General features: G+C 39.9%; 1 protein-coding gene across 1 annotated transcript; it reads left to right on the forward strand.

Annotated features, from left to right (window-relative positions):
• The first annotated feature begins 29,140 nt into the window (after positions 1-29,140).
• On the forward strand, positions 29,141-55,646 carry LOC26529209 (gamma-interferon-inducible lysosomal thiol reductase). The gene is made up of 5 exons (XM_015176481.2): positions 29,141-29,186; positions 29,273-29,434; positions 44,606-44,767; positions 55,053-55,232; positions 55,286-55,646. Exons 2-5 carry the CDS (start codon positions 29,327-29,329, stop codon positions 55,538-55,540), a joined length of 705 nt encoding a protein of 234 aa, XP_015031967.1. The 5' UTR covers positions 29,141-29,186; positions 29,273-29,326; the 3' UTR covers positions 55,541-55,646.
• Positions 55,647-72,089: the final 16,443 nt, after the last annotated feature.

Below are 72,089 nucleotides of genomic sequence, written 5' to 3' on the forward strand. Positions count from 1 at the left end.
TTGAATGGAAAACGGTTAACCCATAAACCAGTTTTGACAATTTTTGACCCTCAACATCCTATTGAACTGCATACGGATGCAAGTGCTATTGGGTATGGGCTATCTTTTTGCACAGGATTGAAAATAAGCCATATGCAGTGGACTACTTTAGCAAGGCTACAAGTTCATGTGAATCTAAATAGAAAGTTTGTAGTTTTCACTGACTCTAATTCATTAAAAGCATCCAGGACAAAAATTGAGTTATTGCTAAGAATTTAGCGATGGTGGGCATAACTTCAGTCTTTCGACTTTGACATACAATACCGAGAGGGTAAACGGATGGCTCACGTTGATTTCTTGTCTAAAAATCCGTTACCTCCGAGAAACTCGAAAGAATTATTGAGATTCAGATGGTGCGTAATTAACCAGGTGCATGAATCTATTATGCATTTGGGGTGGGAAAAAACATTAGACAAAGTTTATGATTACTACTGGTTTGAGGGCATGGTAAAATATGTTCGTAGATTTGTAGAAAATTGCATAACGTGTAAGTTATTTATTCCACCTTTCCCTCTGACGGCAGTTGTGACGTCACCGGTGTAGCGGCGGGTAGAGTTGTATATCAAAATGGTTATGGTGTAGGACTTGACTTCGTCTTCTTGCTGAACGGTTGGCCTTGTGGCTTGTTTGTCGGTAGCGAAGACGGACTTACCGATTGGATTAGTCTAAAGTCAGCCTTAGAGAGAGAATTTTCAGAGAAGTTGTCCGCAAAACAAGTACATAAGCTACTCGAGAATAGAAAGAAAAAACAGAATGAGAGTGTAATCGAATATTTTTATGAAATGAAGAGTTTGGCGAAAAAGAGCACATTAGATAAAGAAAGTGTTATAGAGTATATAATAGAGGGTATACCTGATTCAAAGCAAAACAAGAGTCTGTTGTATCAAGCCAAGGATTTTAGAGAATTTCGAGAAAACTTGAAAATATACGAGAAAATCTCTACTGAGAAAGAGTCAAAGTGGTCTAAAGTTCCAAAATTTAGGAAGAAGCAGCAGGCTATTGCTATCAATGAGCCGCCTAGATGTTACAAGTGCGGAGGAAGAAATCACATAGCGAAAAACTGTAAAGAGAGCCAGTTTAAGTTTTTTAAATGTAACCAGCCAGGTCATAAGGTGAATCAGTGTAGCATGCAGGGAAAAGAGTTCCGAAAAGATAGTCAAGAAATTATATAATCGTGTCTTCAAAGATGTTCGTTTGGGCAATGAGGTTATATCAGCGTTCTTCGATTCAGGTAGTGATGTCTCGACTATAAGTGAAAGTGCGTACAAACGAGTTTACCCAGTTCCCTTGAGTTCAGATGTGAAAGAGTTATTCGGAATAGGAAGTAAGAAAATCTACTCCAAAGGATCTTTTGAGTTAGATACGGTTTTAGATGGTGTTCCTATTAAGATGTGTTTCCATGTTGTGAGAGATAGAGATACAATATATGATGGTGTAATCGAAAAATGACGTTTTTGAGATCGTAAATGCTATAATGGGAAAACAAGGATTAGTGTTTTACGGGAATAATCAATCGGTTGGGGGAAATCAAGTTATTACTCGTTATAGTAATTCACAAGATACACCCCCAGTATGCGATGTAAGCCCCATAGAAGAGTTGCAAAACACGTTTGGGCAGATATTGACTACGAGAGTCGAAAACTTTTCATCAGAGTTAGAACTTTCCCATTTGAGAATTGAGTTGAAGCCTAAAGTCCTAGAGATCATTTCAAAATATAGTCTGGTCAAACCAGCTAACTGTCCAGTGTAAATGAAGATTATACTTACTGATGAAATACCGGTATATCAGAAACCAAGACGCTGATCGTACGAAGTTCAGAAAGGAGTCGAACAACAGGTCAAAGAGTAATTAGAAGATGGAATAATTCGCCATAGTGTATCTGAGTATTCTTCTCCAACTGTATTAGTACCGAAGAAAGATGGAGAAAAGAGAATGTGTTGCGATTATAGAAGGGTAAATCAGAAAATCATAAGAGATAATTTTCCCACTGCAGTGATTGATGATGTATTACATAAGTTACAAGAAGGAAGAGTCTTTACAACTCTTGATTTGTGTAATGGCTATTTCCATGTGCCAGTCGAAGAAAACTCAAAGAAACTTACTTCGTTTGTTACTCGAAATGGGCAATTTGAATTCAATTTTGTACCGTTCGGCATTAATAATTCAGCAGCTGTGTTTACTAGATATATTTTTGCAATGTTGAGACCGTTGATTAATGAAGGCGTATTGATGTTGTAATTGGATGATATTATTATTCCACCAAAAAATGAGTTTGAGGGTATTGAGAGATTGAAAAAAGCTATAAGTTTAGCAGAAGAGTCGGGATTAACGATAAAATGGAAAAAGTGTCAATTTCTTCAGCGTAAGGTAAATTTCTTGGGATATATCATAGAAAATGGCACCATCAAACCGTCGAAAAAGAAGACAAGTGCCGTGGAGAATTTTCCAGTTCCTCGGGTTGTGAAAGGAGTCCAACTTTATTTGGTTCTCACTTCATATTTTCGTATGTTTATGAAGGATTTCGCTACGATAGCTAGGCCATTGACGAATTTGTTGAGAGCTGACGTACCTTTTAAAATAGGCATAGAAGCGCTAGCTTCTTTTGAACAGTTAAAAGCGGTATTGAGTAATCGCCTGGTGTTGCGTTTTTTTAATCCTAAAAGTGTGACGGAAGTTCATTGTGACGCGAGTATGAATGGGTACGGCGCGATTTTACTTCAAAAAGATTTGGAGGATCAACAATACCATCCGGTAGAGTACATGAACAGACGAACTACCCAGGCTGAGGAAAAATATCACTCGTACGAGTTAGTACTGGCCATAATTCAAGCATTAAAGAAGTAGAGATTATACGTGATGGGCATAAAGATAAAGATAGTAACCGATTGTAATGCTTCTGCGATGACGATAAAAAAACGGTACGTTCCGCTAAGGGTGGCCCGATGGGCTATATTCTTGCAAGATTTTGATTTCGAAATTGAGCATAGATCAGGGGTAAAGATGAAACATGTCGACGCATTAAGTAGGGTATATGGCCTACTGTCAGGAGATTCTTTAAAGAGTAAAATACAATGTGCACAGAGAAAAGATGAATGGATAAGGACGATTTTGAAAGTGTTAGAGAAGGGAGCTCACGCCGACTATTACGTGCAGTACGGAATATTGTTTAAGGATTCCGTTAAGGAGCTTATTGTAATACCTACTAGCATGGAGCAAGAGATAATATTGGTTGCTCATCGACAAGGGTACTTTGGAGTTAAAAGAACGATTGGTCTAGTGAAAAGAGAGTATTATATTCTTGGTCTGTTGAGCAAAGTGTCGAAAGGAAGGTTTCTTGAATGTTATTGATAAAGGAGATGAGCATTTGATAACTTTTCACGTGGACCACGTCGGGCCGATGGAGTTAACTAAGAAACGATATAACCACATATTGGTAGTAGTCGATGCTTTTTTGAAATACGTATGGTTATATCCGACGAAAATTAGAGGTTCGGAAGACGTTGTTGAGAGATTGCAGAAACAGTCTGAGTTGTTCGGAAATCCAAAGAGGATCGTAAGTGATCGAGGTAGCGCTTTTACGTCTCACATTTTTAAAAAGTACTGCGAGTCGCAAAAGATACAACATTTAGTGATTGCGATGGGAGTTCCGAGAGGAAACGGGCAAGTAGAGCGAGTTAATCGGATTGGTATAGCATTCAGCGAGTTTCGACGAAACTGTGTGCCAAATATCCCGGAGCATGGTATGGTATAAACACTCGTCACCACCTAGAAGCACGAAGATATCACCCTTTAAGATATTAACTGGGACTGAGATGACGACCAGCTACGATTTAGAACTAAAGGATATATTGGAAGAATGTCCGAAAAAAGTGACACTGCGAAACGAACATAACATAAACGGCAGTCAGTCAGCAGAGCCACAGGATTAGAGTGAGTCGGTAAAGTTGTGTCTCGAAATGTGAGCAGTGCATTCGGAGTGAATTCGAAAAATAAAGAGAAATATTGTGAAGTACTTAATAATTTGTCGATAAGCTAATAAACTAACAAAATACAATAAAGCTGATAAAATTATAACCCAGTGTGTGTAAATCGAATCTCTTCAACTCGGGGACTCGTTAAGAAAATTTCATCCAGGAAGAAGTTGAAAGTCCACATCAATGAAGTGTGTATTGAGATATACGATTATCGATTGCTGCGTGGTGGTATCTGGTCCAAGAGAAATTGTTGTTGAGGGCTAGAGAGCTCAGTTAATAAACCCCCTGGGAACTAGCCTAAGAGTTATCAATAAAAAGTGAAAGTGAAAAGTGAATATTATAAAAAAACATGAGTGCAATCCTGGTCAACAAACTATTCAAGTTAATCTGCGCGTCCTAATGGAGCAGCAACATGACAATTTCATGGAATTGGCAACTTGCAAGCGCCGGTACGAGAACCGTCGCATTAATTTTGGCATTACGCAAAGCGCTTGAAGGAAGTGCAGCACAGTGGCTGTCGCATGCGTGTTATGCTGGAATCACATGTCCAGAGTTTAAACAGTTATTTCAACAACGCTTTGAAAACACAGAGACGTCTGCCGCCGCCATTTAAAATTTGCTGAATAGTCGTCCCAACAACGGTGAATCTCTTGAAATATATGCAAGTCGCCTGGTTACGTCACTTCTCACGAAATGGAAGAACATGGATTTAAAAAAAATTGCAGTGTCCGTGGTTCTGGGACATATGGCGAACTTCGATCGGCGTGTGCAGCGAATAACCTACACTGCCAATATTCAAAATAGACGCAATCTTCAGGTGGACTTGCAAGTCCTTGGGCTCGACAAGAGAGCACCTAATTTTGAAAATAACGAGCAAAGCGGGCAAAGTCATTTTCAATAAAGTGCCATAAATGTGGTAAGCTGGGACACGAGATGGACGAATTTGGAGTCCGAGGTTAAGACACTGGATCAGGTTCGCAGAGACGAGACCATCGAGGAAGTTTACCACAGGCAGACGACAACATAACGTGCTATCGCTGTGAGGAAAAAGGGCATATCGCTACTTATTGTCCAAGGAACCTGTCGAGTGGACGAGAAACTTCACGCACTGAAAAGAGAGCTAAATTATGTGTGGTAGACGAGCCAAAAACGAGTGTGCATTTACGAGGTGAGAATTTTCCAATTACCTTTGTCTCTGGAGCGGAGTGCTCGTTAATAAAAGATAGTGTTGCAAAAAGGCTAAGTGGCAAAATAATTGACAATATAGTCGCTTTATGTATATTGTATTCGGTAGGAAAAGTTTGGCTAAAGGATATTCAGCATTGATATTGAGTGATGGGTTAGAAATAATTAAATCTAACACTGTTAATCAACTAATGTTTCGTTTAACGAAGTAGAAACCGATGAAATCGTTCAAGATAAAGAGAAATTAGACGCTTTATTGAAAAATACATCAATTCGTTTACAAATGCAACTCCTCAGAAGCTCAGAATACGGGTAAAATGGGTATTAAATTGATCGACCTTACAGGTTTAGTCCTAACGAGAGAGAAGTCGTTCGCGATTAAGTTAATGAGTTATTGCAAAGCAAAGTTATTAGACCAAGTAGTTCTTCTTTTGCTAGCCCTGCATTACTCGTTAAAAAAAAGGATGGTTCAGCAAAACTATGTGTAGACTATCGAGAGTTGAATTAAAACACGGTTTCTGATAGGTTTCCTTTGCCATTGATTGCGGATCAAATTGCTAGACTAAGAGGCGCAAAATACTTTACCTGCTTGGACATGGCAAGCGGATTTTATCTTTCGTTACACCAGATGGGCAATATGAATTTTTATCGATGCCCTTTGGACTTAAAAACTCTCCGTCAGTGTTCCAAAGAGCAATTTTGAAAGCACTAGGAGATATAGCATATTCGTACGTTATAGTTTACATGGATGATATCATGATCATAGCCTCAACCAAAAAACCTGCACTTGAGAGGTTGCAAATTGTTTTGGATACACTTACTAATTAGGATTTGAAGTAGAAGCAGGCGAGATAAGACCAAACATGCGAAAGATAGAATCACTGAACACATTACCGCCTCTCAAATCGGTTACAACGCTAAGGCAATTCATTGGATTGGCTTCATACTTTCGTCAGTTTGTCCCTGGGTTTTCACGAATAATGAAACCATTGTATTTTCTCACATCAGAGAAAAGTAAATTTGAATGGAAAATGGTTAACCCATAAACCAGTTTTGACAATTTTTGACCCTCAACATCCTATTGAACTGCATACGGATGCAAGTGCTATTGGGTATGGGCTATCTTTTTGCACAGGATTGAAAATAAGCCATATGCAGTGGAGTACTTTAGCAAGGCTACAAGTTCATGTGAGTCTAAATACCATTTGTATGAGTTAGAAACATTAGCTGTGGTCAACGCCGTTAACTATTTCCGTCACTATTTACATGGTAGAAAGTTTGTAGTTTTCACTGACTCTAATTCATTAAAAGCATCCAGGACAAAAATTGAGTTATTGCTAAGAATTTAGCGATGGTGGGCATTACTTCAGTCTTTCGACTTTGACATACAATACCGAGAGGGTAAACGGATGGCTCACGTTGATTTCTTGTCTAAAAATCCGTTACCTCCGAGAAACTCGAAAGAATTATTGAGAGTTGTTTAAAAACGAATAGAGCGTACTGAAATATCTCCAGATTTGATTCGAGTAGAACAAAATAGAGATCAAGATATAAAAGAGATAATTTCTAAGTTAAGCGGTTACGCCACCCCTGACAAAAAAAAAATAAAATTTTTTTTTTTTGGCTCTAAAAATCCTCTATAGTTTAAAGAATCTTTTACGCTTTACATCATATCGGTATTCGAATTAGTTCCGAAGTTACAGCGTTTAGAAGTGAGCGCGGCCCCGACGCGGTACATTTTTTTCTTTTGCGTTTTTCTCGAAACTACTTTTTTTGAACCGGGGTGTCAAATATCTCCGAATCTACTGAACCGATTTGGCTTAAATTTTTACCACATATTCTTTACAGTGTTGGGTATCCGCCCACGTTTTTTTGATTTAAGGTCCTGTTTGGAAGTTATGAATTTTTTTAGCCAAAAATGTTCTCCGAAAAAGAGTCCTATGTGGCGGATAGCCATAGCCTTCCTGAATAACAAGATTTTTTTTTGGATTTTTCGGGTGATGTCCTCATATTGTCACTCATCGAAGTCGGTCGTGTTTTTTTTGCGCTCTCGTTTAATTTTTGTCTTTCATTCTTTCGTGAAGCTAATTTATAATATTCAATTTAAATTCATTGCCTTACTAATTCTTAATAAATCGCTATACTCATCGCGAAGTTTGCGTTAAATTTACGAACATTTATATAAATTTATTATCAAAACTTTAACAAACGCAAATATAATTTTGTTGTTGCGCTGCTTAGTTTTTGATTTCGTTCTATTTTTTGCTCCCACCCGCGCTCTCAATTTACAGTTCATAGTTTGTTTTTGTTTGTGTGGTGTTGGTGCTCTCTATTCTTTTGTTCTCTTTTGATCGCGCTCGCGGCCGTTAACTTCGCGCTGGTGACAAGTTTTTGTTGTTGTGTGTTTTATTACACATAAGTACAAATAGTCTCTCTTTTTGTTTTCTCTTTCTAATTTGCATATTGCAGTTAGCTTTTGCCTTGCTTTGTATACGTCTCTCTTAACATATATATACATTTTTCCCATTTTATTTACATATTGATTTATAATTTGTTTTTGTATAAATCAATTATTTAATAATGTCTGTCTGTTGCAAATATAATTGCAATAATCCCAGCAAGACCAGTGAAGACTTTCTTTACTGTTGGCTGTGTGACAATGTAATGCACTTTAAATGTGGTGGTTACACAGTCAAGGTGCGGGATAGTATTGCACAGGGTGGCGGCCTTAAATGGGGCTGTGATTCGTGTCGTGGCTTGGAGCTCGAGATGCGAAGTTTTATGAAACGGACTGGGGATGCATTTAAAACCCTGTCAGCTGGCGTTCATAAGCTCCAAGAGGAGCTTTTGGCGATGGAGGTTCAATTCAGAAGTTCTAAACTTTTGATTAAATCTCCGACGCGAAAGAGGGCCAGGTTTCAGGGCGCGTCCCTCAGTCCGTCGGCACATTCGTCTCTACCAGTTCCGGCTTTCGACATTGACCCTATGTCACCAAATGCACAGCAGCTGATATCGTTTAGGAGTCCGGCTTTGGCAGGTGTGGAGTCTCTTCCCATTTCCCCTGGAGACAGTATCCCACCTACTAACACGATATCGGTTGTAGTTTCCGAACCGTCCGGGCAAACATCCGTTTCCAGGAATATTGCCAATAAAGTAGTTACAAGAGGAGCTAGTAAAGTGCTGGCTGCTTCAGCTGCTGCTGCGTCTGCTGTAGCCGCTACTGCTGTGCCTAGTATTCCTAGTTCCCTTGTTGTAGTTCCACCCAAAAAGCAAATTTTTATTTCGAGGCTTGATCCCAATACTACTTCTGAAGAAGTTATAGCCTACATCCAGGGCAAAATTCAAGCGCCAAACATTGCTGTGGAAAAGTTCCGTTTTCATATACTCGGGACATTTCGTCCTTTAAAATAGGTGTCTCCCCAGATCTTTTTGGCTAGATATGTCATAAAGATTTTTGGCCGGAACACCTTGTTGTAAAAGAGTATACAATAAAAAAGAAGAATCGGCCTCCGATTAGCTTGCTACCTGCCTCTGTGAATAACGTTCCTTCCGGCTCGTCTGCACCTGTTGGCGAGTCAAAAAACTAATTTCGTCCCTAATTCTGACCTATCAGAACGTACGGGGACTAAAGTCTAAACTCTCTAGACTCTATGTAGATAGTTTAGCTTTTGACTTTCATGTTCTTGCCTTCACTGACACTTATATATTGCCGATGCTTCAATTTTCCCCTCAAAATATTTAATATATAGACATTATCGGACTATCCGTAATGGTGGTGGTGTTTTGATCGCTGTTGACTCAGCGTTCTCATTTGAAATTGTCCAATCTTCCAATCAGGAGATTGAATTTGTTTGTGTTAAAATTTCGTTTAATTCTTGTTCTGCCTATATTACCTGTTCGTATATTCCACCACAGTCCGACTTAGCAGTATGCACTCACCATTTGGAAGCTATTCAACTTATTTCCTTACATCTCTCTGACAAAGACTTGCTTTGTTGTTCTGGGAGATTTTAATTTACCTGAGATTGCCTGGACCCTCTCATTTGATTCTTTATTACTGTTGCCCTCCTTGTCACATTGTTTCATAGGTGGTCTGCTTGAGTTGTCCCTAACTCAAATAAATCCTGTCCGGAATAGTCGTAACAGATCACTAGATCTGGTATTTGTGTTGGATTAGTTAGTTTTCCCTGAAGACAACTTTCATCCAACTCTGGATGTAACAATTGGCCTTCCTTTTGGGGTTATGTCTCGACATAATAACTCGATGGCTCAAACCCGATGTTTTCGCAAGACGAACATTACTAACCTTAAAAAACTCTTGTTAACTAATAATTAGACATATCTATAAAACTCTTGAGTCGTTCTTTGATGTTTGTGTCCCGCGTGTGACTCCAGGATGGTCTGATAGACCTCCTTGGTTATCACGTGAATTATGTAACTTAAAGAACGTAAAATCAAGATGTTATAAAAGATATAAAAAATCCGGTAAAGCATCGGATTTATCCCTATATGTAGTTGTTCGATCAAATTTTATGGTGCTGAATTCACATTGTTATAAAGATTATCTTCAGTGATGTAAATTTAGGTTTTCTCGCGATCCTAAGCAATTTTATAAATTTGTCAATGATAACCGTCTTACTTGCCTTTCGAAAACAATAAAGCTGGCAATGATCAGCCAATTGCCCATATGTTTGCTGATTTTTTCAAAACAACTTATTCCTTATCAAGCAAATCCTCCTTGTCCTCATCACTTGCAATTGTCTAATTGCATTTTAGACCCTGTGTTTGATGGAAGTTCGGTTGTTTGCGTGCTCAGTTCCGTCAAACCAATATATGCACCTGGCCCTGATGGAAAAACAGGCTGCGTATTAAGGTTTTGCGCAGAGGCCCCATGTAAGCCAATACTTAAGTTCTTTACACTGTCCGTCACATCTTCCGCCTTCCCGCCTATCTGGAAGGAATCATATATTATTCCTCTTCATAAAAAGGGGAAGAAGTCCGAAGCCTCCAATTATAGGGGTATTTCTAAATTGTCTGCCATACCCAAAGCATTTGCATAGCTCAAATATTTCGTCATCCCAACATGGATTTAAAAAACTTAGATCGACAACTACTAACCTATTAGAATTTACATCTCCCTCGATCAAAGGATTCAAGACTGCCGTGCAAACTGTCGTTATTTATACTGACTTCAGCAAGATGCACTCCATACTTAGCAACTTATTATCTTAACGACACAGCCCTAGAACGGTTAGATATTATCAATGATTTAGGTGTTCTTATGGACCATAAATTAACTTTTAATCCTCATATTTCTGCTACAGTTAGTAAAGCTATCAATGTTCTTGGGTTCGTGAAACGATGGTCAAAACAGTTTGACGATCCGTACACAACCAACATTCTGTATACTTCTTTAATCCGTCCTATCTTAGAGTACGGATCTGGCATATGGTCACCTCAATATGAGACGCACCAAAGTAAAATTGAATCTGTTCAAAAGCAATTTCTGCTTTTTGCTCTTCGCGGTCTAAATTGGGATCGGAATGTCAATTTGCCATCATACTCCAAAAGGCTTCTTTTAATCAATCTTCCTTCTTTAATTAATCGTAGAGTAATGCTTGGTGCTATCTTTATTCATAAACTTTTAATAGATGAAATAGACTCTCCTGAGCTATTGAACCAGTTAAACCTATCTGTACCCCGTAGACCTACTAGAAATTTTATGCCTCTATCCTCAAAACACTGTGGTTCTAACTATTCTTTGCATGAACCTTTTCGAGTCCTATGTTCTGATTACAATCTTCTATATTCCGTAATCAGATCAGAAGCCTCTCTTTCTCTTGTTAGTAATTAACTGTAGTTAATCATATTTTTATACCATACACCCATAGGGTGAAATGGTATATTAAAGTCGCCAAAATGTATGTAACAGGCAGAAGGAAGCTTCTCCGACCCCATAAAGTATATATATTCTTTCTTCGAAAGTATAGCAGATAGAGACATCAAATTTGATTTATCTACTCGTTTAATTAGTTAGAAAATAATTGTTCCAACTTTTTGCTTTCCGCCCCCTGAATTTACATAAAACAGATTTTCTGAAAAACTATGACAACTACCGACATTAAATTTTGTTTGTAAACTAGCTTAACAGACGCGCAGACATTGACTATTTAAAAATTTTCCACGCCCATTTCCGACCTCGCAAAATAAACAAAACTGATTTTTTCGAAAACTAACAAAGCTAAAGTCACCAAATTTAGTATGTTTACTGGCTTAGTATGCGCGCAGAATATATATATTTGAATATGTTGCCACGCCCACACTCGCCTCCATAATTTAGAAAAAACCGATTGGCTCTTGCAATTTTTTGACCATCGCGATCAATTTGGCAGACTAATAAATCTTATCTATTTCTATCAAACTACAAAATTTGATTGAAATCGGACTAGAAACATGCAAAATATACGTATGAACGTATTTTGCTACGCGATCCATAAGGGCAGAATCGGCCGTTGGCTAGTGGCGGCGCTAGAGTGCTCGTGTGTTTGTAGAGTGAGCGAGATAGCATATGGTTATGAGGCATGTTAAAACAATTTAATAGACATACATTTGGTTTTCGAAATTTTAAATATTTATTTCACCTGGTGTATGGTATACCCAAGTCGGCGGGACGACTTCCTTACTCCATTTCATTAATTGTTTGTCCGATTTATTTGTATTTGTCCACGCGATCGTGCCTTCCGATATGCGGCTGCGCTCCACGGTTGGTCGGGCGGGAGGTGGACAGCGCTCTGATGTCCAAAAAAAAAAAAAAGAAAAAAAAAATGGTATTTAAGTATTCATATTATTATTTATGTATTGAGCTTCATGTTTGTTTTCTTTCTTGAGGCCAAGGTGTATTGATACCTTAGCAATAGTAATAATAGTAACACCACCTTTAACTTTCTATAGTTATTTTAGTTTCCTTAACGCGCATTAAATTTATTAATGATAGTGAGTGTGAAAAGCGGAGAAAGAACCCCGACCAATCCGACGAGCTAGAATCGAGCATATCAAGAATGCACACCATCGATGCTGATCGCACTGTTAATTTTACCATTTTGTGGTCTCAACAACTAATGAATATATCAAAGCATAACGTTTCGGAGGACACGCTCGGAGCCTAGGAAAGTTTCTCCTTATTATAAGGGATAAAATTCTTAGGCTCCGAGCGTAGCGTCAGTTGTTGTATTCGGACCCGCTATGTCCCGGGAAAGTCCTCAGAATATGCCGTTTTATGTTCCGAGAAGATCCGGAGGATCTCTTGCTGATTAACGGACACTTAACCGCACCTGAAACGCGATTGGGCACTCCCGCGGAACGCTCTCGGGACACTTGCCCTGGACATTTGTGCTTTACGAGATGTTAAATAAAATATATTATGATAATTTAATTTATTAAATGTTTTTCGTATTGTCACGAAATTCACAATTCTTCCACAGAATCTGATGAAGGCTCCAGTATGATCCAGTATGAACATAGATCTTCCTTCAAGAGATATCAGTATTCATTTTGACAAAAAGCTGACGGATGAAGAGAAATACTTTTTCTTTAAAAATCGTTGGAAGCCGGAAAATTTCCATGCATTTCCAGCCAGAGGTCCGAGAAATCTAAAGTTTCAAGCAAAATGGCTTGACGAATTCTATTGGCTGGCGTAATCTAAAAATATGGATGGTGCGTTCTGCAATTTTAATATAATTATAAATTATATTGAAATAAAGTAAGTAAGTCGTCTCGCCGACTTTGGTTATACCATACACCAGTAAAGCAAATATTTCAACTTTATTAAACAAATGCTTTTTCACATGCATTTTACAAGCATATCTTAGTATCTCGCTCACTCAATCATACGAGCACCCTAGCGCCCCCACCAGCCAACGGCCAACTCCGGCCTTATGGAAAAACGTTTATATGCATAACTCGACTGTTTTTTGTCCGATTTTGATCAAATTTGGTATTTTGCTAGTTATTAGTATTAAATTTAAGTGTGCCATTTGATTGCATAAGGTAAAAAAATACGGGAGATAATCAAGTTTTTCAAATTACGGGGGCGGAAAAGGGCGTGGCAAAATTTTTACACATACAAAATGTGCGTGTTTACTAAACAAATATACATACCAAATATGGTGTCTCTAGCTGGAATAGTTTTAGAGATAAACGCTTTTTTTGAATTGCAGGGGCGGAAAGGGGCGTGGCAAAAATTTGAAATAAACTTGATCACTCTACATACTACACGAGTCTACATACACATTACAGTCTCCGAGATCTAGGTGTTCATACGAACAGACGGACGGACGGACGGACGGACAGACGGACAGACGGACGGACAGACGGACAAGGCTTGATCGACTCGGCTGTTGATCCTGATCAAGAATATATATACTTTATGGGGTCGGAGAAGCTTCCTTCTGCCTGTTACATACATTTTGGCGACTTTAATATACCATTTCACCCTATGGGTGTATGGTATAAAAATTGTTGCAAAAATTAACGTAAGCAAGTGCTCCACTTTACTTGCAGATGAAACAACAGATATGAGCGGCGTAGAGAAATACTCCTTATGTTTTCGTTATACCGAAAAAACTAGCGACCAGCGACTAGCGATCAAAGATTGCACTGGTAGAAAACTTGCTTCGTCATTGATAGAAATTTCTGAAAAATTAAACGTTCGTCTGAAATTATTGGTTTCGCAAGGCTATACAATGAGTGTAGAATGGATTGGTTGTGCTACTACATACATTGAAAAGTGGAGCATTCATTGAGTCGATGATAGTATTGATCTCTCTGCAGCTGTTTCGGCAGCTGATGATTTGGCTGTTTTGTTGAAGAAATGAGGGAAAACATTGCATCAAAGTTCCAAAAAGTATTCGCTGATGCTGAAAAATTAGCTGAATCAATAGGAGAAAAAATTGAAGTTCCCAGGATTGTTCAATTTGAAAAACACAGACGAAATTACAAAAACAGCTCGGCAGAAGAATATTATCGCCAATCAATATTCATACCGTTCCTCGATCATTTCATATCTTTCTTATCTAATAGATTCGTCAAACACAAAATGACATTGTCAATTATTGAAAATATCCTTCCTGAAAATTGGTTAAAAAAAGAGTTGAAAATGTCAATCACCAAGTTGCCACCGAAAAAAATCATGGTTCATTGTTTCTGAAACTGTCGAAGTAATAATGGATCAATGCATTGATGCCATTGCAATGGCCAAAAGCTACTGAGGCAGCTGTTTCCATAGTAATAAATGAAGTCCTATTGTGGAGACAACGTTGGGTTGGGCCAAAAACTCATCCGAAGACATTCATCAACGCTTTAAATCTTTGCAACGAAGGACTTTTTCCCAACGTTTCAAAATTTTTGAAGATAGGAGCAACATTAGCTGTGACCATTGCTAGCAGCGAACGGAGTTTTTCAACTTTGGGGCGTTTAAAAAATTGGATAAGAAATTCAACTGGAGAAGATAGGCTAAACGCACTTGCTGTATTGAGTATTAACAGAGGTATTGAAATCACGGTGGAAGAAGTTATCGGCAGATTCGCTCAAAAACAGAGGAAAATCGATTTGTGATTTGTGAACGGACTTGCTGTAATGAGTATTAACAGAGATATTGAAAACACGGTGGAAGAAGTTATCGACAGATTCGCTCAAAAATAGAGAAAAATCGATTTGTGATTTCGTACATTTATGTTTTTTCAACAGTTTTTATGCTACAGAATTATCAATAAATTGATCAATACTTATTCAATACAATATGATTTCAACTGTTTTTTTCCACGAACAATTACTTACATGTAAATTTTGTTTAGTTACTTATTAATTAAACTTACTGTATCAATAATTAAACTTAGTATAAACCACAATGGAAAATCGTACGTCATATTTTATCTTGAGATGCTCATATATACACTTTATACAATTAAATTTTTATATTCTATACAGCATTTCAGTATACAACACCCAGTATATTACATACTCATAACACATTATCTAAGTGATATTTCATATTTGAAATTTTGCTCAATATCTTTGACCCTAAAACATGAAGCGGTCATTGTTTCCAGTTTGTAGTGCTAAGCCAGCATAAAATAATAAAAGACGGTCACACTTACCACACGGACCAGCAGTCAGTTTGATTTTTGTAAAAGCCATAATATAAAATTGTAGCCAATAAAGAAACCGGGATATAAATAAATACGAATTGGGCAGATTAAAAGTGAAACAATCAGAAAGGTGGTTCTGGATATTTCGCAGCACATTACAGAACATTCGTGACAAATTTGGCTGAAGAAGGTACCATTGGGATAGACCAGCAATCAAAAAGCAAGACAGGAACGGATCGGACGGACTCGAAACTTGAAGTTTACAGAGCGTACCGTTGAGTTCTAGGAGTGAATTGCGTTAGTGGTGGCGATGGACAAAACCTGGTGGTAACGGCTGTGTTAGCTGCTGGAAAAGTATACACTGGTCAGCTAGGGTTGGAGAAAACGGATTTTGGAATTCTACTGAGACTAGCGTTGAGTTCTAGGAGTGAACTGCTTTGGTGGTGGCGGTGAACAACCGAGACGAGCGTTGAGTTCTAGGAGTGAACTGCGTTGGTGGCGGCGGCGTGAGAAAATTGGGCAGTGGCAAGAACTCAAAGATTGGCAAGAAATTTCCATAGCATTGCAACTGATATGGAGTTTGCAGAGTTTCTGGCTCTAAGCGTCGTTGCTTTCTAATTGAAATTATCCGAACTAGCTGTCTTTACGACTGGCAGAAAACGGGACTTGCAGAATGGTTTGCAGAAGGAAGGGTGAGTAGAAATTGCAGCAGAGTTAGATCCGATATGGTTTACTTTGAAAGAGGTTGAGGACAGTGTGTCACAGTATTCTGGTTCAGATATTCCTAACATTGCTCACTGGATTGAAAAACTACAAGAATGAATTACAGTTATTTGTGTATGGAAAACAGTGATTGTGTGTGGCGGCAAAATCTTTCATAAGGAGTCAGAGATATATAAAAAACTAGAGTTCTTTGAAAACAGCTCTTTGCAGAGTTAAGTGTAAGAATATCTTCAGCTGTAGCTCACAAAAATTTAAATCATCGCAAACAGAAGAAAGTCGAAACTCTAAGTGAATATTTATAGAATATTGAAAGAAAATGCGAAGCCGGTAAACATAAATGAGGAGAGTCTGATAGAGAACTCCGTTAAAGGTGTTTCGGACACAAAAACCAACCAAATTATGTTTTTTCAAGCTCGCAATATTTCAATATTTTCATTTAAGATTGTCTTAAGTTTAATCGGAAGTGTTTCAAGTGCGGTTAGCTAGGTCATCGTACTGCTCAGTGTAATATCGAAACATAGATTAAACGAGAGAAGAATGTTCAACATGACATATTTAAAGTTAGTTCGAGTACGTTCACTCCATCTGGGTTAGAACTAAAGAAGGTTATATAGACGTAGTCGTACAACGCTCAGTACAAACAAGTGGCCCATATGACACCAGGCCTGGGCCTGTTACGAATGACCCTAAGTAAAGTTAATGTTACAACCTCTACCCACTTCGACCTAAGAGCATAGGCGAATTACATATATAAACATAAATTAAACTAAAGAAATAGAAAATATTAAATGTAATAAGATAATATAAAGAGAAAACAGAATAGGTTACATATGATGATTAGGGGAGAGTGGGGCTAATCGGCGCATGGGGCAATCCGGCGCAGTCAAATTGTCTTGAAATATAATAGCACGATCCAAAAAGTGATAAGTGTCCTAAGATCGCATTTTGGTAGGCTATATTTGGATCATAAATTTAGACGAATCCAATTCGTAGTATCCGAAATTTTTGGGATTATGTAATTTTTAACCTCAAAAATCAATTTTTTAAAGTTTTTTTTTGGTTTTTTTATTTGGTTTTAAAAACATTGAATAAATTTTTAATTTTGATAGATGTTAACTAAAATAGGTTCCGACATGTATTAACTTATGCTATGCACTTCGTTTTTTTTTTTTTAATTCACACGTTTTTAAAATATTAAGTTTAAAATGCTAAAACTAAGGGTGGGGCAAAGTGGCGCACTAGTAGAAATTTAAAAATGGCGTTTTAAAATCATAGCTATATTTGAATAAAAGTCCGATATATAAACTAATTATTGATAAAAACAGTACATTTGCCAGAATCAGACGGATCAGAGTACTATATCATATAGCTAATGGTAGCTAATGGACAAACGATGAAATGAACAATTATAATTAAAAGTCTAAGCCAATCAACATTTTTGTTGAAAAAAAAGTTTTTTTATAAAACAAGTTTTTTAATATTAAGCTATATTTAGTTTTTTTTTTTTTTAAATCGCTTTTTTTATATAAAAAACTTGTAAAACAACGATGCGCCACATTGCCCCGCTATTTTTGACAACGCCAATTTGGGGTATGTACGAAAAAACCGCTACAGCTTTGTAACGGTAAATTATATGGAAACGTATCTATACAATGAACAATAGTTCGACAATGAATTAACCTTTCATTTAAGTGCTCATATGAGAGGATACGAGCTCCCGATCAGGATATATGAAGGATTAAAGAAAAATGCGCCGATTAGCCCCACTCTCCCCTACAACTAATTTCGAGCGAGGAAGGACAAGATCGCAGTTTTTATACCCGATGCGAAGCGATGTTTCGGAACCGATAACGTGCCAAAGTCTATTGTAGTCACTACATAGTATACGAAAAGGTTCATGCAGAGAAAAGTAAGTTGTGCAAGTGGGAAGTATAAGCGGTGTGAAATTGCGGATCCTTCTAGATGGAACAGAAAGTTTAATTTGGCTCAACAGCTCGGAAGAGTCAATCTCACCATTCAAAAGTTTGTAAAGAAAAGTTACACCAAGCACAGTTCTACGATTAGTTAAAGAAGGAAGGTTAATTAACTGAAGCCGACTAGAATAAGACGGAAGTTGTATAATTAGATCCCAGCGCAAATCACGAAAGGCAAAGAGTAAAAACTGTTTTTGTACAGATTCTAATTTGTTTTGATAAAACTCATATTGAGGAGACCAAACACAAGATCCATACTACAATATGGGGCGGACTAAAGAAGTAAAAAGTATTTTGGTAGTATATGGATCCTTGAACTCCTTCGACACTCTTAGGCCTACTAACAGTAATCGATATATGCTGATTAAAATATGTTTGTGGTCTATTAAGATCCCCAAATCTTTTACAACTAAAGAAGTATTATTGATTCTTTCTAACGGGAAATTATTTAAAAAGTAACTCGTTAATTGGGTAGAACCTCTATAAAAAGACATGGTTTACCGAATCGAAAGCCTTACTGAAATTCGTATATTGTGAGGAGTATTATAATATATAAGCTTATACGCTGAATAAGCATACACCCACACTATACGTATACTGTGCGTTTATGACCGGAAGAGAGAGTACCGGTGGCCAATGGGTGCTCTCTGCCTACGTCACGCATGCGAGTTCGAAAGCAGTTAGAGCACGAACTGCCGAAATCATGCGAACAGAAGAGAGCAAAAGTGAGGGCTAAGCAAGCCTGCGAGACGGGTGCGGGGAATGCATGGTGCCGAAACAAAACCAACTGGGGGCTATGCTGATGAATCGGGGAGTAGGGGGGAGAGCGAGAACATGTAAAAACGATAATGATTTGTGGATTGGAAAAGGGAATATGCAAGCCGAAAGGGGAGGGATGAGCAATGGGGAAGCCCTCTATCTAATAGATACGATGCGTGCATTGGATTGCGATTTAAATAAAAGTAATCAACATTATATATTGAGTTAATCAGGCTAATTAGTATTAAATGATAGATTAAGTTTAAGTACAACGAATATATATATGTATGCATAATTATAATATGGAAATAATTTGAGCAAAGTGGGGTATGACAAGCGGATTGAGGGGAGTGACGGGCGACGGCAGCGCCGCCAGAAAAAGGGAAAGCAGCGAAAGTCAACTGGATACGAGTGGCGGCCAATGGGAAGGCGACGCCAACATAAGAAAGTGATGGAAATCAATATGTACAAGCGAGGAAGACAAGGACAAGGAATGAATGGGCGCGCAGCCACAGAGAAAGTGGACATATAAGGATTTACGGGACTTTCACCACGCATAGCAACAAGTGGATGCGTGGGTAAAAGCAGAGGGCCGATGGAAATGTACCAGCTGTATAGCGGTACTACACCAATCTATTCCTGAGGCCGTGGGAGCTGCCTATATAAAGGCACTGCCCATCAAGCAAAGGATCAAGTCTACAAGTCGGATATATCCTGTTACCGAAATTCCAGGATCTATATATCGTGACGAACAACAAACGGCCACAGGATTTATCCTTGGGGCTACAAGCACGCAAAGACCATCTTAGAAACGCAGTCAGAGGCATTGAGGTGGAAACAACGTCCCTAGAAAGTCAGAATACGCCAGGAACGTGAGAGAAAAGCCAGAGGATATATCCTAAGGCCAATTAACGCGCCGGCATTATTCTGAAAAGGGAGATATCAGAAAAGATATTCATATCACGAGTCTGAAACAGGAACCAGAGGAGACACAAGGGACGAGAGCCGGGCTAGGATCGAGCGTCGAGGGACCCCAGCCACAAGCAGCGCTGTCCAAGTTCGGGACTCCTTCAGAGAAACTTGTCATATCCAACCAAGCCCATAAATAATCGTAAATAAATATATCACCAAAATTAATAATTACACAAACGAGTTCTAATTTCACCGGGGCACAAAATAAATTTTATTGTGCCGAACCTGGCCCAAGTAATAGCATAGATATCCCAAGGGACGAGAAAGGATCGTTACAATATGTAACAACAGTTTGCTTTTGTTTCCTAAAACCTTGGATTACAAAAGATGTAAACTGTAAAAGGTTAGTTGTGGTAGACCTATTCTTGACAAACCCATGCTGGTATGGCGAAAAAATAGATTTACATAAATGCTGTATTTGAGACGTCATAATTTTCTCAAACAGTTTAGGTATCGCTGCCAATTTAGAAATTCCTCTGTAATTAGTGACGTCGGATTTATTTGTAAAGAGGTAAAATAAACGAATCCTTCCATATAGTTGGAAACTCGGACAGTGTAACGGACGACTCAAAAAGCTTACGTAAAGGCGAGCACTATGACTCCACACAGAACCTCAGGACAGAAGCGGGAAAACCCGTTCGGATTTTCGGAGAATTGCAATTGCAACGTTGTAAGTAATTATTATAGCATTTAGAATTAAAAACAATACAATTCGATTTAGCGACCAAGTAACGAGAAAGATCCGATGATAGACCCCTGACTTTATACTTTTTGTAATACCTAGACTTAAAATTCTTCAGTTTTGACAGCCCCCGCGTAAACCATGGTGATTTTTGCGTCCGCACAGGAGACACTAGGGGTACACAGTCATTCACACTCCGAGATGGGCTTGCGGCTGGGAAACTCAATAGATAACTCTAAAGATGAAAGAAAACTATCCTCTGGTAACACCATTGGACTAGTTCTAGATACTTCACAAACACTAGGATCAGACGTAAAAATCAGATCCAGAAATCTGCCAGACGTATTAGAAATCGAATTCAGCTGGGCCAACGAAAGTTCAAGCAGACCATCAATAAAATCGTGACGCCCAGAGGACAGCAACGTTTTGCTACCATTAAATGTTGACCAAGTCATAGTGAGCAGATTAAAGTCCCCAAGGACAATTAATAAGTCTCTGTCAGAAAGTAGTTCAAGTATAAATTTAATAGAATCTAAGTGTAGTAAATAGGTTGGCCATTCCAATTGGGGCGGAGTGTAAGAACAGGTAACAAAAATGGAAAAACGAGTAAAAGATACCTTAACGCATATAAATTCGATACTACCTAAGACAGGTATTTTTATCAGACCCGATGATATGGCGGAATCTACAGCAATAAGAACTCCACCACCCCTACGATCAGTACGATCACGTCTAAAAATATTGAAGTTAGAGGGTAAAACTGTGGCGTCATAAACGTCAGGTTTTCACCAAGTCTCAGTAAAGACAATTAGGTCAAAATCAAAAGACAGACTATCTACAATCTACAAAGAGTTTAGTAAGTTTAGTATTAAGGCCTCTGACATTCTGATAGCCGACAGAGAAGGAAGTTGTTAGTTTTTTGATAGAGTAGAAGTAAGAATAGATAAGGAAGGAGTGGGAATAGATGAGGAAGAAAGAGGACTAGATGGTGAAGAAATCCTTGTTTGGCACCGTGTCTTCCTTTTTCTGAATGTAAACTCCTTCACAATTAAGCTTTTCGGTCAAAAGCTAGAACTGCAGATACAGTCAAAGAACTCAATTGGAACACTGATTTTAAAAGATGAAATTTTTCTAGAATATGAAAATGTGAACTTTTCTATTGATATATTGGAGACATTCAGTTTAGCCCGAATGTTGGCCATGACATCATCCGATGTAGCATCAGGGAGAAGTCTCGAAACAAAAATTAGGTGACACTCCCAACAATGGTTTCGGCATTGCAGGTACTGCATAAGCTACCGCATTAATTGTAGCATCAGTTGCAACATGTGGCACTCCGGCACTACTATCGCTAGAATCCCTATCGGCAAAATCCATGGGTGTAGATTCATGCCTAGACAAGAATGAAGAATAATAAGTAAAGCGGACACAACACGGGTTAGATCTTAAACTCAAAGAAAATACATGGGGTATGATATTTTTTTTTCAAACATTATTTTTATTAAGATGTAATATGTACAATAGAATAGTGTGACTGTTGGGACCGTTGCCAGTCCTCGTTGACTCTGCTGGTCTAGCTTGTCGCGCTAGACGATTCCGGTGGTGGTCTTCGCACAGGCTGGTAAGGCGCCGGCGATGGTCTCACAGGTTGTTGGGGCGCCAGTGCTGGTGACACAGGCAATTGAGGCGCCGGTGCTGGTGTCACAGGCTACGCTCTGATGAAGGTGTATTCGTTTTACTGATTCCATTTCAGAGTTCAATTCACGGAATATGTCGGTCATCACCTCTTTATAGAATAATGGATCAATATTATAGCCAACTGATAGAGCAAGTCCAATCACCAATATCACACTCGTTGGTGCGAATGTACCTTGAAAATAATCACAGTGGTATTGAAATTTTTTTTAATTTTTGTGTTATTTTCCTTTTTTTTCAATAATAGAAATAATCGGAAATGACGCGCAGTACGAAAGCAAGAAAATATACGTTGAAAAAAACTTGTCTGAACGTGATCTCGTTTCTATATGTAAAATACTTGGAATAGGGCATGAATTATAGATTTTGCAGTCACATAAATTTCACAAGCCTCGCAGTTTGCTTTGTGAAAACGAAGAGCGAAACGAAGAACGAAACGACGAAAGCAGCGACGAATTCGACGACCAAGAGGGTAACCAAAGTGACGCTCACAGTAGTGAGTACAATGAACGAAACGACGAAAGCAGCGACGAATTTGACGACCAAGAGGGTAACGAAAGTGCCGCTCACAGTAGTGAGTACAATGATGCAGAAGAAAACGTTGAACAGAAAGAAAGAGAGAATTCACTAAGATGTAAGACATTGTAGTGACATTTCTATGAGTTTTGGTATGAATTTTCGTGACATAGAGGACACAATTAGAACATTCGATGAAACAAATTCAATTGGAATTGAGGAACTGCTTTCAGAACTCAGGCTCTTATGATGCACCTTAATGACGTTCAAAAATTATTTTTTGCAAAAAAGTCGCTAAGATGCAATGCCAAGCTATTTGTTTTGAGTGAAAGAGGTATTAATTCATGGTCAATACTCAAAAATGCACTATTAATCGTGTTTAGGCAGACCATATCGAGCAAAGAATTACATAAACAACTGAGCGAAAGAAATCGAAACAGATGTGTAAATATGCATGAGTATTTTTATAAAATGAAAGACAATGCATCGCGCGGTAGAATCAAAGATTAATGAAACTAGTAAATCGGTTTTATACGGTGCAAATGACTTAAAGAATTTTAAATCAGAACTAAGTAACTATGAAACAATGTGTGAAAGCAGTCGACCGCAGTGCTTTTGTGAAAAAGATGCCAATTAATGTTATAATAAAGAAAAATAGCAATAAAGAAAAAGGTCGAAAATGTTTTAAGTGTAACCAATTTGGGCATAATGCCAGTAAATGCAGTCAAGTTAAACAAAAAAATGAACAAAAAGTGAATGCGTATACTCTATAGAGTTAATAGAGAATATAAATTGTTCAGCTTTGTTTGATACAGGGAGCAAATTCAATGTTAAGCGCGAAGAATTATTCAAAGAATTAAGTAAGCAAATACTTTTGTCGTGCAGTGTAAGTCTTATTGGATTTGACAGTGATCGTGATTAGAATCAAATTACCCCAATTGGAGATTTCAAAGAATTAGTTCAAATCGACAATGATGACTATGTTCTTGACTTTTATGTTGTTCCGATGAAAGTGTATGGTTATTAAATTAATCATTGGTGAACAGATTTGCCTTCTTGCCGAATTAATTTTTAAGCGTTATGATCTAACAGTGCGTAAATATGTAGAAAATGAGATCGAGATTTCCGAATTGAATATAATGAAAATTGAATCTATCGCGAGTAATGACGAGATAAATATACATAGATCAAGCTGCGGGTGAAAAAGCTAAAATTTAAGTTCGCGAATTAATCGAAAACTATAAGCAGGTTAAATACATATATATATACCATAATTTTGAGACTACCGTTTCAAGAAACAAAAATAGTCGACGGACAAATTGAAAAGTGAATAAACAACAATATAATTGAAAAATCTAATTCAGAGTTTACAAGCCCAGTAGTCCTTGTCAAAAAGCGTGACGGCTCGCCGAGACTTTGTATTGATTTTAGACGCACTAAGGTAATTGTAAAAGATCGTTTTCCCCTGCCTCTTATTGAAGACCAACTTGATAGACTCCAAGATGCAAAGGTATTCAGTACCTTTGAAACGGTAGATCTGAAAAACGATTTCACGTACCAGTGGCCGAATTAAGAAAGAAGTACTCATCGTTTGTGACTTAGAATGGCCAATATCAATTTAGAAAAGTAAATTTTGGGCTCTCCAATTCGCCTGGTGTCGACCCCTTACTCGCCGAGGAACGGCACTTCCCTACATAGACGACGTAATGATTCCAGTAAAAGATGAAAAAGAAGCTGTTTTAAATTTACTACCTGCAAAGACTATGGACTGGAACTCAACATTAAGAAGTGTAATTTTTTGAAAAGACGAATCCAACTCTTAGGACATATTATTGAAAATCATATGTTGTATCCGACAACTGAAAAAATTTAAGCCGTTTCAAAATTCTAAATTCCCTAAGCCATTGCAAAGTTTTTTGAGCTTAAGTCGGTATTTCATAAAATGTATACCCAACTTCGCAATCATTGCAAAACCATTAACAGACTTGTTGAAATCCAATAATAAATTCTATCTGGGTGCAGCAGAAGAGTATGCTATCAATTTATTAAAGAAGAAGTTGACCGAAAATCCAGTAATAAAGATATATAACGAAAAGTACGACACCCAAGTTCATACAGATGCTTCAATAGATGGGTTCGGTGCAGTCCTATTGCAAAAATCAGATGAAGAGGACGAATTACACCCTGCTTATTTTTCGAGTAAGAAGACTTTAGATGCAGAGCGCAAGTATTCGAGCTATGAGCTGGAAGTTCTAGCAATCATTGAGGCCTTGAACAAGTTTAGAGTTTCCCTTTTAGGAATCAATTTTCGTTTGATAACCGATTGCAATCCGTTTACTAAGATACTTGACAAGCAAAGTTTGTGCACAAGAATTGCACGTCATTAAAACTCAAAACTGGTTTAACAATAAATTCTAATATCCAGAATATCAAAAACTAATTCAAAACTTCATTAATGAATGCCATATAGGTAATTTATCAAAATCAGAAAATCGAAATACTAAATAAACCTTTCAAACCACCCCAGAGATATTTAACGCTAGAGAAAAATATGTGGTGGATTTCTATTAAATCGACCATCAACAATTTTTGTCTTGTATAGATATTTACTTAAAGTACGCGACTTTAGTTAAAGTTAAAAGTCGAGAGTAGCTTAGAACAATAAGGGCAATCACAACATTTTTTAAAGAAGTGGGTAAACCGTTAGAAATCGAAGCAAAAAGGACTGAGCTTTCATTTGCATAACACTTCGAAATTGGCTACAATCAAAAAAGTTAATATAAGCATAACATTGAACAAAATTCGAGCATCGAGTACCAGCGGATATCTTGAATTACGCAGGCGCGCCACTTTATAATAGACAAGCTAACAAAGTAAAACAAATTGATAAATCAAATGAAAATAGGAACGGTTTGGAAATAAATACAAAATATAAACAAGCCTCCTTAGTTAGATCAACACGACAGCACCCTCTAAAAAATCAGGAGAAATTAACCAAGTTGACGACAAACGCTACATTGAAACAAACCAAGGTAGACAAACAACACACTACAACAACATTACTATTTCTACTCTTATCAATGGTACACTGAACGCATAATCACAGCATTGAAATGAATTCCATAATGGCACCTAATGGATACCTTGTATTCAAAACAGGAACCATGGATTTACCCTCAAATTTCGAATATCATTATTTAACTGTAAAATTAACCAACTTACAACTTACAATTAGTAGTGCAGACAGAACCATATAAGAACATGGTCTAAATTCAGTATTTAGTCAGAAAATAAAATCGCGAAATGAACGGTATAAAAATAATAAAGAGAAATAAGCGAGGACTTATTAACATAATGAGATCAAAACGATAAAGAGCTTGAACAAAAAATTTATAGTCTCTCAGGAAATAGTAATGAACTTAATCATATCATAGAAGCAACCAAAATATAAAACTCCTAAATAACCTTACTATTACAAGATGCAGACAAAAAATTAAATATACTAATTTTCAACTTACAATTAGTGAAAACATAGAATTAGCAATGCAGTTGACAAGACTGGCAATATTTAATCCAAAACTTTTAAACCATCAAATATTTGTCGTCTCAGCACAAACAATTCGTCGTACCATTAAAAAACAAGGGTACAACGGACGAATTGCTCGAAAGAAGCCTTTGCTGTGTGAGCGCAACCGCAAATTGAGGAAGAAATTTGCACAGGAGTACTCCAAGATGGATGAAACTTGGTGGGATGATGTTATTTTCCTCGACGAGAGTAAATTTAACTTGTTTGGAAGTGACGGCAAGACCATGGTGTGGCGAAAGCCCAACACGGAGCTGAACAAAAAACATTTGAAGCCAACTGTGAAACACGGCGGAGGTCATGTCATGGTTTGGGGCTGCATTTCCGCTCATGGAGTTGGGGAGCTCGTTTTTGTAGATGGAATTATGAACCAAGATTCATATTTAAACATTTTAAAAAATAATTTGAAGCAATCGGCAGCTAAAATGGGAATAAGTGATACGATCAAACTGTATCAAGATAATGACCCTAAACACAAAGCGCACAAAGTCAGGTCATGGTTGCTTTACAACTGTCCAAAATTCTCGACACTCCACCTCAGTCGCCAGATCTCAATCCCATTGAGAATTTATGGGATGAGTTGGACCGCAGAGTACGCAAATCGCCCATATCCTCGATTACAGTTTTGAAGTCACGTTTGCAGGAAGAGTGGGAAAAAATTGGGACAAATTATTTAAAAAAAATTATAATAATATGCCAAAGCGCTTAAGCGACACCTTAACAAATAATGGTTATCATACCAAATACTAAATATTACTTTATTACTATTTTAAGCCATTGTTTGTTAAGTTTGTATGAAAAAACCGGATATTTATGTAACGCTGAATTCGGGACTTTGTTTTGTTTTTGGATATTTTATTTTTTAGTTTTGAATAAAATTTATTGTAATACGCCTCTATGTTTAGAAAACATTCTAAACAATTACTTAGCATTTAAAATTTTTTAATTTCAGCTAAATTATGTAAGTAGAGTTACTTGCGCTCAAAGTTGAGTAAAAGAAAAAACCGAATATTAATGTGATTCACTGTAAATACAGAAAAACTTTTAACCATAAAAACATCTATTTGGCTAAAATCAGACCGGAATGAATTATTCATTATTTTGCATATACCTCAACAAATATCTAAAAACATCATACATATGTATATTCAAAATTATAGTCTATCTAAATGAAGATAATAACACCTTGACCGAAAACATTCAAAAAACAAACAAATTTATGCCTAAACATCCAAAAAAAACCAGAAATAAATGAATGTATAAGTGGCATTATTACACAAAAACCAGCAGAATGCAAATACACAAAAATGATCAAAACAAATTTAATTAGTTATGTGAAACCCAATATTATCCTATCTTGGAACTTGCCCAAGGCAACAAATCATTTCCGAAAAAACTGCGTATAACAAAATATTCAACATCATAACCACAACATTTATAATTACACTAAAAAGTTTAACCCTATATGTTATCTATAAACTTAAGAAAACATAAAAAAAAATATCAAAGAAGCTAACATCGGCTATTCCGAAGTTTATATACCCTTGCAGTCCTAGGTAATAATAATTTTACATGTTTGTTTTCTGCAACTCAATTCATCAATATACAAACAAAACAATTTTACTCTCTATTTTACAATTTGTTCTTCTTCTTCCCCCATTCCCAAAGCAAAGCAACGCACGCATACACATACACTTTATGTAGCGTTGTGTCTGTGTGTGTATGCATGTACTCTGTTGATGACGAAAGACGTAGTAGACAGCAAGCAGCGCTGCCGGCAGAGCTGGGAGCACAGCCGATTATTATATTGACTGTAACTTGTGTTATATTTATCCGATCACATTCAAATTTTGGGATCTGGGGTTTTATATCACATATGTAAATTTCATAGCATACTCCTATTTTTATAAAAATGTTTCTTCTAGTTCTTCTAGAGCTATATGATATAGTGGTCCGATCCTGATGGTTTTCATACTTTATTTTTCCCGGGTAATAAAAAACCCCAAAAACAAATTTCAGCCCGATAGCTCCTAAGACGGATGACTAAAACGCATACGCACAGACGGACGGACAGACGGACATGGCTATATCAACTCAGCTTCTCATGCTGATCAAGAATATATATACTTTATGGGGTCGGAAACATCTCCTTCTGTGCGTTACAAACATCTGACCAATTTTATAATACCCTCTGCAAGTGTATAAAAAATTATTACACAAATTAAGAATGAAACTTCAAGTGACTCAGCTCTGTACAATTTCGTTTTACATGAACTGTCACCTTCCCAAGATATTTCAATTGCAACACCGCAAGCACTTCCAACTCTGTACTCTGTATTTCCCGCCTAAGCACAGGCTATTTTCAACGTGTTGGGGGAGTAATATATCCGCCACTCCATCCACCCACACCATTTAATTTACCACTCCATTCACCCACATAACTTCAGTTATGTACCTATGTATATATAACTGAACATACATTAAAGAGGTCATTTAACAAAATGGGGGACACACCAAATACTAGTTTAATTAGTTTGCAATAAATTTTTAGGGTTAAATGCATTGCACGAAATAAGTTGTGACATAGAAAAAGCCGCTGATGTTCTTTTTTTTAATTTTTAAAAGTTATTTTAAAAGTAACAAAAACAATAAATTAACTATATATAGTATAAATGATCACTTAATAAAACTGCATTTAAATTTTTTTGATATCTTCAATAGTTTAAGAGGTACACGCTGTTAAAGTTTTACGACACCCCTGCACGAAATAAGCTGTGAGCCACTGTATATAGCATGGCATCAATCAAATTTGGCAGTGGAAATCGAGCATAAGAGCAAGAATTAATGTTTCGTTGGTATAAATAATATCGATACTGCGGCGATATTTTTTAGCACCAACCGGGAATTCCATCTCTACATTACATATTAACTCTCAGCATGTACGTAATTTTAATAATGTTCCCGTTCTGATGTGTTAAATGGTGCATGATTACAAAAATAAATACGTTTTAATTTTTTACTTCAGATGACTAGATATTGCAATTGTTGCGCAAAATTATTTTATTTATGATTAGACCAAATGATAGCAGCACGTAAGCAGCGATGGGCTATAATTATTTTGGTAATTTTTTTGATTGGACTCTTGTTAAGAATCATTTTCTTCAACACAACATTGATGCCGCTGACGGTGAGTATCCTGACCTGGATTTGTGCAGTCACGGACAAAAGTCTTGAAAAGTATTTTCAAATAAAAACTTGAAAATTAAATAACAGTATTAGTGGTTCAATTGTTCGTATATGTACATGTATGCATATATATCCTTAAATCACGCACATTGACCATAAAAAAATGTAAAATACACGTGTGTTTCTCTTTGATCGTTAACTAAAACTGGAAAGCCCCGAATTCTTTTTATTTAACAAAAAAAATTCGTTTGAAATCACGGTTAACAGTAAGAATGAAACAAATTCAACTTCATCCCAGATAATAGGGCTGCCCGGTTAATCGGTGGCCGGATAATCGAGGTCCAACTGCTGTAGTTGTAGAACAAAAATAGGTAAAGAAATAGGAATATCCCTTTTACTAATATGATAGTTTTTTATATAAAACATCAGATTCCGAAATTTGAATCAATTCGGATAAATAGAACACAAGTTACAGGTAATGTACATAAATCGACTCGAACGCTGACGGCTGCGCTGCCAGCACCCAAACACACAGATGCAACGCTACATAAACAGTGTGTGTATGCGTGCCAATCGCGGCATGCATGTACAAGGGGAAGAAGAAGAAGTAATGTAAATAATATTGGGAAGGTTTTTGCCTGTGCATTGATGAATTGAGTTACAGAAAAGGAGTTTGGAAGATCTAAAAATATTATGGCCAAAGACTGCAAGGGTAGATAAACTTCGGCACAGCCGAAGTTAGCTTTTTTGATATTTTATTTTAGTGACTTTGTCATCCATATGTTGCAATACCTCGATTAAAGATACTTTTAGTTCCAATTTGGTCGAGATTGATCGCTTTCGAATGCTTATTTCGAGTTCACCCCATAAATGTTCAACTGAATTGTAGTCCGGAGACTAAAATTGGGGATGATGTGGAAGAAGGTATACATAATTGTAGGCCAGCCAGATTCGCTCGTCGTGGGACATGCACTTAGGATCGTTTTTCTGTTGAAAAGTATATGTGCTGCCTAAATTCAAATATTCTGCACTTTTCTTTTCTTTTCGCCGCCATGTATTAATGTGGAATACGCTTTTTATACCCTTGCAAAAAGGGTATATTCATTTTGGTCAGAAGTGTGCAACGCATATAAGGAATCATCTCCGACCATATAAAGTATATATATTCTTGATCAGCACGACGAGACGAGTTCAAATAGCCATGTCCGTCCGTCTGGATCAACGCAAATTCCTCCTAGACCGTACGAGCTACAGAGCTAAAATTTTGCACGTTGGCTTGAATATACTGTTGGGGTTGTATATCTCGATTCAGCCGGATCGGACCACTATATCATATAGCTCCCATACAAACGGCAAAGTCACGAACTGTGATTTTTCTGAATAACTTCGTTATTTTCTGAGCTATTGTGAAATTAAAGGTGAGTGGTGAGTTTGTTACATTCATAAACGACTGTGCGAAATTTGATCGGGGGACTATATCATATAGTACTCACTCATATAGTACTCATAGCTGTTTTGGAGGGCATGTCAGCATTCAGACTGTGCAATTTTACATTTTAAAAAAAACAACGGAAAAGCTTTTCAAGGATTAAGGATGTTGTTAGTTATGTGGGACTGTGAAATTAGAAACTTAAGCGTTCGCAATCCAAACGAAAGAGATTGACACCGAAGTTTATTACATTTCAAGGCGTTGCACCTAGATAAAATGACGAAGAATAAAAAAGTGTTTGATGCATATTCAGCCTAAATTTATTCTGTAGTGGTCTTCATTTAGTTTCACATTTAAAAGATTGTCCCAAAGTTACGTGCGTTTTGCGTAAAATTGAGTGATAGACAAAAGAGGTTAAGCATTGGGTTCCAAAAAACTGCCTTACTTAAATCTCAGCATGAGAAAAGTAATTTTGCGAAAAACTTCCAATATAGGCAGTTTCCCTCCCTAAATTTTCGCGGAACTGTTGAGGCATTCTGCTGTGAAGCTCTCCCAACTTTGGATAACCGACAAACAAGACGTTCATGAAGATCAATTGTTTATATAAATTATGCTAATACCGTTTGTGTTATTCAGTAGTGGCCCCGAATTTATGACGTTTCGATTTTAGACTTTATTTTTTAGATTTTCCCGGCCACCAAGTAACTCAAGTTTTGCTAGATCCACAACTTTTTCAAAGAGGTTATACTCTTATCTGTAATATTAAAACTTTTTGAACGTCATAAATATTTAACTACGGAAATGGGGGTTCCTTTGTTCAAAATCATCTGTAGAAAATGCGGTCAAAACTAAAAACTACTAAAAGTATTACGTCATTAATTCACGCGAAAAATCAGAAGGTCATAAATTCGTGGCCACAACTGTATGTGTTTGTTGATTTTGAGATCATTCTTTTTAGAGGCTATACCGACCCCATAAAGTATTTTTATTCTTGATCAGCATGAGAAGCTGAGTCGTTATAGCCATGTGCGTCTGTCAGTCCTTCGGTGCACATGCGTTTTAGTCAGCCATCTTAAGAGCTGTAGGGATGAATCTTGATATTTGAGCTACTTATAACCCGGGTAAGATAAATGCAATCTTTTATAAATGCTTCAATTTGGTATTACAACATCATACATTTATGCCCGATAATAATTTGTAGTGATTTGCTAAAACGCAATAATTAACAAATAATTGCATCAAACCCTGTATTATTTTAATGCAGAATCATCAGTAACATTTTTGTCTTAATGATCACGTGGAGTAATTGTGGGATGGTGGTATAGTGGGTTGAAGCATGTAGCAAAAAATTGTTTGAATTCACAACTGGCATATTTTTTTTTGTTGTAGCTGTTTGATCTGGCCATGTGCAAATGGTACAAAACTCCAAAGCTCAATAGAATGTGGAGTGCAGTAAGGAAAATAAGTCTTATCCTCTTCGATTTCCAGAAAGAAGTCAAGTTATATTTCGGTTTCATGAGTTAGCAGCTCTTCATGAGTCATGTAACAAAAGCTTTCAGAATAATGTACAAAAGGTTTCAATGAATTTGCTCAACACACATTTCCAAAAAAATCACAAAAACGGTGTTTTTTTTTGCCCAAAAAACCATTAAACAAATAATATAACGAAATCTTAAAATATAAAAAATCTAAGTTAACGAGACAGGAGAGTTTTAAATCATTCAATGAACAACCAATCAATAAGTGGCCTGCCGTCAGGGCCTCGCCGTCATTGGAATCATCGCTTTGAATGGATATTGGACGGGAGTTCAATATCGCCTCCGTTTCAACTGCAAACGATTAAAGCTCTTCGTACGTAAAATGAGAAGAGGTCAAATTTTTGATGAGCAGAGTCTTCATTGATTTTACTGTACATTTTTGTTAAGTCAGCTTTAACGGCATGACGGTATAGACGAAACGAGAGTTATGTTAAGATCAGATGTTGTTTAATAGTAGGTCCAACCATGAGGATATCAATTAATGATACATTTGATGCTGATTTAGACGAAGCGTCAAATACTAAGCGTAGTTTAGTTAATGAGCTTTGCGGTCTAAGGACACAATGGTGAGGAATAATGTAATGGTTTCCCGGTTGCAAATTGTCTAACGAAGCTACCTCCATGTGATTTAATTTATGATACCAATCTAAAAATTCGATGTTCGTTTCCTTTAATTGGTGTTGAGATGCAAGTCGTCTTTCGAGTAAAAAAAAAAAAGTCTTTTTGCACAGGAGAACGAGTCTCCAAGTTGTTCAGGTGATTCTTTGAACGGCAACCGAACCTGTATGCGCCCTGAATTCAGGAATTGTGTGTGCACCTGTAAGTGAGTTTCACATGCTTGTTCTTCTGAGCTTAACGAAATATCTTTATTTTGAATTCCATGTATTTCATCCACTTTTCAAAACCTTTCTAATAATATGTAAAGATATTGTTGTTGCGTTAAATTACAAGTGTAATGTTGAGTTGATTGAGGTTCAGCAATCTTACCCCCGACTATCCATCCTAATGCAGTTTCCACTAGATTAGAAAGACCAACTAAACTAATTGTACCCGTCTTAAGTAAAAAATTGCTTTACGCTTAGCAATAAATCTACCTTTTCGGGCCTATAAAAGACTTGGTCGGCTAACACGATTTTTTTGGGAATAGCCCAACTTGACACATCTAGTCTTATTTCAGGCTGAGGTAAAGATATAGATTTAGTTACGATAAACTCCATATTCCATTCGTCTGGAGATATTCTTAAGCGAATTTTGGTAGATACGGAATGTTTCATATGTGTAAGTATTTCACAAATTCTCGCATTCTCATAATTATCGTAACGAAACTGAAGCTGAAGCCTTTTGCCTAATTCTTCAGTTATAAAGGTAAGCTCAGAGCACGAATCAAGTAATGCTCTTAAGACCTGAAACCCACCAAAATTGTCTTGAATTAGAACTATTGCTGTTGGAAGCAATCCCCGCCGAACTTGTCGAGCCTACATCGATGTTGCAAATGTTTCACCTTCGTCATGTGTATTATGAATGATTTGTTGCGATTGATGATGAATAGAAGGTCCATCTAGTTAATAACTTCCCTGGACGTTTGAATCCTTATGCATGTTTGTGTGACAACATGACGACATCTATTCAATGAAGGACACTTTGAGGCTGGATGACCCTTATTGAGGCAATTCAAACAAAGTTACGCTGTTTTAACAATTTTAAATCGCTCAATAAAAAGTAACGAAATAAAAACAGAGTCCTAACCTATGCAGTGACTGACATTACATGCGTTTGCTCTGGGCTGTCACGAATACTTTCGAAGTACTATGAATTTTGTCTCTGACGGGTCTTTCCTCTTGTCGGTTTCGCAGATACCCTTTCAAATACTGACAGTGTCGACTGAGTATTTGATAACAGTCGGCCAGTCTGGCAATTTATCGTATTCTTGAACCACTGTCAGTATTTACCGTATACCGTCTACAGTATACCGTCAAATAATATAACGAAATCTTAATACATACAAAATCTAAGTTAACGATGACGTCTCCTGCAACAGTAGCTTTTAGATATTTATTGGAAATATAGTTTACAAATATTCCCAGAAAGCTAATATTCATTTTTCCATTTAAAATAGATCGAAAATAAAAATATACATATATGAAAAAAAAAACTTTAGACAATAGATAAAAATGAAGGTAAGGAAAGACGATTAAGGTGATTCCGCCTATTTACTGTTTAATGTCTTAGAATTTTTGTTTTTCTATTACAACCTAGTTAATTCCAAGTTTTTCTTAGACTTCAAACTTTTCACCCCCGATAATCCAGAACACGATAACAATTTTATGGTACTGTGATACTGCAAATCGATACTAATCTTACTGCAGTAATTCTTATATGCTAACAATAACAATGCATTTCGGTCAGAAACATACCGGCGCACCCAAAACTATTAGTTCAGTACATAGTAAGGGCAGTTAACTTAGTTATAGTAATAGGGCGTGTGTAGGATCCATGGGAAGTAGTTACAATAACTAGCCGAATTAATCCATCCAGGATGGATCGCAGATACACGTCCCAATATCCATTGGGTTTAAGACATAGCTTCTTGAGTACCACAAGAGTTTCAATGCAATTTTAGTCACCTTCGATGACCATTTGGTTTGTTCTTGCAATAATGTGAGATATTTCATATGCCAGCGCTTCCAGAGTGGCAAAGTGGTCTTGAGTTTAATACTCTTTAAAGGTCAGTACATTAATACTAGTGCCCCGACGTAGATATTGGACGTATACATAGGATCGTACTCCAGATGTCCCTATGCCGCCAAAGTGTGGTGCAGACGGCGGTATGAAATGCCATATGAGGCCTTCACCCGCAACATAACTGGCAAGTTCTCTATCCTTCATGTGATTGATAGCCACACGTCTCATCTCGCCTAACGCAAATCTACTTCCTTGAAAATTCCTACCATTGCACAGTGGTTGGGCTTGTATGGAGCGAGCGGCCAAAAATACTTCTAGTGGAGATAAAATTCTGAAATTTTTTCCGAAATTCTATAAAAATACAGTAATTGTTAAAATATATATAAATCTTCCGTAAGTAAGACCCTTCCGATATGCCACCCATGGCCATGGCCCCAAATCCCCATTTTTAAAAAAGTTGAATATATTTCAAATTTGTTGTAATATATTATGCTAAGTATGATTAAATATAAAATACTATTCTAACAAATCAAAAACAGATTTATTTAAAATTTTTTTTTTTTTTTTTTGGGTAACTTTCGCTGTTCTGCAATAAAAGGATCTGACGTCAGCAATAGTCGATTAAATAAATCTTCATTTGTTGCCTGACGAGAAATCTTGCGGGTATGTTGCAGACGATATTTTTTAATGTCCTTATTCCTTGACTCAGCAGCTTCTTCTGACAACTCTCCAATAGAAAGTAAAGCATTTTCTATTATGTATGGGCCGTGAATTAAAATTTTATGAACGGTAGGTGGCAGATAGTACCAAGAATATGTCCTTGTAAGATTATTCGCTATATTAAGTGCGAATGCCTTAAATTTTTCTACATTAATTTGGTAACCAGAAGAGAGGGCTTGTAATATTGTCCCACATCTTTCAATAAGGTCTACAGCCAGGCCAGGTATTTCAGCCGAAAGGCACGCATTATTAAAAAAGTGTCTGGCAGTGTTTCCATCATTCGATGATCCAGACCCTCCAACTTTGGGCTTGTCGACTAACAATCCCATTTTTAAGCGAAATTCTGTTTGAATTTTTTTTTTTCGCTCATTGACTTTCTCCTTTCCTTCAATGCATCTAGCTTGCTAGACTTTGACATCAAGTCTATAAGCCAAATGAATAAAATATTCAAAAAATCTTATGTGTGCATGAAGTGGTGACAATCCGAACTCATATCGATCCTTCTGAACTTCCCTTTGCATGCTTTCCTCTATGTTGTTCATCTCTGTGGGCTTCGCGTTGCATATATAGCTTTTAGAGGATGAAGTTTGAGTTAAGGCATTACATATTTTGCCATCAACCATTGTTAATTGCAGCACATGATGAACATATACTGTCTTATTTCCAATAACAATATCTGTTGGAAGGAGCTTTTCTATTTGATTCTTAAAGTACTTTTCCTCTTCAATGCTCACTTCACTTGATTCCTTTTTCAACTGGAATCGCACAGGTCGACAATATCGAGTTAATGATGGTCGTGGATTTTTCCAGATAATCTTTGAGCTGTCTTCACTAAGTTTTAGGGCAAGTGGGACATATGAAGTGACAAACATGTGGCTGTCTTCCAAGTTATTGTTCTCCACTTTCTGCTTATATTCACTGTGCCCGGAACTTCCGTCGAAGCCCCATTTCCCGATAAGTTTTAAGTTGTTCACGGGTTTACTGAGAGCATCGTCTATTACATTATCCTGCAACTTAACTATTCTCTTCGTGGTGTGGTCCAACAAACTTTGAAGCTCCACTTCAGCATGTGACTCGCTTACTGTTATTTTTTGGGGATAACATTTTTATTTTTCATTTAAGACACTCTCATAACCGCACAAGAGCTCTGCAGAAATTTTGCTGTCAACAAATTCTCTAATGAGAATATATTGATGCTTCGTTAAATTGGCATCCATGATTAGGGAGACAACTTCAGCAGCACTTGCAGGCACAATTGTCAATTGTCCTTGGTCAGAAGAGCGCAGAACGTCAGCAAACGGCTCATCGATTTTGGCTATCTCAGCGATCCGTCTTCTCTTTGTTCGGGATGAGCAGTCTGAATAATTTGTCTTCGGACGACCACGGTCAATATTGCTTCCAGGTGGAGTATGCAACTCACATTTCAATTTAAATGAGTCATTTTTTCCAAGCCAATCAGACTGCTTTTCCAAAACGAACGATTTAATTCGACGGCACTCACGCCAAAATGTTGATATTTGTTTGCAACAGTAACTAACGCGATTTTGTAATTCCTCCAAGTACGTAGATCCAATATTGTATCCTTCTTTTTCAATCATTAATTTTAAAGATTGAGATATGCGCCGAATCTTCTCTGGATTTGTACCGGTCTCGGAACACCACTTATCAAATATGAACTTACGACTCAATTCACATTCAAAAAAATCTCCTGTACAAAAATTTAAAATAATACAAATTTAAAATAAAAATACAACATAAAAACAAACAAAAATAACAAATAGAAACTCAGACATCAATCACAAAAACATTCAGCATAACGCAGAAAAGAGACGAAGACGATAATCACAACACACAGCACAAGAATGCACAGTTAGACAGACGAAAAAGACACCGAAAACGTCGAAGTCGCATAATTCTAGGAAAGATTGCGCGGCAACTTGCAAAAACTAGCAGCTAAATTTTACATATTATAATCTTTAAATTTGGACAAATTTATTGAAGTCAATTTGATTGTCAGCTACGATTAGCTTCATAACTAAAAGCTTAAGTGAAATTTAAGTATACACACGAATTAGTAAAGAAATTAAACATATATTACATTAATATTTACAAATAAAAGTAACTTGCAGAGAACATAAAAATAATTTTAAATAATAGCTAATACCTTTATTAACAACATTCAAAACTTCCATTGTTATAAAACGACTTTTTAAATACTTTATTTAATTTTAAGTTTTCTGTTCTCTTTGTTGTACTCACGCTGCAAAACAAGTAAAATTTCATGCTTTGTGTTTAACAGTTATTTTTGAAGAGAACAGCTGGCACAGTGTCAAAAAAACAGCTGATTAAAAAAGTTTGATCTATTTTGAAATAGAGTTGCCACATTTTAAGCAAAAAATTTAACTTTTTTTTTATTTTTGGCCTATGGGGCAGACCACTGTGCATTGTCCAAGTAGAGATCAGTGGGACTCGTTTGGCGAAAATAAGTGTATTACCTTATCCACAAGACAGTTCAACGCACGGAGATGCTTGAACTCTAGGTATAGGTAAATCACCCATCAGCTGAGTATGCTGCAAAAAGCAGGGCTTGCATTGAAAGACCTTTCAGCGCACTAAGATACGTGCACTCAAAATCTCTTCTCGTCGAGGACTGCACCAAATGCACCTGATTGTAGCCAGATGTAAGAAATGTTCGATTGGAAATCGCACCTTTGCACCTAGGTCGGTCAATTAATCGGTAACAGTAGCTAGTAACCCTTAAGAGATGGCTTCAGTACAATAACTTGTTGATTAATAATTCGGAAATGATTTTATGGAGCACTCTATGAACAACGGCTTTGGCCTTGTGGTTTAGATAATGGCCATTTCGATTGTGGTTTCGTAGTCCATTAGGGTCCGTTCCACCATAAGTTATGATTTAACAGCTGAAATGAACTTCCCCACATCAAATTAATTTGAGAGTAGCTAACAAAATTAACCCTATTTAAAACTTCGATCGTCTGTAAACTTTAATGCGAACCATGCATACTTGAACATATTAGGGATGACAACTGGAAAGAAATTGCAGTTAAATGCGGTATTCTCTTGATACATTTTCTGATTCCGAGGAGTTTTGTAGCAGCTTCACCACATTTTTAACCTTCATACCTAACAAACTACACATCGCATGTTTGACATACAGACATAATGCTATAGGGTTGCGTGAGAACCCCTAATGAAATAACAATGCCCATAACGATATTCGTTTAATATATAGGTGAGCAATCGATGTAGACTCTACATTATAGAGATAGAGGTTTGAGCTGCTGGACGAAGAAAATAATATGTTGCGCTGTTGGTCTCGTGAAAATAATGTGCTTAATTATCGAATAAATCTGTTCTTTTCTTTTGTTAATAATTAAATATGATAATCTAAGACACAAAGATTAAAATTATGTATTAAGGTCCAGTGAATTCAGCCGTACATTTTGAGGGCTCGACCGGTGCGGAGAGAAACTTTTACGAAGATATCGCGCGTTATTGCAAAAGTGACGCCAACTTTACGAAGCAAAAGAGCAAGCGAGACAAAAAAAAATGTGTGTTGTAATTTCATCACCGAAATTCACGAGAAGAGACGAACACAAGAGAAAGAGTAAAAAAAAGACGTAAGAGACAAGCAACATCGCAAAGTTGACATAATTTGATCGGAGAGCAACAAAATACGAAGATCAACAAAAGACAGACGATATATTTTTTCAGAGAGGGACAAAACAAAGACCACAAAAGAAGAAAACAGGAGAAACATGGAACTTAAATGGATTCGGCGCTGTCCATTCAAGCGAAGATGTAACCTGGAGCTGAGATCGAACTAGGAGTCACACAGAGATTGGCTGCTGACACGAGGAGTACGAGATCGGGGCAAGACTTGCAAGGTAACTTGCAAGGTAATATTTCGATCTGTTTAACACTTTTAAGTACCGTTATCAGCAATGTCTAGCACTTGTCCATTACACTTGAAGATTTAACTTTTTTGCTACTTCATTTTTAAGCTTTATTGCCAAATTTTTAGCAAAATAATATTAGTGAGGGATCTTTCTTTGCAGGAAACATTAACTATTGCTAGAAGGTTTGCTTTTTTTAGTCTGTTTTCAGATTTATTAAAGTATTCCAATTTGCAGACTTAAATGGGCCGGGGTACGCATATGTCTTTTGAGAAGAGGACTCAGATCAGAAACCTTATATCTGAGAAAGGTGAAAGGTGAAAAAGTATCAGAAAGACGTGGCCGAAAGCTTCAAATCTCGCCCAAATTAGAAAAAAGAATAGTACGAGACTTAAGGCTTCGCCCGTTTACATCCGCTGTGGAGATTCAGGAAGAGCTTGAAGTGCCGGCCAGTGTTTGGACAATGCGGTGAGAGTTACCTTCTCTCACAGAAGAACATAAAAGAACGGATTGAATACTCAAAATTCCTCATAAATTGACCTGTGCAGAAATGGCGCAACACACTGTGGTCAGATGAGTCAAAAATTGTGATGTTTGGAGAGTGGGGATCTAGGCTGTATATTCGTCGATAACTATACGCCACCAAGACTATTAAACATGGCAGATAAAGTGTGTAAGTGTCGGGCTGTTTTTCCTAATACGGTGTTGGTCCTATATGCTGCATAGAAGTCATCGTGGACAAACATGTGTACGTTAAAATTATTTAGGAAGTAAAGGTACGACATGACGAAGAGAAGATATCACTTTGTTAGGTCTTTCAACAAGACAATGAGCTGAAACACACAAGGAAAGTGGCAAAAGCTCGTATCGATAATGCTAGGGTAGATTTAATGAAGTGGCCCGATCTGAACCCGATCGAAAATTTGAAGTGCGACGTATACCATAGAGCGTACATAAATGGCTATAACACCGGAAAGGTGCCATTAATTATTAATAGGCGGATATTAACTTGTTCCTTAATTTGAAACTATTTCCACGAAATATAATTCTATACCTTAAAATTTTGTGCTTTTGAAAATATGTGCTAATATTGTTTTGCTCGCCTCAATTTGGCACTTTTGACACCAAATCTTCATTATTTTCGAAAAATCAAAATGGAGTGTTTTTTTTGTTTATAATATAATTAATAAAAGGCCGAACAGTAAATTTGCATACCAAGCAGTCTCAGTCTAGCCCCGATAACATATGCTAACATATGCCCATATGCTATAAAATGGGTGATGCCACAACTATTTTTTTTGCTTGCAGCTGTACTTGTTGTTAACTGACACTTAAAGTATCAACAATAAAATGATTTAGCAATAAAATGATTTAGCAATAAAATGATTTACTTCGGATGCATATGTAACGTCGTGGATGCATTTGTAACGTCGTGGGTGCAATTGAACGAATTAGGTTCCAACAGGACGGAGCACCGGCGCACACTGCACGAGCCACAACCGACATTCTTAAGGCGGCGTTCCCGAGACGTCTCATCTCTCGTTTTGGCGATTTACTCTGACCCGCAAGATCGCCCGATTTAACCATTGCAGACCTCTTTTTGTGGAGTTTTATAAAGTCCCGTGTTTATATGAACAAGCCTGAAACACTAGAAGCCCTCGAGGACAACATTGGATACGAGTGCGAGAATCTGTCGCCCGAAGTTCATGTCGAAGTGATGAAAAATGCTGTAAAACGAGACCGTACGGCAATCAATTGTGACGGCGGCCATTTGGCCGATATCAATTTCTCGACTTGACCAATAAAATTCTCAAGGTTTAAATAAACATAATTTAAAAACAGAATCAAAGTTTTTTATTCAGAAAAAATGTGAGCCAATCAAAATCGGAGGACTTCTTTTGACCCACGTTGTATATATCCACTTACAATTTTCTTTAATAGGTTTCCTTTAACTATAGGCGTCAAAGAGCAAAGGCGTTTTATCTAAAAAGACGAATGTTTGTTTAATTTTTCCACCAATTCGTTGTCTGTAGTCTAGTGGTTGGGTCCTTTCTTAGTTTTATATGTATTTAAATCGTTAAGTATACTATCCATTTTTTTTGTCATACTCAGACTTATTCATTGCAACTGTCTTATTCCCTTTATCTGAAGTTAAAATTAATATGTCATCATTCTGTCTAAGAAATTTCCTTGTTTGTTTCACTGTGTCAAATATTGCACGATCGGCTGCGTCTTTGTTAGATGTTTTGTGGTCTTTTATTATTAAAGAGAATTTTGTGCATGCTTCCTCTTGTTTTTCTTTGTCTTTAAGAGTCTGTACTAACTATTCTCCGTCTGCTATGTATTTAAAGAAAAGGAATTTTCTCTTCTCTACTGGAATTGCGAACTTTGGACCTTTCACAAGTAACGCTTTTTTCGAGCGACTTTGTCGACACTCCAATGTACAAAAAACGGCACTTATGGCCCAATGTGCCGCCAGTGGACATTCACCAAATTAAGACGCAGCAAATATAATAGACCAAGAACAACATTATAACAAACTATGGAGATAAATATCCCGACAAATATAAGACTTAATTATAAGGTAGATACAGACAAATCACAGTGCAGCTCCACGTCACAGTGTGCGGACGTGTAAAACTAGGTGTTTCTTGTTGTCAAATTAATGTTATGACAATCACAATTAAATGTTTTTATACTTGCCCTGAAGATGAACACCGATAAGTGGTCGAAAAATATCGGAAAAGAAAATAAGAACAAACTGTTTTTTATTTTTGTTTTTATTTACCCAACAAATTGACCTCGAGCCGGCAAATCATACCACTAAATATATTAAAGAGCTACCATGCTCCTTGCTTCGCCCTTTAACGCGGATTTTAAATAATTGAACTTAAGAGCTAGACTTAAGTCCTCTCTTTTTTCAATTAATTCCACAAACAGACCCCATTCTCTAGGTTTCCCAGAAAATGGGGGTACCTGTATTTTTGGCAACACCGGTAGTTCGCCTCTCACGGTAACATTTTCAACTTTTAAATTTTTCTGATCGTTCATTTTCATTTGTAACACTGATACTGAATTCTGGACATCGAATTGTAAATTATCCATAGCATTTTTAAATTTTGCATCTTTTGGCAAACCCCGGTACGCCTGTACTTTCTCAAATAAATAGTTGATCTTATTAACATGTATTATGCATGTCTCTGTTGAATTATCTGTAGTGCGTAAATCTTTGGTTAATCTATCCAAATATTACTGGAGCTGTCGGGATCTATCCAGTAATATCTCCTGGTTAACATTGGCGTTTTCATTACCGCGCGCCTCTACTTTGCTATCATCCAACTTTTCGAACATCGATACATCTGCTTCACTGTTTTCCGAATCACCAGTGCCCTGCCTGCTTGACTCTCCTTTGGCTATTAATCTGGCTGCCATATTTAAACCTTCCTCATACTTTCCAGCTGTGAAATAGTAGTGTTGGGTTACTCCACTCTCTCGCATTTGGCTATGGTTACTAATCCATAGCTTCTGTATCTCACTTAGTTCGTTAAGAATCTTGCTAGTAAACTTACTAGCAACTAACTCTTCTAGCTTCTTCAATTTTTTATGCAACTCGTGTTGCTTCGCTAACAATTTCTCAGTTTTTGTGGGGAACATTTTTGTCTTATTCATATATTAGGATACCGGTATAAGTATATAAGTATAAGTATATATAATAATATAATATAAATAATATAATATAATATAAACTATTTTAATTTATATCTTATCTGATGATCCTGTTGTAGACACCGTTCGCCACTGTTGTCCGCCAAGTAGAGTTGTCTGCCGCTGGGTAGCGATAGTTTGCTCGCCTTTTTTTTTTGCGTCTCGCTTCAGGTCGCCTTCTTCGTCTTTCGCAACTATCGTGTTGCCTTACTGCTTCTTTGCAACTTTGTGGTTGCTTGCTGATATATTATTTTTTTTTGTTGCCCACTTGCAACTATATTTATGTATATATAAACACAAATTCGTATTATACCCTTGCAGAGGGTATTATAAAATTGGTCAGATGTTTGTAACGCACAGAAGGAGACGTTTCCGACCCCATAAAGTATATATATTCTTGATCAGCATGAGAAGCTGAGTCGATATAGCCATGTCCGTCCGTCCGTTAGTGCGTATGCGTTTTACTCAGCTTAAGAGCTATTGGGATGAAACTTGAAAGTTGAGCTACTTATAACCCGGCTAAGATAAAGTATGAAAATTGTGAGGATCGAAGCATTTTCATAAAAATTGGAGTATCGCTATGAAATTGACATATGTGATTATATTAGATATAAAAGAACCCAAAATTTGAACGTGATCGGATAAATATAACACAAGTTTCAGTCAATATAATAATCGGCTCTGCTCCCAGCTTTGCCGGCAACGCTGCTTGCTGTCTACTACGTCTTTCGTCATCAACAGAGTACATGCATACACACATAGACGAAACGCTACATAAACTGTATGTGTATGCGCGCGTTCCTTTGCTTTGGGAATAAGGGAAAAAGAAGAACAAATTGTAGTATAAAGAGTACAATTGTTTTATTTGCATATTGATGCATTGAGTTGCAGAAAACAAATTTTGAACATGTATAATTATTATTGCCAAGGACTTCAAGGGTATATAAACTTCGGCATAGCCGATGTTAGCTTCTTTGATGTTTATTTTTGAATTTTAACTTATGTTTAATTTGAAGCAGAAAGTTCTGTTTTTCCTAAATGCAACATTTTAGAACACTATTCAATTCAAAACCGCAGCAAAATTTATATAATCCAAAGTTAGCTTTTTCTTGTTGATAATAAATATTCATCAATTAGTTGTTAATTCGGAGATTTATAAATAACTGTATCTTTCACAGGAATCAAGGGCCTCTTATCGCCAGATAGGTATGCCCGTACTGGTCGTCGTCTACTATGAGGCTCTGTGTCCAGACTCGAAGTTCTTCATTACCAAACAACTTTTAGACACTTATAAAGTTGCCGCTGATATCATGGAGGTACAATTAGTGCCTTATGGCAAGGTAATTAAAAAAAGCACTGCACTTTTAACGTGAGAGGTCCGGGCCAACTTCGTTTTCCTGGACCGGACTGTCGAATACTGTAGAAAGACCACACATTTTGTGTCTTTATACCCTGCACTCATAAAGTGATATTAGGGTCGCCAAAATGTATGTAACAGACGGAAGGAAGCTTTTCCGACCCCGTGACGGATATACATACATTCTTCATCAGCATCAACAGAGGAGTCGATCTAGCCAAGACCGTCTGTCCCTTGATTCTGTCCGTCCGTACGAACACCTATTGTTGCCACGCCCTACCGTTTCCGCTATTTCACCAAAAGTATTTTTCAGAAAGATTATTCTAGCGTATGGCATCAAATTTGGTATGTATATTTGCTTAGTAAATGCGTAGATTTTGTATTTGAAAAGAACCTCGATTATCTCCCATAAATTTCTATGTACCTTATGCAATCCAATTTGAAATACTTATCAATATAGCCAAGTTACGGATAGCGTTGCATTAACGCGTTTTACAGATTATGAAAATTTTTAAAATCGGTTGAGAGTCAAAAGTGCGCCCCAAAGTTGAGACATTTTACGTAAACTTTAAAACTAAATATTGGAAGATTTAAACAATCGATCCATTGTTTTTCTGGAAAGTATTTTGTTTATTAATATCAAGTAGCATAAATTTTAATAATTACTAAAATTGTTATTGAACTAGAAGCGTTTAAAAAATAAACTAAATATTGACGTTTTTAAACTTTGATGGAATATAATTAACAAGGATAAACTAGTATCAACCTTTCAGATGTATATGGTCCCAATGTGCGAATTCAATTGGTAAGCCATAAAACTAGGGAAAGCCGCAGGTATAAGGAAGAAGAAGAGCGCATGCAGTTTTGCCTGTGGATTGCTTGTAATTAATTGATAACATTGCGTAATGCTGTTAAGTAAATAATACCTGATTATGTATATGCCTTTTCACAATGTGAGATTGCAAATTACCTGTTGGGAAAAACCGACAAGACAGTTAAGTGTTATTTGGGCCTAGCCGCAGGTGTCCGATTTGCAAAAAAAAAAAATTATCGAGTGAAGAGAACTGCTACGAATATGGAATTTCTCCCTTGCATTGCAGAATATTGTGTGGATTTTATTCTGAAGCTAGCTTATACAAAAACGGATGGGAAGGAGATTATACACACTGAATTCTATCGGAAATACGAATGATGGAAATACTTCAAGGAGATTTTTTGAAAAATAATAAACTGACATCTTAAATAACCGGTGTTAGTCAAGAGATTATTAAATGGCTGTCTGTTATCCTAAATGTTATAAATTGCATGAACATGATAAATGGTAAAATATTTCGACAACAGCTAAACTGTTGACTGAATTGTAACCGTAAATGAACTTACGCAACGGTACATAGGATTTTATCTCACGGAAAGAATTTGACAGAATATTAGTGTTTACCAATTGGAGAACTGTCCGAAGAAGCACAGTAATGTAAAAACAAGGACTACATATGGTTCTGATACGCTAACACATTCATAACTTCTCGCTTTAGACAAAATGAAGACCTTTTCAACATACTGACAGCCTCTTTGAATTCACTTATTGCATCGCTAATAGCAAATAGCAACTAAAGTTCCAAAATGTGGAGTTTATTAGATATTCATGTGAAAATTGATCATTATTTTGATGAAAATCAACCATCAATAGCAAACTTTAAAAATTAACACAACAAAAATTTTCCAAATTTTTGTTTTTAATTTTTTTTAAAATTAGTTTTAAAAATCGAATTAAAACATTAAAAAATGTTTCAAAAAATGCCGTTTGTAATTTAAAAAAAAACGTTTTCTCCATTTTTAAAGAAAAAACATGCTTCGAAATATTTTTTTACTTTTATCTTGAATATTACAGCTTAACGAATTCTTTATAACATTTTTTAATCTCTGTGGGCGAGCTGTGCGGCGCTATGGTGCTCAAATGATTGAATGAATGAGGTATAAAGGAGCCTAGATTGATTGTTAAAATCGCTCAATATAAGATTTGTAAATATTGTCATTTATTTTACTTACTAAAACTGTCTGTTACCGTCGCCATCGGAAATTCAAATCCTAACCGTAGACTCTACAATACTGGCGACTAAAGCGATCCTGGTAATAGGATGGCAGCCCTGAAAAATAGGATGGCATCCCTGAAAAAACTAATGACAACCCAGAGTTTTTTTAGTGTGATCGCGGATCGGATCGGAATGGATCTTAAATTTAATTAATAATTGCAGCATATAACCTGATCGCTATATAAACTGTAGCTTAGATTTGTTTTAGTACAAACAAATTCTCTTGCGCCTCAGTCTCAATTTTGGGTATTGCATATTTTATTTTTGCCAAACGCGATTATGAATAACTGATTTTTGCAACAGACGTGGCTCTTGGTGGATGAAACCATTATAAGCTTAAAGCGTGGTATTCGATGGCTTCGAGTGCGGCAGCGGTAAAACGGAGACTCGGGATGCGTTGGCGAAGCAGGGGGCGATGATGCTTTATACCGCTGAGACTCTGAGGGCTTAAATCGTCTCCTAAAGATGGGTCCAAAAGGCTAAGTCCTAATATAAAGCGTACGTTCCGAAGGCCAAGGTCCTTCTTCCGCGGGCCGTACAGAAGGATCAGGCACTTCAACTGCTAAAGTATTAGAATCCTGATTTGCCAACCGCGGACTGAAAGGTGCTGCATGCGGATGATCCATCGCCTAGTAGCGACGGAGTGGAGCAGGACATCCTCGAGCTCAACAAGGTTGACTAGGATATGCTATTCCCAAGATTTGGGAAAAGTAGAAGTGAAACCGAAGAGAAGGTGTAAACAGCTCTTTCAATTGTCAAAGCCTGACAAATATCTATCATGAGGCATGGAATTTCAGAGAACCCGGAAACAACTCCACGAAATATTCCCAGGCTCCTCCCATGTGAGAAGCTGACGGTGGGTTGAAGTACCACGATATTTCCTGATACGACAATTTTTGATGCATCTTCGCATCATCCAGTTTGTATCTAAAAAAGGCATCGGTCCCTCGAAAATTAGTCCCGTTATCGCTATATATTTCCTTTGGTATAGGTATCCTTATATAGCGTCTTAAACCCATTAGGTATGAGTTTGTGGTTAGACTATGCACTATCTCAATGCTTATTGCTCGCATAGTAAGGCAGATTATCAGCATGCCCCATCTTTTCAATGACTTTCTTCAATCGATAGCTGTTAGCGGCACAAAAAAATCAACTCATACATACGTGAATGCTGGCTTGGAAGCACCAAGTCTGGCCCTCGGTCCACACCGCTCCTGCGCCATTAAGGGTGCAATGGGTCGAGCACTACTCAGCTTACATTGTAGGCAATTTCAACAAATCCCTTTAAAGCGAGGAATAATCTTAGTTTAGGAATAAAATATTTTTCCCTCACCTCATATACTGTTGTCTCATGATCTTCGTTGTAACATTATTGTTGTATGTTCCGGTAGAGAAACATTCTGGCTTCATTAGTTTGGGATGCCAGTTGGTTTGTATGGGAATACAAATACAAATGGGAATTTGATTTACGTATTTTCTTGATCAATTTCTTCTTGTAGGCAAGCCAACATGCAATTTCCCTTGTGAATCGATTCCATTTCGATTTCCATTTACTTATAATTGATTCTGGCTGATACCCTTCGCGTGTAAATGAACCGTTGACGCAATTCCTCAGTGACTGCCCTTTCGTTGATAGTTTCCGGCGGCCAATCTGCCGGCGGTAGTTTTAGAAAATTGGGTCCTTCGAACCATTGTGTATATGTTTCAGGTCTGTGTTGTCTTTGGTGGCGACAACCGCAACATTTAGTTTGGTTGGTACCCATCTCCAGGTTCTGGCCTCACATATCTCGGCTATCCTAAACTTTACATATTGTTGATATGGTCGAGGGTCTCCATTAAGCCATGCTAGTACCGTTTACGAGTCGGTCCATAAGTAACATTCCTCAAAGTCGATTTCATGTTGCGCTATTATGTTTCTCTTCAGTCGCGCTCCAGTTAATGCTGGATGTAGCTCCAAGCGGGGTATCGAGAGCGGCTGCAATGGTGCTACCTTGGATTTGTCTGAAACGAGACTCAAACGTACTTATTTCGATACGGAAGTACGGCAACGGATACGTGAAGTTAAACTCGGCAGCCTTGTGCATGCCAATTTTTAAAATAGCATCTCGGAATTTGCACGTCCTCTATCAATGGTAAGAAGGACAGCCATTATTGCCGCATATTCTGCAGATTGGGTAGTATTTCCTCATCCCACTCAATCTTCGATCGCCAAACTTGTTGGATCAGTGTTTTGAGATACATCATTATACAGGATACAAAGCCCATGGGGTCAAAAACAAAGAGTGTATCTCTTCTCTTGCACATATGGAAGCCCCTGCGTGCGTGGACTTCTCTAACTTCCTTCGCCAATGTAACGGCTACTCTTGATAGCATGAATCAATGTAGTCGTCTACGTAGTGACTTCTCTGAATAGCTTTAGCTGCAGAAGGAAACCCATCTGCGTGTTTTCACTTAGGGCTACTCCCAATGATTGAGCTGTCGCCTGCATAAGAGTCGTTGTTTTGCTACTGGGAGGCTTTTTGGAAATAGCAAATTTTTTTTAACCATCTTATGCAAATCTAGATCGCATTGACACCGAGGCAGGTTAAGTCCTTCACCAGATCGTCCCGATCCGCCGTAGTCCATCCTAGTCTCGTTTTTGCAGCAATTGGTTGCTGCCATTTTCCTTCGCGCTCCTTTAGCGAAGCTAAGAGATTCGGGATATTACTGCCAATTATCATTTGAAGCATTGCGTTAATGAAGCTCCGGCTAGGCAGGATTTTTAAATGTGGATATCTCTGTTTTATCCTATCTGCTATCATCGTCTCGGCTGAAAGACCAGACTTCATTTACTTTAAATAATTTATTTCCCTGTCCTTGTTTTGAGATTCTCAAGTTCAGCTGCTTCGATTCCTGCTCCTGTCGACTAACATCGCCAGTCCATCTAATGCATAGGGGATTGGCGAAACTATTCACTTCGAGCGCATCAGCCAATTTTTCTTCTACAAGTGTTAGAGTCGATCCGTCATGCGTAGATATCGACGGATTTCGATTAAAGTGTAAAGTGACTGGAACGATTCGAACAAAGCATTCTGGCTGGTTGGTTAGTGACCCACGATGATTGTGCAGGGCGCTTTCCGTCACCTCCTTGTGAAGAAGACGATGATGTTTTGCTTTGCAGCCATTTATGTCGCAAGCTACGCGACTCCAACAGGTTTGTGGTGTCCTTTGCATATCGCACAGAAAGTGTGTTTAAGGTTCTCTGTGGGCGCTGCGGTATGTGTATGCATCACTCCTCCGTTCTCTTCTTGTCGCTTTCTAGTAATATGTTTGGCGTGGATACGCGACTCGCCGCTTCAGCCAACTCAAACAACCAATCAGCTAGGTGCTGCATGTTCGGGTAGGGTATGGATTTTAAATGTAGGGCCCAGTTAAGCATCATATCAGGTCCCATCTTCTCGATAAGCTCTTGTAATAACATAGAGTTGTTTAGGTGCGCATCTAGCTTGCTTGCCCCAATAGTGCGCACATATTTTCCACCGCAAATGCAAACTCGATCAGCGGTTCTAGTTTGCCCTTTGGAGGAGGCAAATTTCGCACATTCTCCATCAACAGTTTTAATTTGTGTTCCGGGCGTCCAAAGTACATTCTCAAAGTACTTTTAACGTTCGGGAGCATTTCTGGGAACAGTAAGCTTTCTCCCATGGCTTCAAGTGTCCTACCTTTCAGACATCTCTGCAGACGCATAGCGTTCTCCTCGTTGTTGTATCCACCGATCTGGGTGCTAGTTTCATACAGCTGTGTTCACGAAAATAGCAGTGCCCCTAAGCTTTGACTTTAAAGTTGATAAATCATATTAAAAAGTCAAAAAGTGCACCAATCTTTTATAAATTCATAATCCATATTTATTTATAATAATATTAGTACTATTTTGGACTGAACAAAGAGTCCCCCATTTTCAGAAACGAGCAAGATACTGAAGGAAGGGCATTTTGAGCTGTTCATTAAAATAGCAGTGACAACTAAGAATTAAAATCGGTCGATTCCAAATTATTTGAAACTTTAAATTCAGGTCACCTTTGGTTCTTAGGACTGTGCAAACGCATTATGTAAACCCATTTTAAAATTGTTTCTATTGTCTGTAGAATCTTCCTCTTTTCCATCTATTTGGAAGGAGTCGTATATTATTCCTCTGCATAAAAATGGCAAAAAGTCCGAAGCCTCTAACTATAGGGGTATCTCAAAATTGTCCGCTATTCCGAAAGCTTTTGAGAAAATTATAACTTCTCAATTGCAACATTTTTGCAGCTCTATTATTTCGCCATCCCAACATGGGTTTGTGAAACGTAGATCTACAACCACTAACCTTTTAGAATTTGCATCAATAATTATCAAGGGGTTCAAAACCGACGATTAACGATCTTCCATCAGTCATTGTTCATTCGCGTGTGCTTATGTATGCTGACGATGTCAAGCTTTGTCTTACTTATAAAGATACAGATTCATTTAGTCGGCTACAAGCTGATCTTAAAAACTTTCAATCCTGGTGCCAGTTTAATCTACTAAATCTTAACACTACCAAATGTAATGACTTTTTTTCGTAACTCTCCTCAACTGGTCACTTATTTTCTAAGCAACAGCCCTTTAGAACATCTAAATAATATGAATGATTTGGGCGTACTTATGGTCCATAAGTTAAATTTTAACACCCATATTTCCACCACGGTCGCAAAGGCCATGAGTGTCCTGGGTTTCATTAAAAGATGGTCAAAAGAATTTGATGACCCCTATACAACTAAAGTACTTTTTACTTCGCTTGTCCGTCCTATTTTAGAGTATGGATCTTGCATTTGGTCACCTCAATATGAGTCGCACCAGATTAGACTAGAATCCGTTCAAAAGCAGTTCTTGCTATTTGCTCTTCGTAGCTTAAGCTGGGATCGCAATGTCAATTTGCCTTCGTATTCTAGTAGACTTCTCTTGATTAACCTTCCGTCCCTAACTAACCGTAGAATTATGCTTGGTGTCATTTTTATGCACAAGCTCCTAATTGGTGATATCGACTCGCCTGAGTTATTAGCTCAGGTGAATCTGTCGGTACCATGTAGACGGAGTAGACATCCTTTAATACCTTTATCCCTTAGTCGTTGTTCTTCTAACTATGCTATGCATGAACCTTTTAGGGTCCTCTGCTCTGATTACAATCTTCTATCCCCTGTAATCGGCTCAGAGTTTTCTATTAATATGCTTAAAACAGCTATCCTATCCCATTTAGTTAATAGATAGCTATAGTATTATGTGTTTGTCTGTCTTTTCTATTGTGAATTTTGTCCACGCGATTCGTGCCGTGCGTTATACGGCTGCACCCCTCGGTCGGTCGGGTGGGAGGTGGGCAGTTATCTGCTTGGGCTCGCGCGTAACAGGCTTTGTCCTGGTGTCGTAGGGGCCACTTGAACGTACTGCGCATAGTATCGTCAACGTCCGCTAATAATTTCCCCATAAATATTTAATGGGTTACCAATCCGATGACTGAGCTGGCCCTGGCATAACATCGATTCTTTCGAATTGAAAACAATTTTTTTGAGTTTGATCCTAGGTTTTGGGTCGTTCGACCGGTGATATGTCCATTTTATGGGCAGATTCCATATGATATAGGAGAGCTTAACCTTCCTTATGATGTCCACGTAGATATGTCGATTCATATTTTCATGAATCTTATGATTGGACCAAGTCCTTTATATGAAAAACAAGTCCAAATCACGCCGGATTGCTTAACCGTTTTAGCGTGTCGTTTGGTTGGTATTCCGTATATTCTGGGCGACGTACATATTGTTTAGACCCTGCACCACCAAACAGGACTATTTTAAGGACGCCTGGCCCGAGAATATTACGCTACTTTGCAATATGAAGATTCATATGGTGTTTTGTCAAAGTACAAACGTGATTTACAGGCTTCAAAGTCAAGATTGGGACTTTCCTTCGACTTGGCGATATTAGCTCTTGTTCTAGGATTCTACACTGACAAGTGACACTCCTTACCGACACGTTTAGATCATGTTTGAAGAAATTAGAAGATGTAAACTGATTGAATCTGTTGTATAGAACAATGTGCTAGTCATCTGAAGCCGTTTGTGCACGTTTTACGCCACGTTTTTCGGATTTTTTTGGTAGTCTAGGGCATCAGAGAACATCTTTGCAGAACATCCAACTAAAATTTTGAAATTTTTTAAAACTTTTAAAGGTTTTGGATCCATTCCGTGTTCTCAGCATAGCAATGCGTTTCTTTTCCGCCTTCCATGAAATTTTTAGCGTTAGTTGACGCAAATAATAATACTCCATAATTATCTAATTAATTACACTTATTACTGACAGATTTGTAAACTTTTAATTTGTTTTTTCCGCAACTAAACGAAACACTGCTATTTTTGTGAACAGCCAAATTTGTAAGGTTAGGAACAAAAATGTGAAAAACAACTTAAAAGTTAGTAAAATTAACGGAATTTTTTTCTGTTTTCCTATGCCTACATACCATTTTACAAAATCGAAGTCAAAAAACTTTGTTAGCATCTAGTGCACTGCTATTTTCGTGAACACAGCTGTAGGTGCTTATAAAGAGTGGCCATTCTCTTGGATCTCCTTTGAAAGCTGGTAATTCCCTCGGCATTGATTGTCGAGCAGCTACTTGTTGTTGTGTTATGCCATTGGCTTTAGGTCTCCGTGGCTCTACTACACGATTGGAATTAAAGCAAATTCTTTAAATTCTTCTCAAAATTCTTTACGAAAGAATAAATTTAATTCCTCTTGGAAATTAAATGCAAGTTCGCATAGAAATTAAATATAATTGTTGCTCGTTCGACTAGTTAATCTAGCTCCGCCAGTGCCTTTGAAATAAAATTGAATCCATTTAACTTTATGTAACCTTCGCGGTAAGCGGTAAGGCGAAAGCTTTTTAATTCTGCATATTATAACTAATAATTGTACAATCTCATTTCAATTACTCTAGTCTTGGCCCCTTGGCTACGAAAAAACAACTGAACACGCGGTTCTTATGTATGTACCTAGATCAATGCAGCTGCGTATTTATCGCGCTTATGTGTCTACTTTTATATATTATAAAGTACCGCAAGAGTAAGATGAGAGAGAGAGTTTTAAAGTTTTTATAGAGCGTCATTCTTTTTGTTCTGACAGAGTTCCGTTTTGTGTTTTAGACTGTTTAAGATTAAAAATCGAGTTCATCTGCAATGGCTTCACCAAATCAGATGCCCCAAAAAAATATACAAAACGAAAACATAAAGCAAAAATAAGTAATAAAGATTCATTTGACAAGTATTGCAAAACATGCATCCACACACTTAACCACACAGTAAACAACGCTGAACATGAAATATAAACAATTTTCAACCCTCGAAGATTCTAAGAGTTCATTTATATACACAACACTTTGTTAAAGAAAATCAGTTCATATTTTGAATTCAACGAATGAAGATTAGTTTTTGTAGTTGTGGTTTCGCTATTTAGATACAAAACCAAAATAGATGATATGTCTCTAACACCAAGAAACCAGGTAAAATATGTACCTTGGTTGGATTATAAACAGCAAACTGTCCTGGAAGTCCAATGTGGAGGACAAGGCCAAGAAGGCAACCTACAATGCAGTCAATGCACCGAGGGGTCAAAAATTAATGCAGGAGTGGCTGCAGCTGTGTACTTCCCAGACCCACCTATTCAACTTTCATACAAGCTGCCTTACTACTGCAGCATATTCAAAGCCGACGTCTTCGTTTTAGGAAATGCAGCAGCCATGTCCGTCCGTCCGTCAGTCTGCATCAACTTAAACTCCTCCTAGAGCGTTGGAGCTATAGAGTTGAAATTTTGCATATAGGCTTATGTATAATGCACTGGTTGTATATCTCAGTTTTATGACGCGCAGTGCTAAACAGACCTAGACAACACCGTTACAAACGTTGGTAAACTCATTCTGTTGATGACTAAAGAGACTAACAAGATTATAAGTATGTGTTAAGTTGGTAATCCACCAAAACCAAAAATTGTGGGACACAATGGCTTGTATAGGTTAACTTGTTTTTGTTGTTGCCACAAAATATTTTTTTATTTATCTGGAATTGGACCCGTACCCATTGTATGACTAGCATACTGCTTAAATGCAAAAATAAATGTCTAAAATGTATCTTTTTTTAGGCAACAACCAAAGAAGAAAATGGTAAACTTAGCTTTGACTGTCAACATGGTGCGTTAGAGTGTCAAGCTAATGTATATCATGCCTGTGCCGTGGAATCAATTGGAGATCCACTAGTGCGCATAGAAGTTGTGACATGCATGATTCGTGATAATCGTTTTCCTAAGGAAGCCATGCTAAGGGTAAACTCTAAAATAACACTTAATTCTTAAACCAATTTAAATAATTCTTTTAGTGTGCTGAAGAATGTGGACTAGAAGACAAAGATCGCATTCAAAAATGTGTAGACAGCAGCCAAGGTACTGCTCTTCTTAAACTAAACGGAGAAGTAACTCACGCTCTTCGCCCATCAATCACTTTTATTCCAACAATAACAATAGATGGTTCACAAGGTAGACAACCATCAATTCTAAAAAATTTGCTTTCCGAAGTGTGTAAAGCAGCCGGTAGCAGTGACCTAGCTAATAAAATCTGCAAAAAAAATATTTGATTGTAATTTAAACATTGTAAAACATTTCATTATATTAACTGTAAAATAGAAAAAAACACAGTTAAACTGTAAGCATATTTTTAAGCGATCAATATTTATATTTGTATATATGGTCTTAAGTGTGTTTTTTTGGTTGGGAGCCTGTTCTTTTATTGGAATTATTATTTTTATACCCTTGCAGAGGGTATTATAAAATTGGTCAGATGTTTGTTACGCACAGAATGAGACGTTTTCGACCCCGTAAAGTATATATATTCTTGATCTTATGAGAAGCTTAGTCGATATAGCCATGTCCGTCCGTCCGTACGTATGCGTTTTACTCAGCTTAAGAGCTATTGGGATAAAACTTGAAAGTTGAGCTACTTATAACCCGGGTAAGGTAAAGTATGAAAATTGTGAGGATCGGACCACTATATCATATAGCTCTAGAAGAAACATTTTCATAAAAATTGAAGTATCCCCATGAAATTTACTACTATGATAGTATTGGATATAAAACCTCAGATAAAATTTGAATCTCAGTCGCCGACTAACACTCATCGCGAGCAGACGTCAGTAGCTAATTTAACGTTCTTCTATATATTTTTTTGTTCTCTTTCGCTTTGTGAGCAAAACAAATATTCAACCGGTACTTTTTGTGTGTTTGCGCACGTGGTTAATTTTTTTTTTCTTTAGTTAGAGTCGTAAGACTTTTGGTATCACCATGGTCCCCAGGCCACCCAACGGGGATGGGAATCGGTTCAGTATTCTGTCCGATTGCCCACCGCTTAAAAAACGGCGACAGCCTCAAAAAATCGCTCTTGAGTTTCCTGAACTCCCAAACACAAATGTACACAATCCCAAATACATAGTTCTCTCATGTTTCATGTTTTGCTGTGCACACAGCACTCAAATTGATTAATAAAAATATAATTTCAATCTCCAACTTTAAAGACAACAGTCTACTAGTACCTTCTGACGAAAATGCAAACAAGTTTATTAAAACCTCTGTACTCCCCGGCTTGTGCCAAATAGAATGCAAACTTCATGGAGCTCTGAATTCAGTTAAAGAAACCATCAATGCCCCATACCTAAATAACATTCCTGAGGAGGAAATTGTTAAAGAGTTTAGCTCTTAAAAAGTGACATCGGTTTATAAATTCTTAAAGCAAACTGAAGGTGTCTCTAAGCCCAGCGGTGTTCTCCTTTTAACCTTCGATCTATTTAACCTACCAACAAAGATTGAAAACTCTTTGGCACTCGGTTAAAATTTCGGAATACTTCCCCAACCCAATGCGCTGCAAATATTACCAGAAACTCGGTCACATTCTGCACTTCTTCCCCCCCTCCATTTCCATTTCCCTCAACTGGGAATCCCTTCCCAACTTCCAAATCTACTAGTGAACAAATTACAACATCCAAAAAAATCTGATCACAACAACCCAATGAAACTCCAACCAATACTCATACACGTAAACATACATTTCATAAACAAAACACAAATAATGAAACATTTACCCTCTCTCCAAATCAATCGGACTCGGAGGAGTCAATGTCCTAATAAAAGTTTATAATCTTAATACATGTAGCCTAATTTCCAACTATTGCATCTTATGAATCTTAAGATTGTTCAGTGAAACTTGAAAGGATACTTTAATAACTATGATGAACTTAGCATTCTAATTAATAAATATCGACCAGACATAAATGTCTTCAGGAAACGCACCTACCCCACAATGCCCACAACACAATTTGCCCAAAGCAATATATTGGATATTTTACCAATCTTTCTTCCAACTTAACAGCAAAGCAAAGTGTAGGGATCCTTGTTAGGCGACACCTACCCTCCTCGCTTATCCAGAATTCGGTTAAATCTAATATTTTACACTTAGCCATCTGGTGATAGGATATAGGCCTGGATATAAAGTTAACAATCGTCAATTCATATATCCCACCTAATCAACCCATTTCTATCAGCCAACTACGCGGAATTTTTAATTGGATAAACCCCCCAATCATGCTTGTAGGGTATTTTAATGCATGGAGCTTTGCCTGGGGATCCAGCTGTACGAACGCCATAGGCAAAAAAATTGAAGAAGCCTTATCTCTAGCTGATATGGCACTATTAAATGACGGCTTTCCAACTCACCTTTCAACACATAAAACAGTCACCCATATTGATCTGACATTTACATATCTCTCCTTCGCTCTATCCTTTCTGTAAATGGTCAGGTGTAAATGACCTGCACGGCAGTGATAATTTTCCAATTATTACCAACATTCTCCGACAGGCCCTGTTCACGCCACCGGGTGAACAGCAGTGAGCGGCGAAGAGCAGTGAAGAGTGAGGAGGGTTTTTTGATCCTCGGCATCTACGGTCACACCAGGAGGGGTGACTGGGTTTTTCTAATGGGCATCGCCATTATTCCGAATCGAGATTTTCACCCGAACACCCGTTCATCTCCTTTAATTGTTAATTTGCGATTTGTTAATCACTTTCAACCCGAACCATCTCCGTGTGTGCCGGGTTACCTGTGAATATTATATAAATAATAAAACCTACGTTTATTTAACCGAAGTTTTTCGTGCGTTTTAATTCACCACTCGCTCACCACAAACTGAAGAAATTGGCACCCGCCAACTCCTTGTATTTCATTTGGATCCTTCCGCCCCCCCACGAACATTGGTCCTTCGAGCCGGATATCCTTCCGCTCCTCCAGCTTGCATCGGCGGAATTCCTGATAAGTACAAAATTTCATTATTCGTTTCATTTGCCCCTACATACTATTAAAAGTGTGAGGTTTTCCCGCTTCTCCATAGCGACCTACACACTTTTACATATTGTATGTACATACCTGACCTGTTCCAAGGGGTCCATGGTAGTTCCTAATCCTTAGCGTGTTTGTCCAACGTTCTCGTTTTCCATTACATTTCCATTTCTTTATTTATATTTTTCCCCGCACTTGTCCAAATCCACCTCTTTTACATATGCATTCACATGTACATGTAATTTCCACAGCTGTTTGCCAAGTCCGCGTAAAGGGTTAAAAAACAAAAAAAATATTAAAGTGTATAATAAAGCGCATTGATTTAACACCACCCCACCTCCAATTAAATGACAACTACTTACGTTATTTTTTTTGTTGTGAACAACGCGTGTGCACATATATATATATACTCACCTGTGTACTTATGCATGTACGTACATACATAGATCAAGCATTTGTCCACATGCATTGATCGTTTGTTTTGTTTGCCTTCGCGCACAACACTCGCGGCGTGTAAAAGCGTTCTTTTGTTATTGGTTTTCTCCCTTTTTGCACAAAAACAAAAAAAATTATTAACATATTTAAACAACATCAAAATATAAACAACGGCCGACAGCTGTTTTCGGAGTAGTGGTGACACGTGAGTCGAGTCGTGATATCGATAGGCGGCTCAAGCGCGCCAAGTTCAAATCACATTATTTCCGATTCCCTTTTTTTTCGCCTAATTACATATCCGCCCATATTTATAACTAAATACATATATATTTTTCAGCACTATCGTGCCCACATTTATATATCCGTCCATATTCATAAATTATATATATATAATTTTCTCCGGCCAGTATTTTGCGCCCATATATATATCCGCCCATATTTATAAATAAATACATATATATATTTTTTCCAGCACTATCGGGCCCATATTTATATATCCATTCATATTCAAAAATTATAAATATATTTTTTCCGGCCAGTATTTTGCGCACATATATATATCCGCCCATATTTATAAATAAATACATATATATTTTTTCCAGCACTATCGGGCCCATATTTATATATCCATTCATATTCAAAAATTATAAATATATTTTTTTCGGCCAGCCTTTTGCGCTCATATATATATCCGCCCATATTTATAAATAAATACATATATATATTTTTTCCAGCACTATCGGGCCCATATTTATATATCCATTCGTATTCAAAAATTATAAATATATTTTTTTTCGGCCAGCCGTTTGCGCTCATATATATATCCACCCATATTTATAAATAAATACATATATATTTTTTTCCAGCACTATCGGGCCCATATTTATATATCCATTCATACTCAAAAATTATAAATATATTTTTTCCGGCCAGCCTTTTGCGCTCATATATATATCCGCCCATATTTATAAATAAATACATATATATATTTTTTCCAGCACTATCGGGCCCATATTTATACATCCGTCCATATTTATAAATTATATATATAATTTTTTCCGGCCAGTATTGTGCGCACATATATATATCCAGATCCAGATTTATACAAAAACGTATTTTGTTTTATCCTATACATCCTTATTTATATATTTCCTCCGTGTTTTGTTTTATACGTACTCCCAGCGTTACTTACAAATCCATAGAAACTTGTTTTGTAATCATTTAGCTTGTCTACGTGCAAGTTTTGATCCGCACTCGTGCGTTCGTATATTGTTCCACATCTATCCCCATTAAACGGGCTCCGTTTCCGAGCCGCACGCGAGATAATTCTCCCGCAATCCTGCGGTGCACAGTGAGAAAGCTCTTGCGTCCTCATACAGTCCACTTCTCATTTCCTCAAATTTTCCTCATTTCCTCATTTTCTCAAAACCCACAAACTCGGTGTTCGACGGTAAGGTCGTCCCCTGAGTATGTCCACGGAGCCGTCCAAGACTGCGCCGAAGTCTAACGGTCTTTCGTCTCCCTCTTCAACTCCGGAGAAGGTTCGGCCTCCGATAACTCCGGCGACCGTGAAGCGTACGGATATTTCGCGCAAGTTCTCGTCTGTTCGCAGCCGCAGCGAATCCCCAAGATCCCGTCCGTCTTCGTCCAGCCTCCCTCAGGGTCGCAGATTCTCGGTTAAGGACTCGAGTGAACACAAAGGTCGTTCCAAGCTTTCAACCCAGACCCAGATCCCGCACGTTGTTGTGACGCACTGTTCTGACGCTCCCGTCACCCGATCCGTATCACAACAGCGCAGAGAACACTCCAGAATGTCCCTCTCCGATTTCATTCTGGCGTGCGACGCATTGACTCTGTTCGAAGCTCGGGAGAGTGAAGCTCTAACTTCTGAAGTGCCCTTGTTTTCCATTAAAATGCACTTAGAGCAGCTCAAATCGCTGTGGTCAACTGTCGAGATGGAACACTCCCGTTGTCACAAGGCCTTGACAGTCCAAACCGACGAGGAAAGCTTGGCAAACATAAGCCGCATCAAGGCGAAGCACGAATACGCTTATGCGGCGTATGTGCGATGCGGGACGTTGTTTGGAGAACGCATCGAACAGCTCTCGGCACAGATGACGAGTCTTATGCGTCAGCCCACCACTCCGTCGAGGCCGGCGGGGCATAGAGTTCCTCCGTGTGAGGTGGAGACATTTGATGGCGACAGCCTAGCATGGCCCACATTCCGCGATTTGTTCGCCGCCATTTATATCGCCAACCCGTACTTGTCACAAGTGGAGAAGCTCTATCACCTGAACACCAAGACGCGAGGGGAAGCGAGAACCATCGTAGCTAAGTCCCCCCTGACGAATGAGGGTTTCCAGGCCGCGTGGGAGAACCTCACCGCACGGTACGAAAATAGCCGTCTGCTTGTCATGACTCAAGCCAGACAACTCCTTCAGATTCCCGCGGTGGCACAAGAGTCGGGCAAATCCTTGCGAGAGCTGCAGACTGCGTTTCAAGGGGGTCTGACCGCGCTTGAGCGTTCGGGTGTTAGTACGGAGAATTGGGATGTCTTACTTATCGCCATCTGCACTAGCAAATTGCCGAAGGCCACAATCCTCCTGTGGGAGCAATCAGTGCCAAATAAGACTGTCGTCTCAAATCGGTCCGATTTGAACCAATTTCTTACCGATCGGTATCGAGTCCTGGATGCCACCGAAGAACATAAGTCGGGCCCAAGTGTGCAAGCCATCCCCTTTGGCCCCCGCAAATCCTCTGCAACGATGAAGGTCCAAGCGTTCCCCGCGAAAGCCCAGCTCAAACCGGCTTCTTGTAAGCTGTGCCATCGGGAGAATCACCCTATACGGCTCTGCCCTAGTTTTCTTGATATGCCTGTTCACAGGCGGCTGGAAACCATTAGACAGCAGGGACTTTGTCTGAACTGTTTTGCCCGCGGTCATCAAGTGAAGGGCTGCTCCAGTGCGCATAATTGCCATACCTGCAAGGAACGTCATCATACGCTGTTGCATCCTAGTGATGTGTCCGTGTCCTCGCCGTCCGCTGCGCAAGTCCCACCATCCAACGCCACAGAGGGTCCGTCCACGAGCAACCAGCTCACAAATGCTCAAAGTTATTTTGCATCTACCCCAGGCAGAGGCCTGTTAGGCACTGCGATTGTCACTCTGCACCATCGTGGTGTGGATCACCATATTCGGGCGTTGATCGACTCTGGGGCCGATTCAACTTTTCTCTCCGAGCGTGTCTTCAGCATGGTCCAGCCCCCCTTCTACCCAGTAGACGCTGCGGTTACTGGCATGGGCCAGAGTGATGGAGGCTGCGCCGACAAGGTGTGTCTGCTAATGCTGTCTCCCCCGTGTGACAGACTGAACAAGATCGAGGTCTCCGCCCTGGTCGTATCCAAATTGTCAGGGGCCATTCCAACAGCTCCATTCCTTAATACGGTTCCGACGCAGTGCCTCGATCGCCCCCTGGCTGACCCGTACTACAACAAGCCCGCGCCTATTGACATGATTATCGGTGTTGACCTGTTTCCCCACATCCTCGGAGAACGGATCAAAAAGGATATTGGTGAGTTCGTCGGGCTAGAAACCATCTTTGGATGGGTTCTGTGTGGAGCTATCATGCCTGACCCTCCGGCGTCTCGATCAGTTTTCGCGGCACAGACGCGAGTTAGGCCAGAAGCAAAACTTGATGTACTCCTCACCAAGTTTTGGGAGGTGGAAGACCTTCCCGCAAAACCGGAAAAGGAGGATGACGTATTCTGCGAGCGGAACTTCCAGGAGACCACCCAAAGAGGAAAGGACGGTCGATATGTTGTGTCCCTACCCTTCAAAGGTCCGAATAGCGTTGACTTGGGCCACTCAAGACCGATCGCGCTGGCTCAATTCCTGCGGAATGAAGCACGCCTTCTCAAGGATCCCGTCCTAAAAACGCAGTACGATGCGATTATTCAAGAGTACGAGGAATTGGGTCACATGATTCGGGTGACGCCGCCTCAAGGTGGGAAAAACTTCTATCTCCCCCATCACGCGGTGTTTAAGCCCGATAGCACCACCACTAAGGTACGCGTGGTATTTAACGCGTCGAGCCCCTCCACACAAGGCGTCAGCCTCAACGATGTCTTGCACACCGGCCCCACTCTTCAGGCCGACCTCACGCTTCAGGTACTGAAATGGCGGTTCTTTCAATTCGTTTTCAACGCCGACATAACGCAGATGTATCGACAAATCCGAGTCGACCCCAGGCATACCCCCTTTCAGCGAATCCTCTACCGAAACCGCTGCGGCAATATTCAGGATTATGAGTTACAAACTGTCACGTTTGGGGTTAACTGCGCGCCATTCTTGGCGATCCGAGTCCTTTTACAACTGGCACAAGACGTGCAAGCGATGTATCCTCAGGCGAGCGAAATCCTTCGGAACTACATGTATGTTGATGATGTCCTTGCCGGCGCTCACACTGAAGCCGACGCCCGTCTCGCCATACGAGAGCTTCAAGCGACCCTCCAATCTGCGGGCTTCCCGCTTCGGAAGTGGACTTCCAATAAGAAGGAAGTACTTCAAGCCATTCCGAGAGAGCACCTGCTGCGAGAGGACTTTCTCGAGCTGGAAGACGCGAGCACTGCAAAAACCTTGGGCATCCGCTGGCAAGCTGCCGAAGACGTCTTCTTCTTCACCGTAGCGGACCCCCCCTTGAAGGAGTCGATCACCAAGAGGCAGGTTCTGTCCCATATCGCTAAACTCTTTGACCCCGCTGGTTGGCTAGCCCCATTTGTCATCCGAGCGAAGATATTCATGCAACAAATCTGGCTTACCGAACTGGGCTGGGACGATGTTCTGCCGCCTCTCCTGCTGCAGCAATGGCACGAATTCCTGCAGGATTACCCAGGCCTCAGTCGACTCCGCATTCCCCGTTGGCTAAACACCAGCGATAAGCTCTCGTGGGAGCTTCATGGCTTCTGTGACGCGTCACAGAAAGCGTATGGAGCAGCCCTATATGTGCGGGTTCGGTGCGGCGATCAAGTAGACGTCCATTTATTAACGGCTAAGACCCGTGTAGCTCCAGTCAAAACAGTCTCGCTGCCTCGGCTGGAGTTGTGCGGAGCGGTTTTGCTAGCCGATCTCTGGGCGTCGATCGTTCCTGAACTCCCAATCCCACCTGCAACCTCCCAGTTTTGGACCGACTCTACCATCGTGTTGGCTTGGCTCAATAAACCCCGTGCAGTTGGTCCACCTTCGTGGCCAATCGGGTATCCAGCATCTCCAAAAGCACCAGTGGCCAAAGCTGGTCACATGTGCGCTCCGAGGACAACCCCGCTGATCTGGCGAGCCGTGGGGTCTCCGCGGCCGAGTTATCGGCCAGCAGACTCTGGTGGCATGGGCCGGACTGGCTCCAGCGAGCCCCCGAGTATTGGCCAACTCCCCATAACGAACTCCCAGACACCCAGCTGGAGCAACGAGTCCAGTGCCACACCACCGCGACCACCCTACTCGAGGACGTCAGCGAACGTTTCTCGGATTATGGTAGGGCATTACGAGTCATCGCGTACATCCTACGCTTCGCCACCAAAAGGATTTCGACGCCTTCCACGGTTCACCTCACCAAGGACGAACTTCTCTCCGCCGAGCGCGCCTTGATTCGGACCTCTCAGCGTCGGGAATACCTCGCGGAGATACGGGCCCTGGGGGAAGGGCGACCCCTGCCATCATCCAGCACGCTACTCAATCTGAATCCATTTCTCGATCAGCATGGGTTACTCCGCGCCTGCGGACGACTCCGGGCCGCCGAGTCCCTCCGATATGATGAACGTCACCCTATTCTCCTCCCCTATAGTACTCATTTCACTCGCCTGCTTGTCGAATTCGCCCACCGCATCACGTTGCATGGCGGCAATCAACTGATGGTGCGGTATCTGCGCACCAAATTCTGGATCCCACGGATCAAGAACATGGTGAAGTCCCACCTCAAGGGGTGCAAGGTCTGCATCGTTCATCGTCGACGACTACAGACCCAGATGATGGGTGATCTCCCTCGAGAACGGATCACGTACTCCAGGCCCTTCACCCACACGGGCATTGATTTCGCAGGGCCGTTCGAGATCAAAAATTACACCGGGCGTGCGTGTCTCATAACTAAGGGCTATGTCTGCGTCTTCGTGTGTTTCAGCACGAAGGCAATCCATCTCGAGGCTACCTCCGACCTCACCACTGAAAGATTTCTTGCAGCCTTCTCTCGGTTTGTCGCACGGAGACAATGCCCCCAGCGCATTTACTCCGACAATGGCAAAACCTTCGTAGGGGCCTCAAAGGCGCTCGAACAAGATTTCCTGAACGCCACCAAGCTTGATATAATGAAGGCATTTCCCCAGCACATTTTATCCTGGCAGTTCATTCCGCCAAGCGCGCCCCATATGGGAGGACTGTGGGAAGCAGGGGTCAAAAGTTTTAAGACCCTGTTTTACAAGTCTTCGTCCACTGTCAAATACACCTTCGAGGAACTTTCCACTCTCCTGTGCAGGATCGAAGCGTGTCTAAACTCCAGGCCAATCTCTCCCATGAGCGAGGATCCAGAGGACCTGCTGGCCCTAAGCCCGGGACATTTCCTGATTGGAGGACCGCTTTTATCCATTGCGGAACCGGAAATTCTGGTCGAGCCTATGTCACTGATCAACCGATGGCAGCGACTGAAGGCAATCCAGCAGGCTTTCTGCCGCCGCTGGAAGAGTGAGTACCTCAAGGAGCTTCACAAACGGAACAAGTGGAAGTCACCGACTCGCAGCATCCAGACCGGCGACCTCGTGATCGTGTCCGAAGATCATCTCCCCTCCAACGAGTGGCGCTTAGGGCGAATTGAGCGCACTCTGCCCGGGGCTGACGGTCTCGTCCGAGTGGCTGATGTCACCACCGCGCGTGGGTCTATCCGAAGACCCGTAGCGAAGCTTATTCTGTTGCAAGACAGCAGGAGTCCTGAGCCTAAAACCGTATCGTGACTCCCAATCCCTCTATGTTCCCTCCGAATGTCCTCGTCTCCGTGCATGTTGTTCGTTCCCGCGCATAGACTAATCCACTCCCCCCTACGTAATTTCTTTCGTTACAGTTCGTTCAGCTCCCCCCTTCATAGCGACATGGCCCCCACACGTCTGCCGCACCACCGCAGCAAACGAGCTGCTCCGCAGGGCACGAACGTGTACCGATGCCGGGTCTGTCGGGGGGTTCATGCACTCCGGCAGTGTCAGCGCTTCCTGAACCTCCGAGGGGAAAAGCGGCTCCGGGCGGTGCTGATCAACAAGTATTGTCCCAATTGCTTGGCACACGAGCATTCATCCGACGCGTGCCGGACTCGCCATGGTTGCCGACGATGCGGGCAAAGGCACCACACCCTGCTCCACATGGCCGACCAAACGCCGAGACCACGTGCCTCCGCCCGGCGGCGCAGCCAATCACCCCCCTCCGGGCGTGCTGCACCCCCGCTACAACCCTGTTCCCGATCATCGTCCGACCGCTCCGCTTCCCCAGAAGGCGCACCCGAAATCTCTTTATCCTCCCTGCTCCACGCCAGGACGACGACTGTCCTGCCAACCGCAGTTCTCCGGTTGGGCAATGGCTCGAAATCCTTCGAGACCCGCGTCCTTCTCGATGCGTGTGCGGCTGAGAGCCGCATCAATCGCTCCTTTGCCCGGTCCCTGGGGTTAGCTGTGACCAAGGTCGGGGTCGACCAAGCCTGTACGGCCGTCCTCGAGTCGAGGTCCGACGAGACGTTCCGACGGAACGTTATATTCCGGGTCGAAGAGGACTTGCTCATCCGCACTCCCATCCGGGAAGTGGCGGCGCCGGTTCGGGAGAAATTCGCCACCCTGATCCTGGCCGACCCCTATTTCTATCGGCCGGCGTCGGTGTCCGTGGTACTCGGGGCAGACCTCTATCCGGAGGTCATCCAACCAGGCTGTGTGCCCGGTCATAGCGGTACTCCCGCAGCCCAGAGCACCGTGTTCGGATGGGTCGTCTCCGGCTCCTGTGGGATCTAGGCGCTCCAGAACGTTGCCGTCCCCCGTCCGTTATATGTCCAGGGTGGCAATTGCAACATGTTGCAAGGGGGGCGGTATGTTCACGCCACCGGGTGAACAGCAGTGAGCGGCGAAGAGCAGTGAAGAGTGAGGAGGGTTTTTTGATCCTCGGCATCTACGGTCACACCAGGAGGGGTGACTGGGTTTTTCTAATGGGCATCGCCATTATTCCGAATCGAGATTTTCACCCGAACACCCGTTCATCTCCTTTAATTGTTAATTTGCGATTTGTTAATCACTTTCAACCCGAACCATCTCCGTGTGTGCCGGGTTACCTGTGAATATTATATAAATAATAAAACCTACGTTTATTTAACCGAAGTTTTTCGTGCGTTTTAATTCACCACTCGCTCACCACAAACTGAAGAAATTGGCACCCGCCAACTCCTTGTATTTCATTTGGATCCTTCCGCCCCCCCACGAACAGGCCCATTTACAAAATACTAAATTCTGCCCTAAATACAAAACCGACCTAGCAAATTGGGACATTTTTTGTTTATCTTATGATCGACATTGTCATTGGGACCCCCACTCCAACATACAATTCCAAGTTGCTCAACTAACAAAAGCCATCAGAATGGTCGCTAATATCGCAATACCTACAATACCTACTACAAACTACATATGTGGAAGTTATTCAAATATCAGATGTCTGATTCCAATTCTATAAAAAAGCCAATGCCAGTTTTAAACGGTCGGTTAATGCAGCTAAGCGAAAATATTTTATGGAGTTTACTTCTAATATTACACTACAATCTTCCACGCAACAAGTTTGGTCCTCCTCCTCCTAAAATAAAAGGCATTAAAACCCAAAACCAGTTACTGATCTCACCTTCTGATATTGCAAATGAATTTGCTAAAAATTGGTCTGCATATTCACAAGATAGTAATTTTGATATTCAGTACATTCAAAACAAAAATCCTTTTCTCGACTTTATATACAACCCTACTAGTATTTCAAGATCAGCTAAACAAATCGAATTGAATTTTACGGAACTGGAACTTGAAACCGCGTTGCAAACAGCTAAGGGAAAGACTCCAGGGCACGACCGTATATCATATCCAATGATGAAATAACTCCCATCATCTGCGAAGTCAAAGCTTCTTGGGATTTACAATTGTATCTTGTATCCGCCCATATTTATAAATAATTACATATATATTTTTTCCAGCACTATCGGGTCCATATTTATATATCCGTTCATATTTAAAAATTATATATATATTTTTTCCGGCCAGCCTTTTGCGCTCATATATATATCCGCCCATATTTATAAATAAATACATATATATTTTTTACAGCACTATCGGGCCCATATTTATATATCCGTCCATATTTATAAATTATATATATAATTTTTTTTTCCGGCCAGTATTTTGCGCACATATATATATCCAGATCCAGATTTATACAAAAACGTATTTTCTTTTTATCCTATACATCTTTATTTATATATTTCCTCCGTGTTTTGTTTTATACGTACTCCCATCGTTACTTACGAATCCATACAAACTTGTTTTGTAATCATTTCGCTTTGTCTACGTGCAAGTTTTGATCCGCACTCGTGCGTTCGTATATTGTTCCGCATCTATCCCCATTAAAAGGGCTCCGTTTCCGAGCCACACGCGAGAGAATTCTCCCGCAATCCTGCGGTGCACAGTGAGAAAGCTCTTGCGTCCTCATACAGTCCACTTCTCATTTCCTGTGTTTTTTTCCAAAACAAAAAAAAAAAAGCGCACAAACTCGGTGTTCGACGGTAAGGTCGTTCCCTGAGTATGTCCACGGAGCCGTCCAAGACTGCGCCGAAGTCTAACAGTCTTTCGTCTCCCTCTGCAACCCCGGAGAAGGTTCGGCCTCCGATAACTCCGGTGACCGTGAAGCGTACGGATATTTCGCGCAAGTTCTCGTCTGTTCGCAGCCGCAGCGAATCCCCAAGATCCCGTCCGTCTTCGTCCAGCCTCCCTCAGGGTCGCAGATTCTCGGTTAAAGACTCGAGTGAACACAAAGGTCGTTCCAAGCTTTCAACCCAGACCCAGATCCCGCATGTTGTTGTGACGCACTGTTCTGACGCTCCCGTCACCCGATCCGTATCACAACAGCGCAGAGAACACTCCAGAATGTCACTCTCCGATTTCATTCTGGCGTGCGACGCATTGACTCTGTTCGAAGCTCGGGAGAGTGAAGCTCTAACTTCTGAAGTGCCCTTGTTTTCCATTAAAATGCACTTAGAGCAGCTCAAATCCCTTTGGTCAACTGTCGAGATGGAATACTCCCGTTGTCACAAGGCCTTGACAGTCCAAACCGACGAGGAAAGCTTAGCAAACATAAGCCACATCAAGGCGAAGCACGAATACGCTTATGCGGCGTATGTACGATGCGGGACGTTGTTCGGAGAACGCATCGAACAGCTCTCGGCACAGATGACGAGTCTTATGCGTCAGCCAACCGCTCCGTCGAGGCCGGCGGGGCATAGAGTTCCTCCGTGTGAGGTGGAGACATTTGATGGCGACAGCCTAGCATGGCCCACATTCCGCGATTTGTTCGCCGCCATTTATATCACCAACCCGTACTTGTCACAAGTGGAGAAGCTCTATCACTTGAACACCAAGACGCGAAGGGAAGCGAGAACCATCGTGGCTAAGTCCCCCCTGACGAATGAGGGTTTCCAGGCCGCGCGGGAGAACCTCACCGCACGGTACGAAACTAGCCGTCTGCTTGTCATGACTCAAGCCAGACAACTCCTTCAGATTCCCGCGGTGGCACAAGAGTCGGGCAAATCCTTGCGAGAGCTGCAGACTGCGTTTCAAGGGTGTCTCACCGCGCTTGAGCGTTCGGGTGTAGTACGGAGAATTGGGATGTCTTACTTATCGCCATCTGCACTAGCAAATTGCCGAAGGCCACAATCCTCCTGTGGGAGCAATCAGTGCCAAATAAGACTGTCGTCTCAACTTGGTTCGGTTTGAACCAATTTCTTACCGATCGGTATCGTGTCCTGGATGCCACCGAAGAACATAAGTCGGCCCCAAGTGTGCAAGTCATCCCCATTGGCCCCCGCAAATCCTCTGCAACGATGAAGGTCCAAGCGTTCCCCGCGAAAGCCCAGCTCAAACCGGCTTCTTGTAAGCTGTGCCATCGGGAGAATCACCCAATACGGCTCTGCCCTAGTTTTCTTGATATGCCTGTTCAGAGGCGGCTGGAAACCATTATACAGCAGGGACTTTGTCTGAACTGTTTTGCCCGCGGTCATAAAGTGAAGGGCTGCTCCAGTGCGCATAATTGCCATACCTGCAAGGAACGTCATCATACTCTGTTGCATCCTAGTGATGTGTCCGTGCCCTCGCCGTCCGCTGCGCAAGTCCCACCATCCAGCGCCACAGAGCGTCCGTCCACGAGCAACCAGCTCACAAATGCTCAAAGTTATTTTGCATCTACCCCAGGCAGAGGCCTTTTAGGCACTGCGATTGTCACTCTGCACCATCGTGGTGTGGATCACCATATTCGGGCGTTGATCGACTCTGGGGCCGATTCAACTTTTCTCTCCGAGCGTGTCTTCAGCATGGTCCAGCCCCCCTTCTACCCAGTAGACGCCGCGGTTACTGGCATGGGCCAGAGTGATGGAGGCTGCGCCGGCAAGGTGTGTCTGCTAATGCTGTCTCCCCCGTGTGACAGACTGAACAAGATTGAGGTCTCCGCCCTGGTCGTATGCAAATTGTCAGGGGCCATTCCAACGGCTCCATTCCTTAATACGGTTCCGACGCAGTGCCTCGATCGCCCCCTGGCTGACCCGTACTACAACAAGCCCGCGCCTATTGACATGATTATCGGTGTAGACCTGTTTCCCCACATCCTCGGAGAACGGATCAAAAAGGATATTGGTGAGTTCGTCGGGCTAGAAACCATCTTTGGATGGGTTCTGTGTGGGGCTATCATGCCTGACCCTCCGGTGTCTCGATCAGTTTTCGCGGCACAGACGCGAGTTAGTCCAGAAGCAAAACTTGATGTACTCCTCACCAAGTTTTGCGAGGTGGAAGACCTTCCCGCAAAGCCGGAAAAGGAGGATGACGTATTCTGCGAGCGGAACTTCCAGGAGACCACCCAAAGAGGAAAGGACGGCCGATATGTTGTGTCCCTACCGTTCAAAGGTCCGAATAGCGTTGACTTGGGCCACTCAAGACCGATCGCGCTGGCTCAATTCCTGCGGAATGAAGCACGCCTTCTCAAGGATCCCGTCCTAAAAACGCAGTACGATGCCATTATTCAAGAGTACGAGGAATTGGGTCATATGATTCGGGTGACGCCGCCTCAAGATGGGAAAAACTTCTATCTCCCCCATCACGCGGTGTTTAAGCCCGATAGCACCACCACTAAGGTACGAGGCGTCAGCCTCAACGATGTCTTGCACACCGGCCCCACTCTTCAGGCCGACCTCACGCTTCAGGTACTGAAATGGCGGTTCTTTTCAACGCCGACATAACGCAGATGTATCGACAAATCCGAGTCGACCCCAGGCATACCCCCTTTCAGTGGATCCTCTACCGAGACCGCTGCGGCAATATTCAAGATTATGAGTTACAAACTGTCACGTTTGGGGTTAACTGCGCGCCATTCTTGGCGATCCGAGTCCTTTTACAACTGGCACAAGCGAAATCCTTCGGAACTACATGTATGTTGATGATGTCCTTGCCGGCGCTCACACTGAAGCCGAGTGGCGGAAGGACCCGAATAAGCCTCAAGTGGTTGGCGGGTGCCAATGTCTTCAGGGTCTGGTACGTGAGTAGAATGATTAAAACGCGCGAAAAACTTCGTTTTAATTCTATGTTTGATTTATTTCTTGGTATATCCCGACACACACGAGAATGTTACGGGTTGAACAGATTTACAATTCGAGCAAAATATAAAAGAGATGAACGGGTGTTCGGGTGAAAATCTCGATTCAGAATAAATGGCGATGCCCATTGGAAAAATCAAGTCACTCCTCCTGGTGTGACCGTAGATGCCGAGGATCAAAAAACCCTCCTGCTGTTCACCCGGTGGCGTGAACATACCGCCCCCCTTGCAACATGTTGCAATTGCCACTCTGGACATATAAAGGATGGGGGACGGCAACGTCCTGGAGCGCCTAGTCCCACAGGAGCCTGAGACGACCCATCCGAACACGGTGCTCTGGGCTGCGGGAGTACCGCTATGACCGGGCACACAGCCTGGTTGGATGACCTCAGGATAGAGGTCTGCCCCGAGCACCAAGGACACCGACGCCGGCCGATAGAAATGGGGGTCGGCTAGGATCAGGGTGGCGAATTT

Source organism: Drosophila willistoni, unplaced genomic scaffold (assembly GCF_018902025.1).
Source record: "Drosophila willistoni isolate 14030-0811.24 unplaced genomic scaffold, UCI_dwil_1.1 Seg169, whole genome shotgun sequence".
Lineage (NCBI taxonomy): Eukaryota > Metazoa > Arthropoda > Insecta > Diptera > Drosophilidae > Drosophila > Drosophila willistoni.

Bases quoted from the DNA above. Each gene is read 5' to 3' on its own strand.
- LOC26529209 (XM_015176481.2), top strand. From the start codon at position 29,327: ATGATAGCAGCACGTAAGCAGCGATGGGCTATAATTATTTTGGTAATT. The intron at 44,768-55,052 runs GTAATTAAAAAA...ATCTTTTTTTAG, and splicing joins AATTAGTGCCTTATGGCAAG to GCAACAACCAAAGAAGAAAA. The intron at 55,233-55,285 runs GTAAACTCTAAA...TAATTCTTTTAG, and splicing joins CTAAGGAAGCCATGCTAAGG to TGTGCTGAAGAATGTGGACT.